The 65,846-nt window shown below is 53.7% G+C and overlaps 2 protein-coding genes across 5 annotated transcripts; one reads left to right on the forward strand and one right to left on the reverse strand.

The window, feature by feature from the left end:
- Positions 1-905: 905 nt before the first annotated feature.
- TKTL1 (transketolase like 1) lies at positions 906-24,278 on the forward strand. Its single transcript, XM_074323502.1, has 14 exons — positions 906-1,012; positions 4,701-4,818; positions 5,357-5,464; positions 8,159-8,256; positions 10,799-10,990; positions 11,072-11,199; positions 11,994-12,187; positions 16,238-16,402; positions 16,767-16,923; positions 18,671-18,801; positions 19,265-19,348; positions 21,674-21,770; positions 21,903-22,022; positions 23,470-24,278. The coding sequence occupies exons 1-14, from the start codon at positions 906-908 to the stop codon at positions 23,640-23,642; spliced, it is 1,872 nt and encodes a 623-aa protein (XP_074179603.1). The 3' UTR covers positions 23,643-24,278.
- A 14,349-nt stretch (positions 24,279-38,627) lies between these two features.
- Positions 38,628-64,299, reverse strand: FLNA (filamin A). Of its 4 annotated transcripts, none has more exons than XM_074324257.1 (48): positions 64,160-64,299; positions 60,561-61,048; positions 57,213-57,461; positions 57,002-57,099; positions 56,747-56,894; positions 56,096-56,214; positions 55,921-55,998; positions 55,673-55,835; positions 55,370-55,570; positions 54,703-54,840; positions 54,495-54,618; positions 54,236-54,372; positions 53,940-54,133; positions 53,669-53,782; positions 53,438-53,581; positions 52,565-52,688; positions 52,322-52,482; positions 52,145-52,235; positions 51,890-52,059; positions 51,510-51,627; positions 51,151-51,413; positions 50,383-50,734; positions 50,118-50,291; positions 49,874-50,036; positions 49,631-49,791; positions 49,367-49,537; positions 48,840-48,963; positions 48,591-48,747; positions 47,734-47,923; positions 47,555-47,578; positions 44,983-45,230; positions 44,782-44,877; positions 44,493-44,595; positions 44,266-44,406; positions 44,028-44,156; positions 43,691-43,864; positions 43,433-43,594; positions 43,136-43,339; positions 42,908-43,060; positions 42,679-42,801; positions 42,317-42,583; positions 42,053-42,190; positions 41,738-41,853; positions 41,078-41,210; positions 40,122-40,298; positions 39,723-39,941; positions 39,436-39,639; positions 38,628-39,125 (listed from the first exon to the last, which is right to left on the reverse strand). In XM_074324257.1, exons 2-48 carry the CDS (start codon positions 60,931-60,933, stop codon positions 38,938-38,940), a joined length of 7,698 nt encoding a protein of 2,565 aa, XP_074180358.1. In that variant the 5' UTR covers positions 60,934-61,048; positions 64,160-64,299; the 3' UTR covers positions 38,628-38,937. The 4 variants fall into 4 exon arrangements, with proteins under 4 accessions (XP_074180358.1, XP_074180355.1, XP_074180359.1 ...); XM_074324254.1 differs by having other exon boundaries at positions 50,383-50,980; XM_074324258.1 differs by lacking the exon at positions 47,555-47,578.
- Between the last annotated feature and the right edge of the window lie 1,547 nt (positions 64,300-65,846).

Genomic DNA, 65,846 nt, shown 5'->3' on the forward strand with positions numbered 1-65,846 from the left:
GATTCTTGGCAGACCGTCTCAAAGTCAGAGGGACAGCTCTCCAAGACTATATCATGGCCTTGAAGATGGGGACCTTCATACAGAAAGTCAGTGGCAGTACCCTCAAGTCAGGCTCCCCGGGAAAGCTGCAGGCCAGCATTGGGCTAATGCCACCTAAACAGCCACACGGGTCCTGATGTATAGAAGTTTCTAGAAAGAGAAAGGTCAGCGCAGAGATGCCATGCTGTGTCAGAGCCCTGTGCTCTCATCTCCTGAGAAGCCCACCTGAGGTCTGGGATGCTATGGGGTATGAGGAGGGGGACATCCCGCAACGTAAAATTCCAGCGTGGCTTTTTAAAGAGCGTGATAAAACGCACAAAACAAACTTTGCCATTGTAACTATTTTAAAGTGTGTGAATCCGTTAACTCTTTACTACCTTCATCACAGTGTGCAACAACCACCACAATGTCTAGTTCCCTAACTTTTTGATACCCCAAAAGTATACCCACTTAGAGAGACAGTCCTCTTTGAATAACACTAGGGAAGATATAAATAAATTAAATGATTTTGAATAATGTCCTACACGCAAGTGAGAAATGTTCAGAATCCGTTGAATGAGGAATGCAGAAGAAACCGCAGGGAGGGAGTCGCGCGCGCTGAGGAGGCCGGAGGTGCGGAGGGATTTGCACGTGCAAGTCACTGCCGCCGCACTGCGCAGAAAGTCGTGCGCGCTGAGAGCCACGATGCGGAGGGATCCGCACGTGGAGGTCACTGGAAGCGGCACTGCGTACGTGCGGAGGGAGCGTGGAGCGGAGGGATCTGTGCGTGGGGTTTATTAGACGGACTGCAAAGCGCCCTTTCCGGCACTTGCTCCTGGGAGACCAAAGCGATCGCAGCTATGTCCGACTCTGAGGCGAACACCGCCATGGCCTACGAAACCATGCCTGACGCGTTGACTCTTCAGGTTCTGCGGGACTTGGCCAATCGCCTGCGCATCCACTCCATCAGGGCCACATGCGCCTTGAGCTCTGGGTAAGGTCCCCTGGTCGAAGCCCACGTGGTGCCAATCGCCATCCCCGGCAGCAATGGCGGGGGTGTGAGGTAAATTAGGGAGCCAAGGGGCTGGATGGGCTTGGTCGTAGAGGCCTGGTTTAGGGCCACTGGGGGCTTGGCTGCCACCCACAGACGCCATGCAGGCATAGTCTCCGTTGGCGGCCGGCCGCGTGCTCAGGCGCCGGTCGCTTCGGGTTCCCGCTTCGTGATCCCGCTTCGTGATCCCGCTTCGTGATCCCGCTTCGTGATCCCGCTTCGTGATCCCGCTTCGTGATCCCGCTTCGTGATCCCGCTTCGTGATCCGGCTGAAACCGGTGGCCCCCAGAACCGACGTGAGCCGGCGGGGCGGGCTGACTGGACGTGGGCGGGCGGAAGCGGTTCTGGGGTTTGGATCAGGCTGATGTTGGAGCAGGAGGGTTCAGGGCTTTCTTTATAAGCGGTTGCTGTCGATGGTTAGAAACCCAGAACATGGAAGTTTAAGGAAATAAAACCTAAAGGTGGGCTCTTGGGTCTGCTTGTGATTTGATGAGGATTTTTGCCTTAATATTCATAAGAGATGTTAGTCAGCAGTTTTCTTGTGAGGTATTTGTCGGTTTTAGTCTAAGGGCAATGCTGGCTTCAGAATGAGTTTCGAAGTATTTCCCTTCACTTTTTTAGAAGAGTTTGAGGATTAATGTTAATTCTTTAAATATTTGGTAGGATTCACCAGTAACACCATCACATCCCGTTTTTCTTTGTCGGAGGTTTTTGACTATTGATTCAATCTCCTCATTAGTTACGGGTTTATTCTGATTTGTCTGTTTCTTCGTGATTCAGCCTTAGGTTTTCTGTTGCTAGAAATTTCTTATACATTAGCCCATTTGTTGACATACAGTTGTTCATAGTGTTTTTTATAGTCTTTTATTTCTGTAGACTCGGTAGTAATGTCCTTATTTTCATTTCTGAAATGAAACTAGAAATTTCAAATCTGACTTAATAAATTTAGTAATTTCTTTTCTCTTTTCTACTTGGTTAATCTAGCTAGAAGTTTGTTAATTTTGTTAATCTTTTCAAAGAACCAACTTTTGTTTTTTATTTTTTCTGTTTTCCTAGTCTCTATTTTATTTATTTACACTCTAATCTTTATTATTTTCTTTCTCGTAGCTTTGGGTTTAGTTCTTTTTCTAGTTCAGAAGTGGTAAAGTTAGGTTTTTGATTTAAGATCTTTCTTAATGTAAGCATTTGCACCTATAAATTTCCCTCCCAGTACTACTTTTGCTATATTTTATAAATTTTGGTATGTTGTATTTTCATTTGTCTTTGAGTAGTTTCTAATTTCTCTTGTACTTTCTCCTCTTTGGTCCATTGGTTGTTTAAGACATGCCTATTTTGTTTTGTTTTGTTTTGTTTTTACACTTTCATTTTGCTCCCTTCACCTTCAAAATTAATAATGGTTTACATTTTCTCAAGGGATCGGTAATAGCTTTTAAATCCAGATCATCCTCTTAGGGAATACTTGCAAGACAAGAGGTTTAAGTCTCCATTTTCTATAGTGTGAAACTTGAGAGATTATTAATACATGTGAGCTGGGCCTAAAATCCTACGCTTCCAACGGTTGGGACAGTGCTCTAGGGAATTGGTTTTGTTCCCTCTCCGTTCTTAATTAATGAGGGATTGGCTGGACATGCATGCAGGCTTTCTAAGAACAGCGGTTATTTTGGCATTCAATAAGAGCCTTCAGTTACTCCACCATGAAAAACTTCTCGGTCTCACCATTTACTTCCTAAAATAAATGTATTTTAGGTAGTAGAATGGGATCATTATGGTATTTTTTTTCATTTCCCCCAGTTTTATTGAGGTATAACTGACACATAGTACTGGATAAGTTTAAGGTGTATGGCACAATGATTTGACTTACATATATTGTGAAATGAGCACCACAATAAATTCAGTTAACATCCATCATCTAATACAAATACAAGAAAAAGAAAAATTGTTTTTTTCCCCTTTGTGATGAGAACTTAACTATTCTTAACCACTTTCAAATATACCTCACAGCAGTGTTAACTATAGTCATCAAGTTGTACATTACATCCCTGCTACTTATTTATCTTATAACTGGAAGTTTCTACCTTTTGACCACCTACCTCCAGTTCCCCTTCCCCCAACCCCCACCTCTGGTAACCACAAATCTGATGATCCCTTTTTTCATGTTTGGCGGGGGTTTTTTTTCTTTTGCCTTTTTTTTTTTTATAGATTCCACATATAAGTGAGAGCGTACATTTGCCTTTCTATGTCTGATTTATTTCACTTAGCATAATGTCCTCAAGGTCCTTCCATGTCGTTGCAAATGTCAGAATTTCCTTCTTTTTCGTAGCTGAATAATAGTCCATTGTATACATGTACCACATCTTTATCCATTCTGTGGACACATAGTTTGTTTCCATGTCTTGGCTGTTGTAAATAATGCTATGAACATAAGGGGTGCAGATATCTCTTCGACATAGTGTTTTCATTTCCTTTGGATATATTACCAGAAGTGGAATTGATGGATCACATAGTAGTTCTGTTTTTAATTTTTTGAAGGTCCTCCATACTGTTTTCCATAGTGGTTGTACCAGTTTACGTTCCCACCAACAATTGAACAAGGGTTCTCTTTTCTCCACATCCTCACCAACACTTATCTCTTGTTTTTTTTGATGATAGCCATTCTAACAGATAGGAAGTGATATCCCACTGTGGTTTTGATTTGCATTTCCTTGATTAGTGATATTGAGTATCTTTTCATGTACCTGTTGGCCATTTGAATATCCTCTTTGGGAAAATGTCTACTCAAGTCCATTAACCATTTTTTAATTGGATTTTTCTTTGTTGAGTTGTATGAGTTCTTTATATATTTTGGATATTAACCCTATATAAGATACATGGTTTGCAAATATTCTTTCCCATATGGTAGGTTGTCTTTTTCATTTTGTTGATGGTTTCCTTTGCAGTGCAGAAGCTTTTTAGTTTGCTATAGTCCCACGTGTTTTTTATTTTGTTACTTGAGCTTTAGGTGTCATATCCAAAAAATCATTACCAAGACCCATGTCAAGGAGCTTTTTTTCTGTTTTCTTCTAGGAATTTAATGGTTTCCAGTCTTACACTTAACTCTTAATCCATTTCAGGTTAATTTCTGCATACGATAGGTGTCTAGTTTCATTTTTTCATGTGTGACTATACAATTTTCCCAGCACCGTTTATTAAAGAGACTGTTCTTTCTCCATTGAGTATTTTTGGTTCCCTTGTCAAATATTAGTTGACCATATATGCATTGGTTTCTTTTTGCTTCATGGCGTTTCTGATGAATGATATCACAGATGAATTCAAACAAGTGGAAGAATGTTCAAGTGCTTATGGTGACCTCGCCCCAAGTACATGGGCTCCATTGATAGAAGGGGACTGGTCTTGGAGGGCTTGCTCTCCACAGGGAGAGATGTTGTGAGGCTTAAGACATCCTTAAAAGTTATGGGCCTTGGGCTGCAGTGGCCCTATATCCCTTGCCCTTGGCTGGATTCTTCCAGGGCGGGGAGTACTGACGGCTGCTTCTGGTCTGAGGGGACCAAGTGCTGAGAAGCCTCCTCGTGCACCATGTCCCTGGTGAGTCGTTTACCTGTGAGAAGTGACCTATGCCATGACTGTCTTTCAGCCACCCCACATCATGCAGCAGTGCTGCTGAGATCATGTCCGTGCTGTTCTTCCACGTCATGAGATATAAGCAGACGGACCCAGAGAACCCGAACAATGACCGCTTCATCCTCTACAAGGTAAATCGGCACGGGAGCCCAGGGCCTGCTCAGATGCTTGCTTCTGAAACTCGTTTTTAAAGCCACCATGTGGCAACAAGGCCTGAAAAGGGCTCTGTTGATCTTTTTGGTTCTTCTTTCTTTGCCTCATATCTTAGTGCATTTGGGCTGCTGTAACGAAACACCACAGACTGGGTGGTTTATAAACAATAGAAATGTATTTTTCACAGCTTTGGAAGCTGAAAGTCGAAGATCAAAACACCATCACAGTCACATTCTGGTGAGGGCCCCCTCCCTGGTGACATACTTCTCGTTGTATCCTCACATGGCAGGAGAAGTGGTGTCTCTAGGGCCTCTTTCACAAGGACACTAGTCTAGATTTTCAACATATGAATTTGGGGAGGACACAGACATTCAGATCATCGCATCTCATGAAGATCTAAAAGGTGTCCTGGTGAGCACTGCTCAGTGGGAATGGTGACTTATGGCAGCAGGCCGCCCTTCCTTTCCTTCGCTGGTGCTCGCCTCACACCACTACCTCTAAAGCCCCCCATGGCAGGGCGTGCTCCTCCCATCCTCTGCCACCTGGGTAGAGATAGACAGCAGCAGATTTGACTTGCTGAGCGCGAGGAAAACTGAGCTGGATTTGGAGGGACATCCCACCCCTGTCAGTCAGTTTTCTCTATTTCTCTGCAGATCTGACTTGACATCAATGTGAGACTTTCTCATTACACTAGGATATGGCGGCAGTTACCTCATGACATTGGGGGATGGGACAGAAAAGGAATGTTAAAAGCAAGGTCAATCTAGAAGAATGAGCAGCTCTTTTAATGCTATCAGAAACTTGACTGTGTCCTGATGAAATCATTTAAAACTCAACTAGTAGAGTGCCACGTATAAATAGAAACCCCACATCTGGGCAGCAGGAAGTAGTTTAAAGACAGTCAGAATACGGAACTGGTCAGAGTACCTGGGGTCATAGTGACGACTTTTGTCTTGGTGTCTGAAACATAATCTCAAATGAGGTTTGGCATAAGATAAATAAAATAGGTGAGTATGTGTATAGAAAGAAATGAAGCAAGGGGTCCATTAGTAATAGTTGGTGAACCTAGGTGAAGGGTATATGGGATTTCATTGCACTGTTCTTACAACTTGCTTATGAGTTTGAACCCCTTATAATAAAAATCTGATAAATATGGATGTACAAACACAGTATGAGTGTTCAGATCTCCAGTTTAGAAAAAGGAAAGGTGCCTAGACTATCCCATAGCTGTTGCTATCCTAGCAAATCGTCGGAGTCCCTTGGAGGGATAAAGAGGCTTTCTGGCACACAGCAGGCTGGCCACTGTTCAGCTGTCAGAACTCGTGTTCATCAGATTTAAGCAGCAGATAAAATGGGTAGAAAATAGAAAACATGGGAGCGTGGCCCATCCTGGCTTTGGCTGGGAGTGGAGTAAATGGACTCACTGGAGGCAGAAGAGCCAGGGTCATCATGGTCGGTGCTCCTGGGACACGAGTGTCTTACGCAGACAACTGCTAACATCTGGCAGTGTCGCTGTGAGGTGCTTGGATTCCCTTAGAGCCCTCATGGTGCTGAAGGCTTGCAGGGGAGGGGTCCTTGTGATGCCCCCATCCCCCTACCCAGGTCTTTGTTTTTGTTTTATCAACTCTTTCATTTTCTCCAGCCAAGCCGGCCTGGAAAATAACCAAAAGGCCTTTCTGGAAACTTGTTCTTGAAGTGGACTTTGTGCTGGAACAAAAATGAGAACGTGGAAAAGAACTCTTTCTTTTCTGGGTGCCCATGGCACCTTGTACACATCTTTGTTCTAGCCCTGGCCCCCCTCAATTGTGAGTGCCTCCCTCCACAGCATAAGAGTTCTTGGAGAAGAGAAGGGACCCCATGTGGGAGCACTTCTACCATGCCAGCATCGTGCTGGAGCCATAACAGGCTTCTCAGTAAATCTTACGGCCTCCTGCTGCCCGAGGAGGGCTCTCGTGTCCATCACACCCGTACAGTGCAGCCTTGGAGAGGAGGTTTCACTTGCCCCTGCTTTAAAGCCAAAGAGAAGCAGAGTTGGTCTGAGTGCCCAGACTTAGTCCAAGGGTCTGCAAGGCGACTGGGAGCCAGAGCTCGTTACAGAAATAAGGTAGGAGCCGTGGGGAGGAGGAGAGAGCTACTATGTCATCCGGAGAGATTTCAGTGGGGTAGTTCCGTGGGCATAGAGATACAAAACGGACAGGGAGTCTCGGGGCAGAAAGCCTGTGAAGAAAGCTAGGGAAGCTCAAGAGCCCCGGGAGGAGCAGAGGAATAGGGTAGAGCAGGATGGGAGAGGAATCTGAGACTAACAAGTACCCATCCGTGGCAGTGACAGCACACACCGGCCTCTGCTTCAAAGGAGCTGCCATTTGAATGGAGCGGGCGGACAAGAAACAAACCTATAAATAGATGGCTAGCATGTCAGACGGGGCTGAGCATCCTGCACGCAAGGGAAGTGGAGGGGTGGGGGATACTAGATGAAGGAGATGGTGCCGGAAGCCCTTGATGTGGACATTCAAGCAGAGATTTGGAAGGAGTAAGGGAGTAAGCTGTGTGCTCCTTCAGGCTCGAGCACTGAACATTTGGGGAAGGAACTGCACATGCTAAGGCCCCAAGGCAGGCGTGTTCCCAGTACGTTCAGGGGCAGCAAGGAGGCCAGGGTACCCGGAGTGGTGGGAGGGAGTAGAAGGTGATGGGGGTCAGAGTGGACAGGCCAGTGCAAGAACTTGGGCTCTACTTGGCACAAGATGGCAACACCTTGGACAGTTCTTGGCAGAGAGTGATGAAGAGGCTTAGGTTTTAACAGGTTCTTCTGGCTACTGTTGAGAATGGCTGTGGAGGAGCAGGGAGGCACTGCAGTAACTGCAGGGCAGAGATGTTTGTGGCCAGGCCAAGATGGCAGCAGTGGAATTGATGAATAAGTTCAGTGTGTCTTAAGAACCTGTGTTCCAAAAGATTGGTCACTTGGGTTGTGCATGGCTGGATAAAAGGCCTTGTGAAGTGGCCAGGCTCATGCTTCAGTTTTCTGCTTTGCTCCTGGGCTCTGTTTAGGCGACCATGTGGAGGAAAAGCCTCCTCCTGTGTCCACAAAGCTCCAGTTGCCCTTGCCATGCTGTGTCGATTTCCTGCAGCTCCCACATTTGTGATGTTGGTCTGAGACATGGGGTGCATGTGGGTGTAGTGACGAGGAAGGCACTGCACAGGGTAGGAGGGGCCGTTCTGAGGAGCTGCCTGTGCTCCCTGCCAAAAGTCATCCTGCTACTCAGCTTGCTGATACCATGTCCTGCAGGTACCCCTAGGTTCACTTGGCCCTTTCTCTTCCAGAGACTGCCGTTTGTTGACACAACAACCGGCTCACTTGGACAAGGCCTGGGGGCCGCGTGTGGGATGGCTTATACTGGCAGGTACTTTGACAAGGCCAGGTAAGGCGCTTACCCAGAAACCACTTGACTACTGTCCCCACCATACCCCTCCCCGGGTGTTTTGGCTTTATTTATGGCTTATTAGTTTGGGAAGAAAGTGATTGTTTTAAAAGCTCAGATTACCAAGTGTTCAAGCAGTAAAGAAAGCGTGTTTCTGGAAGACTGTTCTTGCATTTCTGGTTGGGTTCTAAGTGCTGCCTGCATATAGAAACTGGTTTATTAGGACTCTAGTCTTTCCTTAGAGACATCTTCCTGTTTTCCATCTGGGTGAGCTGGACAGATGGCACATTGGCCTTTGCATTGAAGACCCTAAATATTAATAATCAAGAGTCTCTTTTCTGGAGTGGTTTCACCTTCCTGAAGACAGGCAGATCAGTGCCTTTCTTACAGGGTCATGGACCCAGCCACTGCGGATAGGGGAGCAAGGCAGGGGCGGGCGGCTAAGGAGGGGCCCAAGGTTGGCGTGGTAGCATGCACGTTCTACTCCACGACTTCCTAGGCGGACCCGGAGTCCAGAGCTCCTCAGTCCCTGGTTCCAGCCTAGGCGACCTAGCTGGAGGCAATTCCTGCTTCCTCCACTGCTCGGGCCGCTGCCTCGCTCCTTTTCCAATAAGTCTCTTAACATTGTCACCTGTCGTCGTTGCTGCTCTTAGTCCCTATCCTGCAGTTAATCACTGTTTCAGAACTTCACTTACAGCCTTTCTGTGGGGTCTGGGTTGTGCTTCACTGATACGTTTCATGCTTTTGCTACAGAGGAGTTTACCATTTAGAACAGAACATATGCTCCTGAGGTAGACTGTTTTGATTGTTACGAGTGTAACTTTGTAAAATCAGGAGTAGAAGGTGGCAGTGCTTAAAATGGAGCTTACCAAGGATGTAAAGGTTTGGGTATTTAAGGGAGCTGCTTTCTCCCCATCCCTCCTTGTTTATTGAGCCCAGAGAAGTGGAACAAGAACCTAGAAATAGACTTTACAACTGGAATGAGAAAACTAGCTAGCCACAGGTGAATCCCATCTCATGAGGCCCAAGCTTTTTTAAAATATTTTTTTAATTTTTCAATTACAATTGACATACTTTTTTTTTTAGTTTCAGGTGTACAACATAGTGATTAGACATTTAAATAACTTACATGGTGATCGCCCTGATAAGTCTCATACCCATCTGACTCCATACATAGTTATTACAATATTATTAACTACATTCCCTCTCCTGTACTTGACATCCCTGTGACTATTTTTACAACTAGCAATTTGCACATCTTCATCCATCCCCCCTTTTCACCTGTTCCCCCAACCCCCTCCCATCTGGCAACCATCAGTTCTCTATATCTGTGAGTCTGTTTGTGTTTTATTCTTTTATTCTTTAGATTCCACATATAAGTGAGATCATATGGTATTTGTCTTGCTCTGTTTGACTTATTTTATTTAGCATAATGTTCTCTAGGTCCATCCATGTTGTTGCAGATGGCAAGATTTCACTTTTTTTATGGCCAATAATATTCCGTAGTATATATGTACCACATGTTCTTTATCCAGTCTTCTGTTGATGGGCACATAGGTTGCTTCCATGTCTTGTCTATTGTAAATAGCACTGCAGTGAACATAGGGATGATACGTCTTTTCAAATTAGTGTTTTGGGTTTCTTCAGATAAATAAATACCCAGGAGTGGAATTGTTGGGTCCTTCTTTGTCTCTTGTTATAGCCTTTGTTTTAAAGTCTATTTTGTCTGATGTAAATATTGCTACCCCAGCTTTCTTTTTTTCCATTTGCATGAAATATCTCTCTCCATCCCTTCACTTTCAGTCTGTGTGTGTCTCAATCTGAAGTGGGTCTTTTGTAGGCAGCATATGTAAGGGTCTTCTTTTCTTATCCTTTCAGCCACCCTTTGTCTTTTTGATTGGAGCATTTAATCCATTTATATTTAAAGTAATTGTTGATAGCTGTGTAGCTACTGTGTTTCCCTGAAAATAAAACCTAGCCAGACAATCAGCTCTAATGCATCTTTTGGAACAAAAATTCACATAAGACCGGGTCTTGTATAAGACTGGGTCTTATATAATGCAAGACCCGGTCTCACATTATATAAGACCCAGTCTTATATAAGACCCACTCTTATACTATATATTATATATATCATGTAAGAGTGGGTCTTATATAAGAGTGGGTCTTATATTAATTTTTGCTCCAGAAGACACATTACAGCTGATTGTCTGGCTAGGTCTTATTTTTGGGGAAACATGGTATTGCCATTTTATTACTCAGAATTTTTTTTTTTTCTTAAGTCCCTCTAACATTCCTTGTCGTACTGGTTTGGTGGTGATGAACTCCTTTCACTTTTTCTTGTCTGGGAGGCCAAAGCTTTTAAAGCTGTGTTTCCTCAGATGTTGAGTTTGCACAGGGTTGAGGAAAATACTCTTAAGAGTCTGATGACCTGAAGCAGCTGCCTCGGTCTCTTTCTCAGTTTCTCTGCATGAAATGTATTTGCTCGAATGTCCCCAAAGAGCCCCAAGCAGGGTCCTAACCTTCTCTTGGCTTGTCCCAGCTACCGAGTGTTCTGCCTCGTGGGAGATGGCGAGTCTTCGGAAGGCTGCGTTTGGGAGGCGTTGGCCTTCGCTTCCCACTACAATCTGGACAATCTCGTGGCCATCTTTGATGTGAACCGCCTGGGCCACAGTGGCACCTTGCCTCTCGAGCACTGCATGGACATGTATCAGAAGCGCTGTGAAGCCTTTGGGTAACTGTGTCCTGTTTCATGTCACGACTTTTGGCCCATCTCCCCTTCACCTTGTAACTTAGCCTCCTCCTTGGTTGACAGGTGGAATACTTTCATGGTCGATGGCCGCGACGTGGAGGCTCTGTGCCAGGTGTTCTGGCAAGCAACTCAAGTGAAGAACAAACCCACTGCTATAATTGCCAAGACCTTCAAGGGCCGTGGCATTCCAAGTAAACAAGTGTTTCTTTTCTACTGGGGGTTCTTAAAAACACCTATCTGCTCAGGAGACTCAGGCTGGGCGGGGCAGACAACTGGCTTAGTGCACAGTGACTATGCCTGAAATACGTGCCGGAGGCACTCGCTCTCCTTGGCTTTGATCATGTGTCTGGTTAGAGTTGGGCGAAGTGCAGAGCCCCAGCGAGTGGGCAGTGGTTTTTCGCCTGCACTAGATTGGCTAGGAGGCTCGTCCATCAGTTAGAGGACCAGCAGGGAACGCTCTCCATAGGAGTGCAGCCTGAGAAGCTGCTGCGACACGCATGTGCAGACGCGTTAAGGGTGCACACACCCACGCCTCCACTCAGGGAGAACATGCCGGCAACTAGTCAAGTGGTGCATCCGGGAAAGGCAGCTGTGGGACTGATGGCCTGGGGAAGGAGGGTATTTTAAAAGGGGCTCTTAAGAAGGAGGGGGTCTTCTTACAGATTTCAAAGCTGACACCTGAAGTTGTTCATCTCAAGTATAAAGAGTTGCAAAGGGTGTGATTCCTGTTGTGTTTTAATATTGACATCTTAGAATAAAACTGTTCTATGACTCCTCCCCAAAAGACAGTCTTACTCTGGCGCACCCAGTTCAGGAAAGGAGCACTTGACCGACTTTCTCCCGGCAGAAACCTGCGTATCGTCCTTGCCTCTCCCTTATATGCCCCCTGCACACACATCCAGTCTACTGTTAATTCTAACTGATTCTCTCTCTAAAGCATATCTCAAATCTGTTCGCTCCTCTCCATCTCTCCCTCTTGTTGCAGGTGTTGAAGATGCAGAAAATTGGCATGGAAAGCCAATGCCAAAAGAAAGAGCAGATGCAATTATCAAACTTATCGAGAGCCAGATACAGACCAACATGAATCTGGAACCAAAACCCCCTATTGAAGATGCACCTGAAGTCAACATCACGAACATAGAAATGACCTCTCCACCTTCTTACAAAATCGGTGACAAGGTAGGCTGACTGCTTTGTTCTCTGCTTTCTTCTAAATCCACAGGAAAGAAAGGGTTTTTTTTAATCATTTTTATATCCTGCCTTCTGATATATTACAGCAGACCCAAAATAGGCAGGGTCTTCAGGACCTAAGGAAGCAAGGTGGTGAGCTGGGAGGAAAAACATTTTCTGGCCCTTCTTTATTTTCCTTATTTATTTGGGGACATTCTGAGTGTTGTTATGTTTTCTTAGCCTGGTAATATGGGTTAAAATTGTAATACTCGAGATTAGAAAACAAAAAGCAGATGAAAGGAGTTAATAAGGAAAATGCTCATATTAATGAAGGGTATTTTGGCAATATGTGTTAACACTTCAACTGTTCACACCCTTCAAACTAGCAGTGCAATTCAAGGACTTTATCCTACAGAAATACCTGTGCAAATGTGCAGAGATGTCTATCAGAATGAATGTTGATTGCGCCATTGGTTTTGATGACAAAATTGGAAACAACCCAGTAAAAAGCTAAGAGCTTGCCCAAATTATTATTTTTTTTAAGTTGCAAAGCAACATAGAGTATAATTTTATTTTTGTGTGGAAAATCTTAAAGAGGTGTCATATTTTTAAAGGGCATTGAAAAGTATACTTGGAGAAATGACACGTAATTGAAGTGGTTTTTCTCTAGAAGGTGGGATTATGGGAACTTTTCATATTTTAAAAGAAGTCTATGTATTTTATGAATAGAAAAAATTAAGGAAGTAGGTCAGTTCATAAAAAAAAATAATGGATTACAAAACAAGTCACATTAATACATAAATCTAAGAGTTGGCACTCCGAATTACCAACCAGCAGACAAGCCATTAGCTAGTCTACTTAAAAAGATAAAAACCATAAAGGTATAAAATTAGTCATTACAAAAGATAAACCACAGATGTGGAGAACATTCAGAAAATTATGGTAATTGATATGAAAACCTGTAAAAACAATGGACCATTTTGTAAGAATACATAAAACACCCAAATTGACTTGAAAAGATACAAAACACTTAAGTAGATCAACAGCCATAGGAGAAAACTGCCAAAGAATTACACCTCCAAAGTGCCAGCCAGGCTCACCAAGTTACAAGAGTGACTGACTTTTAACCTCCAAGGGATGGGTAATTCCTAGGTTATCTCAAACCTTCTTGAATATAGAGAAAGACAAGCACGTCGTTCCAATTCATTTATGAAGCCAAGATGTGACAAAGCTAGACCAAAGGAAGAACTCCAGACCAGCCTCACTTATGACTGTTAATGTAAAAATTTTGAATAAGATAGTCACTAATCAACTCCATTAGTTCATTCAAAGAAGTACATGAATTAGTGTCGTTCTAATTAGTAATGTGGATAATTTATCAATATTTGGGAGGGGAAGTTATTATTTTGATACTTGGGAAACAGAAGGAGTTCATAAAATTCATTCATTCCTGTTGTTTTAAAAAAAAACAACATCTTAGTAAAACAAACTAGGATTGGTGAAACACTACAAATTGATTTCTGAATGTAGATATCTTAAACCTGGAGCCTTCTTCATACCGCATGGTAAAAATGTTTCATTAACCTGGCAGAGAGTCAGCCACACTCTGGAAGTACTAGTTAAATAACAATAAATGCAGTTAAATAACAGAATAAAAGACTCAGTCCGGCCGAGAAGGCAAGCCTATCATCACTGTAGGTGACAGAATTGTATGTCTTGAAAACTGAAGAGAATCAACCAGAAATGGTTAGAAATAAGATGAGTCCAGAAAGAGAGCTTGTACCAAAACTAATATACAAGGAGTAATTCCCTTCTTGTATTAGGTTGGTGCAAAAGTAATAGTGGTTTTTGCCATTTTTTTTAAACCTTTTAAACCGCAATTTCTTTTGCACCAACCTAATATTAACAAAATGGAGAGGTGATCCTTTTAATGATGACAGTAAAAAACTTAAACTAAACTAAAAATAAACTTAAATATCTTTATTAGAGATCTTTATTAAGATGCTTATAAAACGATAGCCCTAAAAGAAATCTGTGTGCCTTGTACATAGGATATTCTCACCAACTATTTCTGTGTAGATCATTCCTGAAAGGATGCTGCATAAACCTGTCATTTCCACTTACCTCCGGGGAGGGTAACTGGGTGGCTGGGGGACAGGAGAGCAGGAGGAAGATGGCCTCTTCACTTGATACCATTTCATAATTTGAATTTTGTACTGTCTACATGAATTGCCTATTTTTAAAAATATTTTTGAGTGGATGAATAACAAAGATAAATGAAGAGGCAAACCTTGTTGTTTTTTATAACAGCTTTATTGAGGTATAACTCACTATAGAATCCATCCATGTAAAGTGTACAGTTCAGTGGTTTTTAGCATATTTACAGAATTGTGCAGCCATCCCCACACACAGTCTTATATCATTTCCATCACCCCAAAAGATACCCCTTAACCCATTAGCAGTCACTGTTCATTGCCACCCATCCCCTGGTAACCGGTCATCTACTTTCTGTCTCTGTGGATTTGCCTATTCCAAACATTTCATATAAATGGGATCATATAATACGTGAACTTTTGTGTCTGGCTTCCTTCACTCAGCACAGTGTCCACGAGGTTCATCCATGTTGTGGCATGTACAGTACTTCATTTTATGGACGTATCATACATTTTGTTTATCCATTCATCCATTGATGGACATTTGGGTTGTTTCTACCTTTTGGCTATTGTGAATCATGCTACTTTGAACGTTTGTATACAGGTGTTATATAGATGTATTTGTCTCTTGGGTGTATACCTATGAGTAGAATTACTGGGTCACATGGTAATTCCATGTTTAACATTTTGAAGAAATGTCAAACCTTGTTTTTCAATAGAAAAAAATATTGTAAAGATTTCAGTTCTCCCTGAGATTCATAAATTCAGTCCAGTCGCAAACAACATTCTAGTGGAATTCTTTATTATTGATATTAGTATTCTCAAGTTCTACATTTTAATTTTTTTCAGTGAGTATTAATCAGTTTTAGAGCTAAAAAGTCACAGACATTTGCGTTTTGGGAAATTTAAATTTTTAATAAACTATATGAATGGTACAAAAGAATCAATTTGTGTTTGAGAAATTGATACCAAGTGAGCCAAGTGTAGATTTAAGTGGGCTAGCAGTCCATTTTTATGACCCTAAAGGAGATAATTGCTGAATCACAAATTTGCCTTCTTTATTAAGACAGATGATAATTAATACCTCGTGCATTACTGGAGGGATTGCAAACTGGTGCAGACACTATGGAAAACAATGTGGAGGTTCCTCAAAAAATTAAAAATAAAACTACCTCATGACCCAGCAATTCCATATCTGGGCATTTATCTGAAGAAACAAAAATACTAATTCGAAAAGATACATGCACCACTGTGTTCCCTAAAGCGCTGTTTACAAGAACCAAGATATGGAAACAACCTAAGTGCCCATCAATAAACGATTAGATAAAGAAGAGGTGGCACATATACACAATGGAGTATTACTCTGCCATAAAAAAGAATGACCATTTGCGACAACACAGATGGATCTAGAGGGTATTATGTTAAGTGAAATAAGTCAGACTGAGAAAGACAAATACCATATGATCACTCTTATATGTAGAATCTAAAGAACAAAATAAATGAACAAACAAAACAGAAATAAACTCATAGACACAGAGAACAAACTGATGGTTGCCAGATGGGAGGGGTGTTGGGGAATGGGTGTGAAAAATGAAGGGATTAAGAAGTACAAATTGGTAGTTACAAAATAGTCACGGGGATGTAAAGTACAGCATAGGGAATATAGTCAATAATATGGTAACGACTATGTACGGTGCCAGGTGGGTACTAGACTAATTGGAAGGATCACTGCATAAATTATATAAATGTCTAATCGCTGTGCTGTACACCTGGAACTAATGTAATATCGAATGTCAACTGTAATTGAAAAATAATAATAAAGATAGATGACAACTTGTAATTCTATAAAATATCACCTTCCTTTTCAATCTATTTTTGAAAAAACTCTACTGTTTGACTTTTCCAGGTAGCTACTCGGAAAGCGTGTGGTTTGGCTCTGGCTAAGCTGGGCCACGCGAATGATAGAGTCATCGTGCTGGACAGTGACACCAAGAACTCCACCTTCTCCGAGATATTCAAGAAGGAGCACCCCGAGCGCTTCATCGAGTGCTTTATCGCTGAGCAAAACATGGTATGAGCTGTGCGCATCCCTCTTTGATCTTCTCACTGATTAACAGTGGCCACCAGACACAGGAAGCCCAGCCGACCTCACAGTTTTTCTTTCCATTTATAAAAGCAAAGGAACTAGAGGGGGAAAACGTCTCCAGGGCAATGGGTATGGAGTAGCCAGGCAGAGTCTGAGGGGGGCTTCCAGGCCTGCTGGCAGGAGTGTTTCCTTGGGTATGTGCCTGGGGCTGGGGTGAGGCGTTGGTGGGATGCCGAGCAGTGGTTATCCAGGGAACCAGGCACTCTACACTGGCTAAGGGGAAAGGGGGGAGTTGGTGGGGATGGGGATGGGGTCCACGGTGTTCTGATTCACTTTCTTGGTGTTACAGGTGAGCGTGGCAATGGGGTGCACCGCCCATGATCGGACCATTGCTTTTGCTAGCACCTTCGCTGCCTTTCTGACTCGAGCTTTCGATCAGATCCGGATAGGGGCCATCTCTCAGTCCAACATCAACCTGATTGGCTCCCACTGCGGGATATCCATCGGTACGGGTTCTCAATGCCATTACCTGGGTAGCCTTTGTACTTTAGAGAAAGATTAGGGTGTGAGCAGTTCTCATTGTGCTCAGGGTTTTATAACAGTTGATTATCTGTAACTTTAAAGCCATATTGTGTTTTAAAAGTTCCAGATACTCTGGGTATCATTTGAGCAGATCTTCTGATATTACTGTGAAATGCCTACTCTTGTCGTCATCGTTGAGAAGTAATGATCTGTCCTGAGTGCCCCTTACATGTCTAGCCACACACTGGGTATGAGTAGCCCTCCCCCCCCAGGCGTTACAGAACCCTTCCCTGCTCTCGGTGCGGTCGCCTTAGTCTTCAGGGGAGACCAGCAGCATGGGCACAGGGAAGTGAGGAGCTCAGCCCCTGCCCGGGCTCGTCCTGAGTGGAGCAGCCTGGGTGTGTGTCGTGGGACGCCTTGGGAGTCCTGATGCGAGGCTGGGGGAGATGCTGCTCTCTGGGCGTTAACCTGGCAGGACCAGCCAGGTGGGGACAGTGGGAAATGCAGAAGCTAGGAAGTGGGCTGAAACATGGTGTGTATTAGCAGGGGATAGAAAACAAGAGTGAATCTGACAAAGTCACGCTGCTGACAGACACAGGAGTCCGAAACTGCCTGGGGAACGTCAGGGAGTCATGTTCCTGAATGACAGAAGTGAGGACTCGGGAAAGACGAGGCGCTTGATGTGCCCGTGGAGGGGCAGGAGTCCTAGGTAGATGTGACAGCTTACATTTGCTGCGAGGACGCTGGACGGGAGGGAGGAGGGCTGGAAGTCCACATTTGAGAGTCATCCCTGGGACTCCCTGGGAGAACTAGACTGGCCAAGAAAGCTCTGGATGGGCCAGGTGGTGGGGGAGACAACAGTCTGAGGAGAGGGGAGGGCCACAGCATTTCAGGGCTGGCCTGGGCAGAGGGCCTAGGCTGGGATCTGGGGCTCTTTGCTTGGGGATGGGTACATTGAAAGTTTCAACGTAAGTCAGCTAAGTGGAGAAGTAGCTGTGGGTACATTCCAGAGGAGCTGAGAGTGCTGCAATGAGATAGTTGTCCCGGGCAAGGCAGTGTGCACCGTGACAGCTCCCTTCCTAGCTGGAAGAGTTAGGCCGCCATGGTCTACATTGGGCTCTCTTCCCACAGCATTGCTGACCCAAAACTCTGTTCCCAAACACACACTAAGGCTCCCTTAGTTACAACAGTACCCCACGGGTACCCCCAAGGGATGTGAATGCTCAGCAACTTTGAAGGCCTTGAGAAGTGAATACGACCACTGCAATCTAAGTCCCCCAGCTTCTTGGTGGAGAAGCTGGAAGAGCAGAGGACAGAGCCTGAGGGACCCCTCCTAAGGAGGAGGGAATAGGGGCAAAGACTTGGTGGGGCCGACTCAGCCACTGAGGCCCCAGGAAAAGAGCATCGAGTCACCTCGGACAGCAGTGACCAGGTGCCAGAGGTTGGTGGCAGGGCCAGCAAGAGACCAATGCTTCGTCGATCTGCAAGGTCAATTAGGAGCTGAACGTGGAGTGTCACGGTGATGTCTTGAGGGAGACAGATGTATGGCAGGTCCTTATAATTATAAGGCATTATATTGACATAAGAATTGACCGTTTTGTAGGACTCCGCTTGCTAGAGAAGTTTTGCGGGCCTCCTGTGGCACTACGAGCTGTTGCTTATCCAGCAGAGGGCAACGTCCTAGCTTGGTCTTGCTCATGTTTTTGTTGGGCCGTGGCTTTGTTTCCTCAGGTGAAAACAGCCCCTCCCAGATGGCCCTGGAGGATCTGGCCATGTTCCGCACCATTCCCAACTGCACCATTTTCTATCCAAGCGATGCCGTCTCCACGGAGCATGCAGTGTTCCTGGCGGCCAGTGCCAAGGTATTTCTAAGCGGTGCTGCTTCAGACAGAAATGCTTCTGAGCTCTGCTGCTAGCTTGGTACTGATGGTTGGATTTTTCCCATGTTTTTCTCAGCGTAAAGGTAATAGATACGCATTATAGAAAATTAGGTTGTAGGCTTTCTTTTAAAAATAGAACCATTACCCAAAAAAGGTGATTAAGCATATGGAACACGAGCACATTCAGAGACAGTGCCGAGGGATGCTGAACTGTTCAGCCCTCCTGCCCCGCCCCTTTTAAAGGTTTCCCCGAAAATAAGACCAGGTCTTATATTAACTTTTGCTCCAAAAGACGCATTAGGGCTTCTGTTCAGGGGGTGTCATCCTGAAAAATCATGCTAGGGCTTATTTTCCGGTTAGGTCTTATTTTCGGAGAAACACGGTATTAGTTGGAAATTGAGTTTGACTTTTTAAACTGTAGCTCTGGTTTTCGTTTATACCCTAGGGAGTGTGCTACATTCGGACCAGCCGACCTGAAACTGCTGTTATTTACACCCAACACGAAAATTTTGCGATTGGACAGGCCAAGGTAAGGCCTGAAGTTCTCCATTGTCTTCTAGTGTCATTTCATGTGCAGAGAACTGTTCTAAGCTAGCACTAGGTATCCCCACATTCAGTGCTCCATCCTTTCTTTGTTTCAGTTTTTTAAAAAAAACTGAAGTATGACCGTTGCCTGCTTTTCCTCAGGAAGGAACATTCTACCCATATCAGCCTGAACTGAACTTTAATCCTTTCCAAATGGAGTCTCTCTTTGTTGAACTCTTAAAGATAAAGCACTAACAACTTGAAGGCACTTGAGGTGCTTGGCTGTAAATTAACACAGCCTCAAGCTAAACAAGATAATAGAACCCATTTCAAAGGAATAATAGATGGGTTAGGTTCCAGTTTTGCATATCAAGGCCAGGAATAAAAGGGAACTGGAACCATCTTGCTGCTGGCCATTGTGTGGCCCTGAGAGGCTTTTGCACATTGGATTTGGCCTCACCTGCAGGCCTGCTGATAACGGCTGGCTGGCAGCACTGGGCACTTGTATCGCCTGTGTTCTCACAAAACCTTAGAAGCGCGGATTGTTAGCAGCCCTGCAGTGTAGATGAGGGTCGGAGGTAAGCAGCTTGTTCAGGCTTCATCGTGAGCAGCGAGACCAGGATTGAAGCCCAGGCAGCGACCAGGTGGCCTCCGTGTGCCTGCGCATCGGGGCTGTGCTGGTGGAGAAGCTGCAGTCTGTGCAGAAAATAATGGCTCTGCCCACCGCCTGGAGAGCAGGGCTCACAGGCGTTTGGGCGTGTTTGCTTCCTGCGTTTTTCTAGGCATGTGTGTATGTTTTACACAGTGGAGATTATACTGCATAGGAGAGCTTTATGTTCTGTAAGCAAAGATAGGGAGCCCTGGCCTTTCCCTGGCCCCACTTTTATCTTGTAAGCCTTTTAGAATGTCATTAATACTCAAACATGTGAAAGGCCAGTAGCCACTCTTGAAGAAGCAACCGGTGACATGACTTGATTGCTGAGGACTAGGCTGCTCCAGACTTGGGAGTTGCTAGTGCCCAGAATGGCTGTGTCCAAATGTGGAATGAGTTCAGTGCTGTAATAAAGCAGGTACATCCAGAACAGTCCACGGCCTGCCACTAAGGCAGCTGGCCAACACCGAATGGAAAAGCTGCAATCTTCACCTTCAGTGTTAACTACAGGTTCTATTGTTCTCTGTACTCCCACATTTAAACTCAAGGCCATATCTTTTTCTCTGGGGGAGCTTGGGGGGTCTCGATGATAGTCATACCTTCTGCAGAGCTTTCTCATGTCTCCTGTCGTCCCCCACCCCCACCCCCAGTATCTGCCCTGCCCTGATAAAATGAAGTAAATTTCCTGATGGTAAAGGACGTGAATTAAAGTGTATGATAATATGCATGGAATGGATAACTCAAGGGCTGCGTTTTGCAAAGGGGACATAGGGCTCTGTGTGTGTGTGTGTGTGTGTGTGTGTGTGTGTGTGTGTGTGTGCGTGTGTGTGTATGACAAAGCTAGGACTCGCAGAGAATGAAGTGGCTTAGAAGCCCTGAATATCTGTACTGTCAGCAATGGTTCTTAAGCTATAGGGAAACCTATACAGTGGGCTGAAATGACTAATTCCAGATGCCTCTGGTTGGGGAGCTTTGAGGAAACCAAACAGAAAGGCCAGGGGTCCCTGTCTTGGCTTACAGAACAGCAAGTGGTTGAGAGCGTGGGCTTTGACGTCAAATGGGCCTGGCTGCTAGTCTCAGCCCTGGCGAGGTCCTCCTGCTCTGATACGCACTTTCCTCAGCCGCAGAATGGGCCCACTTAGGATGGCACAGGCCTTAGAGGGCACTTGGGGCATGCACGGTGCTTGGCACAGAGCATGTCGCAAACGCCCCAGAGCGGTCCCTGTTCACATGTTGCTCAGTGGAGTCCAGTCTGTGTGTACGTCCCTGCAGATGTCCAAGCAGTCCAGAGATGGTGCCTTTGCAGCCCCCTCAATGGGTATGAGTCTGTGCCCTGGAGCACGTGGGCCAGACAGTTCACTTCACTTCTGGTCCTCTGCCTTTCAGACCCCAGTTTGAAATCCACCTTCTTTGTTAAAGGGTCATTGTGTGTATGGTTTGTATAAAAACTTAGTAATTTGGCACCGAAAATCATGAGGAAAGGTAGATGAATTTATAAAACAAACATGAAGTGGGGCTTATCAAAAAGAGTGTCCTTGTGCGTCACTGTGCTGAGTCAGTGTTTTTTGTAGTGAATTATGAAGGACGAGTCGGTAGCATCAGGGCAGAGCAGTGCATCCACTGTGAGGGCATTCTGGGCATAGTAACCACGCACTCTTGTTGGGTGTGCAACTTCAGGTCATCCGCCGCAGTGCTGATGACAAAGTCACAGTTATTGGAGCTGGAATCACTCTGCATGAAGTCTTAGCAGCTGCCGAGGAGCTTTCCAACCAAGGTGAGTTGGTTGGTGCTAAATGTTGAAGTTCCAGCTGGGGAGAGGTGGGACTTGGGCTGCTTCGTGTACCCCAACTGGTCTTTTGACCCTAAGTCTGCTTCATATGCCAAGCTGCTTGTTGCTGTTCTCCAGGTGTTTCTATCCGTGTCATCGACCTGTTCACTGTGAAACCCTTGGATTCTGCTACCATCATCGCTAACGCCAAATCCACTGGTGGCTACATCATCACCGTGGAGGATCACCACCCAGAAGGTAGGTCTTTTCTAAGTCTGCTTTGGTGGGACATGTTTCCATTTCCCTTGAGTGGAGGCACCCGTGCTCCTGGCCTTCACCTCCGGTCAACTCGTCGCCCCACAGCCTTTGTCACTGCTCTTTGTAAGTGTGTCACATTTAGGGGCCTCTTGCCCACCTACACTGGCTCCTAGAGGGTGGGGAGCCCAGAGTCATTTGTGTGTCCCTGGCATGGTGCACAGTGCCTGGTCCCTGGGCAGCTCAGTGGCAGCACAAAGGACTGTCTAACTTGGCACTCTGGGCACGGAGGGTCATGAAAAGCTTCACAGTTGTTGTTAAGTTTTGAATGACTAATAGTTTGCTCCTCCAGAAATGGGAATAGTGCCTTGCAAGCAGAGAACACAGCAAATGCAGAAAATGTGTGTCAAGTAGAGGGGTCTGGACAGTGTTTGGCTTGAGGTTAGGTGGGGCAGATGAGGGGATGAGGAGCTTCATGTGTTTCCTGTAAGGGGGCCCAAGAGCACAGCCGTGGTCCACAGTGAGTCTCTGGAAGCGCTCCCAGTGCCCTCAGGGCTGAGGTTGGTTACAGGGACAGGATACACGCCAGGCCCCGTGAGGACAGACGACACAGGTCAGGGGGAGAACCCCAGGCCTTAGGCTCCCTTTCTCCCTCCCTCCCGCCAGTGAAAAATGCATCACTGCACACCCAAGGAACCCAGTCAGCACCCAGCGCACCCCGGCTTTTATTGGGGGCTGGTCACATGGGCCCCCTGCGCCAGGCACACACCAAGTACCCAACTCCCAGAGGAAAGCAGGTGCTCCAGAAACCACCCTGTTGTGCAAATGGTCCAGGTGCGGGGACCGCCCTTATCAGTAGGGAAAGTGTCCTGTCGGCCTACGGGACATGCACCAACCAGCCACTACCTGGGCGCCACCCGAGGGCCACCTCTGCAAGTGGCCCTTCCGGAGCTGGCCGCCTCAGGCCTGCCAGTCGCTCTTTTCTGTACAGTTCCTTTGTTGGTTTTAATCGTTTTGGGCTTCCTGAGAGCTTTGAGAATCTGAACTCCGCAGACCCCTGCATCCATTGAGCCCGGGCTGAGAGAGTCCCTGCTGTAGGTGGCGCTGGGAGCAATTGGGAAACCCGCAGTTTCCAGTGAGAACGCTTCTGGCCAGTTAGGGAATGACTGCTTTTATGAATTGATAACTACCGTGTTTCCCTGAAAATAAGACCTGGTGTCTTATATTAATTTTTGCTCCGAAATATGCATTAGGGCTTATGTTCAGGGGATGTCATCCTGAAAAATCATGCTAGGGCTTATTTTCCGGTTAGGTCTTATTTTTGGGGAAAGAATGGTAGTAAAAAATATTTTTCCCTGGGAAGCAGCAAATTCAAAGGCCTCTATATCATGGGGCTTTAAGGCTGACCAGCTGCTTCCAGAACAGAGCCTAATGTTCCTTGCTTCTCCAGGTGGCATCGGGGAGGCCGTCTGCGCAGCTGTTTCCATGGAGCCTGACATCCGGGTCTGTCAGCTGGCAGTGCTAGGAATGCCTCGGGGTGGGCAAGCGAGTGAGCTGCTGGATATGTTTGGAATTAGTGCCAGACACGTTATAATGGCTGTGAAATGTATTTTAATGAACTAAAATGGCGGTTGGCTTTGGTCTTAAAAGACCAGCCTCTTGACCGTACCTTTATACTTGTTGCCAAACCATCATTTAAATCTATACTGTTTGTGCTTCTTAAAAGCAAACCAAGTTAACTACCTTCCTGTTAAGCCATAACTACATATACAAGTAACTCTTATCTTTTAGTCGTTAAAGTAGGTTATAAGATTTTAAGCAACAAAACAGCTAACAAAACAACCACCTAATATCAAGTTTTCTGATGAGACTACAGATATCTGGGCTGGGGAATCAACACAGGGTAACAGTTTCTTAAATGTGTATTTCCTCGTAAGTAAAGACAATGTGAACTGGAGGTTGCAGCCGCCTGGTGGCACAGCACTGTGGCACCATGCTGCATGCACACTGAGGTCCTGGGTGGGGAGTTTGTGTGTCACCATCCTACCTGCAGCTTCCCGGGTGCTGTGTGACTGCAGTTGCCCTGGGATTTCCTGTGGTGGGCGCCTTCCACTCCCCTCCTGCAGTGCAGAGGCTGTGCAGCAGTGAAAGCTCTTTAGGATATCCTGTCCTGGTGGCGATTGTTCTGTGAAGAGAGGATACAACTAGTTCTAGCCTCCACACCACACTTTTGTGAGATCTCAGAAATGTCTCCTTTGCCCGGTGACCAGACCAAACTGTTAGCTCGACTGTAGTCATGTACTGAAGATATTAGTTAATGTTCGTGTTAATAAAGCATTTTAAAAACCAGCTGCCTGATTCCATGTGTGCCTTGTGTGTGTGATTCTGTTTCTCCTTGATAAAATCATAAGTAAGGAAGGAGCTTCTATCTAAAACAGAAGGAGAAAAGGCCATGTCGCCCAACAGCAAACCCAGGAAAGGACACTGGGCAGGAGATGCACCACTAGAGGAGGACAGTGTGTGGCCTGAAAAGCCGTCCCTGAGCTGATTCATATAAGCTGTGAACACATAAATCATGTGGCTGGAATATAAGAAAAAAGGACCAGCCAGATAAAAATGGGTCCAAACTTCAAAACTACATTTAAAATTGACTGGATATGTTTGGTATGTCATGGTCCTTATTTTGTATTGCCTTCATTAACTGGTCACACCAGGGGTCTTTGTTCTAGAATGGTAGAGACCAAAGAACTAGCCTAGCACTCCACTCAGGCTGCTTGGGGCCTGCTCATTCTGCTCCTGCCCTCAAACCATTGAGCTGATTTCCTGGCATGTAAAATGAGCATGTTTGTTGTGATTCTAAGATTTCAAAAAAGATTTTTGTAAAATAGTTGGTATAATTGACACAAAAATATAAAAAATTCAAAATTGTTAAAATATCAGCTGTTAGTAAAAATCACAGTTAATAAAGAGTCATTGTAGGAAATTCAGAAAATACACATAAGCGAAAATGTTTACCTCAACTAGCCATCTCATACTCCATACAATTCACCCATTGAAAATACACAGTTCATTGCTTTTTTAGTATACTCGAGTGCTACAACCATCACCATGGTCAATGTTACAACATTTGCATCACCCCAAGAACCCCCTGCACCCCTTAGTTACTCCCCATTCATCTTCCCAGCCTCTGGCAATCATTGGTATTTTCTGTCTCTATGGCTTTGCCTATTCTGGACATTTCATATGAATGGAATCATAGTATGTGGCCTTTTTGTGCCTATCTTGTCACTTAGCATAATGCATTTGAGGTTCATCCACGTTGTAGCATGTGCCAGAACATTCCTTTTTAAGGCCACATAATACATTCTTTGTATAGACCACATTTTACCCATCAGTTGATAGACATTTGAATTTGCACTATTTTTCAGTTTTCACTGTCAATGCTAAGAACGTTTGTATTCAAGTTTGTGGATGTATGTTTTCACTTCTGAAGTGCGTGTTAACCTAGGAGTGGAATTGCTGGGTCATGTAGTTTACTCTTTTGAGTGTGTGTGTGTTTAAACAGTTTTGTGAGGAGTGAACAAGACAATGTGCTGTGACATCTAAAAAGCACTGTATACTCCAAGGCAAGCCATTTTGAACACAGTGAAGCCAGAATGTGTGTGACCGTGCATGAGCTCCACACTTGTGTGAATTCAGGTGTCAAATGCCTCTATCTGGTGATACCTACAGCAGAAACAGTGCACAAGCACACTGGTAGCCTTTATAAATGAAGCAACAAACACAATCCATGATTAAAATGCCATTCCAAAAGCCTGAATTCAGGCCTCCACAGGCGCTGGGCAAGAACAGCTGCACTGATCTAGTAGTGGTGCTGCGAGTAGCCATGGTCACTCAGGGAAGGGAGTGGCCCTGTGCCCAGCTGGGCCCAGCTATAGCTCCTGACTGCAGAAGGGGGGGTGGGTTGGGCACAGGCACACCGACACCTGGTGTAGGCTCTGAGTGTTTCTTAATTGTCTGGGACCATGGACTCTGGTACCCTTGCCTCTGAGTCTTAAGAACGTCTTGCTGGTCTTGATTCCCTCCCTTAGAAGAGCAGCAAGTAGGAAGGGCGTTCTGCTACTTGGCTTTCATCTCCAGGTGGGCCACTGGGGCGGGATGGGGCAAGGTAACTAGGTAACCCATTTTGCCTCAGTTTGTTTCATCTGTGAAAGGGGATGAAAGTGCTGATGATGGTGATAGTACCTAATAGGGCTATGGACAGGATTTTAGAACTGTCCCCATTGAGACCAGCCCTGCCTTTCTGGCTGGTTTCTCCTCCCCAGCCGCTGGCTCGGCCCTCCGCCCGCCCCAGCCCCTTCCCGGCTTCACTGCGTAAGCCCAGGGCTTGGCGATGAATCGGGCCCACTTTTCCCCTCCCTTCCCTGGCCAGCCCTCCCCTCCTCTACGGCCCTGGTTGCCCTCCGAACCGCCTGTTCTCTACTGGTGCGTCTTCTACCCACCATTTGACACTGTCTCGCGCCTGGCTCGGGCCCTGCCCGCCCCGCCGGCCCTGAGTTGGTGCTCGCACGCCCCGCGAGGTCCATCTGCGTGAGGGCGGCGTCCCGAGCCACATCATTGGGTTTTGTCCCGTCACTCATTGAGCCTCAGCCAATCAGTGCCGCCAGCGACGCGCCAGGCGTGTCGGGCAGCACCGAAGGGGCGAACACACGCGGACGCGAGGCTCGATCCCAGCTGGGTGTGCAGGGCCTGGCATCCATGCGGAGAGGGGCTGCCCTGGCCCCCAGGAACTAGTTGAACAAGGTCACTGCTTCTAACCACAGGCTGACCCGTGATGGAGGACAGATGTATGGCCAGAGAGAAAAGGGTCGCTTGGGTGGAATGGGGTTGTGGTTGTGATGGCGGTGGAGAGGTAAGGGTGCAGGGGAGGGGAGGGTGATGGTGGGTCGAGGTGCAGGTAAGTGTGGTGTGCAGCCCAGGCCCACCTGGACTAAAGGGGAAGGAAAGTGATGCAGAGACTCAGAGCTCAGAAGCAGGTGGAGCCTTACTTGCCACCAGAAGGTAAAAAGGTAACTTCTCCCTCCCCTGTGTGGTGTCGTGCCCTGCCAGGCCATGCTTGGGATCAGAAAAGCAGCGGCCTGGAATTCAGGAATCCTGAAATGATCCTAGGTGTGATCCCTATTAGGTGACGAGGACAGACAGCAGCGTTACAGAATACTCAGAGGAGGAACACAGGGATGCACCAGGGGATATAGGAGCAGAGGTGAAGGAAGCCCCGCCCTTGGTGTATGCCTGTCTCCTTGGAACATGCTGTGATTGTACCTTAGATTTGGGTCCAACAGCAACAGGGTGGTTGCAGAAGGTCTCAAGGACAACTGGTGTCCCCTTGCAAGGGACCTGCCCAAGTGAGATAATGACGCAGTCCTCTAGCAATGGAACTCAGACACGGGAGGGCAGGCTACTTACACCAGCAAGGAAGGGACTGGTGGCTTCCCGATGGTCAGCTTCAGCTGAAACCAACTAGATGTCCTATTTCCAGGTTTCAGGGTCCTGCTCCTCCAACCACTTCCCTACCTTTCACATGAGAAACATGGAGAGGCTGGGAATTCAAATGACATTGGGATTTTGTAACCCACACAATTAAACATTGTGTTTGATTTTCAGCACTGTCAGCCCTGCAGATACAGGAAGTAGAGACTTTTGAGGTCTCTCATGGAAGTTCTCTGCATGTCATACTGTGACTTGAGCTGAGAGGTAAGGAACTGGAGATTGACTATAAGGAGTTGGTTACTCAGGGGTTGAAGAGCAGAAAGTGCAAGAAGGGCGACTGAAGTAACAGAGATAATCCAGGAAGAAGCTGCCACCCCTAGAGCAAGGGGGAAAAGGGAAGGGGTTGGCATCATCAGAAGCCTAGAAACCAGGATGAGGGGCAGGAAAGAACCAGAGCCTGGATCTCTGAGGAGGGGCTGCTGCAGTTTTTCAGGGAAGAAGGAAGGAACATCACCAACTAAGAAAGGGAACAGGGTAGGAGGTAATTTCCAAGGCACCATCTTCCAGGTCACTTAATTCTTTCTTCGGGGATTTCTTTGTGGCTTAATACATCCATTGAGGTTTTCATTTCAATTACTATGGGTTTTTTTTCACTTCGAAGGATATTTTTTCTTTCAAATAGGGATGGACTTTGAAAAATATTCTTATCTTTTTGATTCTTTCATTTGTATCTTTGTTTTGTTGTGTCTCAGAGGCCACTGTAGATTCAGGGAGATGGAGTAGCTTTGTATCACAATAATGCAAACAATTTGTAAATATCAATGAGAACTCTCTGATCTCATGAGACTTCAAAGGTAATGTCAATCTGTGTTTGGAAGTCCCCCCTGACTAAGCACAAGAGTACAAGGTGGTTCTTTTTCTTACACTCGCTTATGTGCTGGCCTGGGGGGTTTTCACCTGGGCTCACCTCTGACGCCTTTAGGACACACTCATGTGCTAAACGCAAGCCAGGCTGTAGAGAATAGCCCATAAAAGGGAGACAAGCTAGGAGCCCAGCTTCCTACATCCACACACTACCTCGGCCACTTGTTAGCTAGTGATTCAGAACCAGCTACTCCATCCTTCTGTGTGGTTTCCTCCCTGGAGAATGGGGATAACACTGCTACCAACCTCCTAGGGCTTCCATGAGGATGGGATGGATGAGTCCAGGCAAGTAGCACACACTCACAGACAGCATCAGCAAAAACCGTGTTAACTAGCCTCTGATAGTTATGCCCTGGGAACACTGACAGGACCACTCCTCTCTGACGGAGTCTCCATGCAGAGTCTCCATGAAGGTGGGCAGTGTTTTCAATTTGAGATCGTTGACCCATCGTCAGCACGGCCTCAGGAAGGCCAGGGTGGGAAGCCTGGAGGGAGGGGCCCCTTCCAGGGAAGGTGGGTTTGTTCTGCCAGGATGAGGGGCAGGTCCTCTCTCAGCCAGGTGTTTGCCAAAGCCGCTCTGCCTGCATAAAAGCAGGCCCTGCCTATTGATGCTGTGGGATGGGGGTTTCTTGGCCCCTTCACTCAGACCCAGGCTGGGATGAACCCACTTCTTTTTATATCCCTGTCCTTTCTTTTCACCAGGGACGTGACCCTCCAAGAGCACTGGTTTTATGTGGAAGCTCAGTTCTGGTCTCTCACCCTGTGAGGCGCATTAACTCTGAGCTCCTAACTGGGCCCCAGTTATGCCCCCCCATCACCCCTCTGATTTCATTTGCTCTGTTGCCCCAGGGATTTCCCTCCCTTACCTGCGGGCCACCTGTGTATTTAAACATAGACTGCCATCTCTGGAGGGCAGGGACTGGGTGTCTGAGAGCCACCGTCCCCAATCCAGGCCCAGGCCGCACTGGGTCGGGACACCAATGCCCCTGGCCACAGTGATGGACCAGCCAGGGTCAACAAGCAATTGGTAACCAGGACTCAGAAATTCCAACCCGACTCTTCTCACTCTCCTCCCACAAGGGAGGAGGCCTCTAGAATCATCCCAGAATCACCAATTGAGAGTTTAATAAATTTGGTCATACAAAAAGTATAACTTCTTTTTTTATTATTTTCTATTTTATTTTGTTGTTGTTGTTGTTGTTGGGGAAGGGGAACAGGACTTTATTGGGGAACAGTGTCTAGGACTTTTTTCCAAGTCAAGTTGTTGTCTTTTCAATCTTAGTTGTGGAGGGTGCCGTTCAGCTTCAAGTTGTTGTCCTTTCGATCTTAGTTGTGGAGGGCGCAGCTCAAGGCCAGGTCCAGTTGCCATTGCTAGTTGCAGGGGCAAAGCCCACCATCCCTTGCGGGAGTCAAACCAGCAACCTTGTGGTTGAGAGGACGCATTCCAACCAACTGAGCCATTCTGGAGCTCAGCGGCAGCTCAGCTCAAGGTGCCATGTTCAATTTTAGTTGCAGGGGGCGCTGCCCACCATCCCCTGCGGGAGTCAAGGAATCGAACTGGCAACCTTGCGGTTGAGAGCCCACTGGCCCATGTGGGAATCGAACCGGCAGCCTTCGGCATTAGGAGCATGGAGCCCTAACAGCCTGAGCCACCAGGCAGGCCCAAAAAGTATAACTTCTTGACAGCCCAAACCAGCAAGCCTAGATTCTTAAGAGACAGACTGAGGGAAAATGTTTGCATCGTATGTAAGAAAGGACTAAGAGCCCTAGTGTGCGACAAGTAGGGTCTTTTGGGGAGATATGTACAGTGTCTTAACATGTTAAATGCCCATAGGTTTTGACCTGGCAATTCTGCCTAGACGTAATTATCCTAGATGGAGATTGACACATGTTCAAAGCTGGTAGTTGCAGTATTAATATAAATAGCAAAAAAAGAAAATGTGAAAGTACATCAATTGGGTGTTCATTATGTAAATTATACTACATGAATTCTATCAAGTACCAAGCAGCCAGAGAAGACGTGAGCTAGACATTTGTGTACTGACATGGAAGGAACTCCAAGATGCATGGCTAAGTAAAACAATCACAAAATGTGTAAGGGGTATGATTTTAAAAGTGTGTGAATAACTGTGTTGGTGATTGCATAGAAAAATGTGGTTAGAAGAGAACCAAAGTTGTTAACAATCTTGCTTAGAATAATGTTGCTTTGTAAAACTTCAATTACGTGCTTTAAATGTGTGCAGGGTGGTAATGCACAATGGTACAGCCGCTGTGGAAGGCAACACGGCTGTTTCTTTTAAAGCTAAACATCCACCTCCATGGGACCCAGCCATTGCACTCTTGGGCATTTATGCCAAAGAAATGGAAAGTTGAGATGACAAGAAAACCTGTGCACGAATGTTCACAGCAGGTTTATTTGTGGAAGCCTAAAATGGGAACAAGCAATGCATCCTTCAGTGGGTGACTGCTTGAACCAACGCCGGTTGATCCGCACCAAGGACTATAGCCAGCCACATAAAGGAAGAACTAACTGTCCATACAGGCAACAGCTTGGGTGGCTCTCAAGGGCATCGTGTGAGTGAAAAAAGCTCACCCGAGGTTGCATACGGCATCGTTCCATTTGGGTACCGTCTTCAAATGACAAAAATGTGGGGATGAGAATAAAATATGGTCGCCATGAGTTGGCAGAAGGAGGGGAGGGGATGAGGCTACGAAAACTTAATGGGAGAGATTCTCGTGAGGGAACAGGCTGGACATTGACGGCAGTGGTGGTCACTTGAATCTATACGCGTGATGAAAGTGCACAGTTACACGCCCAAGCGTGCGCGCCTATAGACACACAGATGAAAGCCGGAGCAGCTCTCGGACGGCACCAGCGCCATTTCCAGCTGTGCGATTGCACTAGATGTACAAGATGCTGACGTTAGGGGGGCTGCGCGAGGGGGCCCAGCTTCTTGTACGTTTCAGTGAAACTGCATGTGACTTAATTACTTCAAAATACAAGTTCACACCAAAAGCCTACAAGCAGGGCTCAGCGTGTACAGGCAGGACGACTAGCACGGCTCTGCATGAGCAGGTCCTACACTCCGCGCGGGAACCTCTATTGTGCCCGCAGCCCGCTGTCCACCGTCAAACGGACGGGACCGCTGGGAAAGGAACTCAGGGAGGCAGGACCGAGAGGGGCGCGCGGGACACCGGCTAGTTTGGATTGGGCAGAAGAAGTGTCCGTCAGCACCGAGGGGCTGGGCTTCGTCGGGCGGCTTTGAGGGCGGGTCTCGTCTAGAGCTGAGATTGGTAATAGCCAGAGCCACCCGGAAACGGTGGGCAGGAAGGCGGTGGCCACGGTCCCGTGGGGCGGAGCTTCCGTGGGCTTGCAGCGAGGAGGTGAGGGCAAGAGCGCGAGGGCGATCAAGGAGGAGACCGGGTCCCTGTTCCTGAGACGCGGGCATCTGCGCCCTCTCCCTGGGAAAAAGCCACCACCGAGTCCAGGCTCCCGGAGACTGTGGGGACTCTGTCGGGTGCGCCTCTCGCCACTCTTGGCAGGACTTCCCCACCAGGGACAGTGTATTGGTGTCCCAAGGGGCCTGGTGAGGGGGTACGGAGGCCAGGGACCCCACCCAGATGGTAAAGGGCGCGGTCGCATGTCTGCGGCCCCGCCTGGTACTGGCCTCAGAAGCCGTGCTCTGAGCTCCCAGGGCGCAGAATGCGGACATGCACACACTTTCTCCTCCCGCGCCACTGTGTTTCAGCACCTCCTCAATGTGTCTGGACGGGTCTCTGTGCAGCGTGCATTTTACATACACACAAATACACGAGCGTAGTATCCAGGGCGAGGTGGGCAGAGCAGAGGCCAGTCACCCCGGAATGTGCTGTCCCCCAGACTCGTCTGTCCACAATTCCGGAGGTGGGGACGGCAGGAAGTAACCAAGTCTCCCCAGGGTCACTGGACGGGGGGTGACCCACCAGGGAGGGAATCCTGCTCCACCGGGCCTGTTTTTCTCCAGGACCACCCGAGGTGGCGGCTATCAGCTGTACCGGCCAGCCTCTCACCTGGGAAGGTCAAGGTGAGCCCTGCAGAGAAAGCTCAGGGCTTCTCTAGAAGTGGGTGTGATCCGGAACAACAGATCCCTGTGGTTCTCACACTGTAGGGTGCGGGGTGGTGGTGGTGCTGGTGAGAACACTCGAGGGCTTGTTCAAACCCAGGGTGCTGGCCCACCCACACCACCCCCAGTCTCTGATCTTGCAGTTCCGAGGTGGGGCCTGAGAATTTGCGACTCTTGAACAATCTCCCTCCCTGGGGATGCTGATGCTGCTGGTCCAGGGACCCAACTGTGAGAAGCACTGCTTTGGAGGCCTGAAGCTCCTAGGTGCGCGCCCCCTGCCCAACCTGGGGCTGACTCCTTTACAGGGTCCCCGCAGGTCTGAGAAATACCAGGAGGGTGCTAGCCTCCAGAGATCATGGGCTTCCTGTTGAGCGGCAGTCACCATTTCCTGCCTGGGTGCACTGGAGGGCGCTGTCCCAGCCCAGGCAGGGAACAGTGTCGGGTTTCTGCAGGTGCTCAGCAGTTCCCAGACTGGAGCTGGTAACATCTGGACTTGTAGGAGAGAGGGGCGGAGATCAGATGTGTGCCTGGGAGTGGGGGTGGAAATAGCTCTCCGATGAGGCAGAGGAAAGACCCGCACGCCCAGCCCGGGGATGGGCAAGGAGTGTGGGCCCTTTGACTTGACAAAAAGGATTTGGGGGCACATAGAGACCAGAAAGGAGGTTGCCTGCCTGGGAACTGCCCTTGTCTGGTCTGTGGGTGTGGCAGGCCCTCCAGCTGGCAGGAAGCCTCTGCCTTGGCTGCTGAACGTTCCTCACCAGGAGCATCTCCTAGCTCCTGAGTGACGCTGCGGAGACCTGCTCTCTGCCCTGCACCACGACCCGCCCGCTTTGGCCACTCTTTGCAGTGGTCGGTGGTTGGTCTGTGTTAGGCTCCATGGTGACCTGTCGTCTACTTGCAGCGTCAGGCCAAGTGCAAAGCCCGTCCCTGACCCCATTTGTCCCCGGGACCCCGGGACCCCGGGACCCCGGCAACTGAGCATGTTCTGGCTGTGGGAACTGACTGTGGAGTAGGCCTTGGCTTTCGTTTTCTGTGATCCCCTCCTCGGCCCACTTTTCCTGTCGGGCTGATCCCTGTGGACTGGTTCAAGCACTCTATATGTTAAGGACAGGAGCCCTGAGTCACATCTTGCCACAATTTTCCCCCACTTTGTCACTTGTCTCTTGACTTTGTGGTTTGTGTTTGGTCAGGCAGATGAGTTTAGTTTTCATGTCATCAGACGTTCCAGGCTTTTCCTAATGGCTTCTGGGGTTTCCCGTCGGTTTGTTTGCTTCAGACTTACTTAGAGTGGCCTTTAGAGTGGCCTTCAGCATTTAAAACCGTGTATTGGTTTCCCGTTGCTGCGTAACAGAGTGCCCCAAACATAGCACCTTAACGCGACTAACACTTGTGATCTCCCGGTGTCTGAAGGACGGGATGGTAGAGGGCGCGGTGCGGGAGTTCTGGCTCAGGGTGTCACAGGCTGCAGACAGGGCGTCAGCTGGGCTGCAGCCATGTGGTCTGCCTGCGGGGAGAGGCTCTGCTCCCAAGACCGTCCGCGTGGCTGTGGCAGGGGCCTCAGTGCCTCCCACGGGGCCTGTCATAGAGCTGCTCAGGGCCGGGCTTCCCCAGAGCCAGGGCAGAGAGAGGAACGAAGGGAGAGCAGCCTCAAGATGCAAGCCACAGTCTTTAGGTCACTTCATGTCTCAGGGACCCTCCCTCACCTGTGCCGTATTTCAGGGTTCACACAGGACAACCCCAGAACAGTGCTGGAGGGGACAACACCACCCACCAGCATGTAGGGTGTTTGATTCGTGGTGAGCGAGAAGGCTCGGAGGACTGACCTTGCCCTGAGCCTGGGTGTCCAGAGCGAGGACTCCGGGTCCTGCACATGCCCCCCAAGAACAGGCCCCGTGTCCTTTGTCTGAGTGGCAGTGGCAAGTCTGGCCCTGGGAGCAAGACGGGCAGCCCTGTGTTTGTAAGGGCAGAGAGCGGCTCTTTGTCTTCATAGGGTTGTAGACAAAACACAAAAGCCAGAGGAAGAAAGAAGAATGCGCGACCAGGCAGGTGTGACCCAGAGAGCCCAGGGTGTGTGCTCTCTGCCCTTTGCAAGGGCGTTCGCAGCCCTGGTGGCGGTGTCAGCTCGTCGTGCAGCCCAGGGCACAGCGGACAGCAAGTTCCTTCTCATCACAGCAGCCCTTGCCAGCGCCCTGTCGGGCCTCACCCAGGCCTGGGCTGCAGGTCGCTCCCCGACAGCCAATGTCCCCTGCCAGGGGCTCAGTGCTGCCCCCCATTTGCTCTCCTTCCCCAGGGGCAGGGCTGGCCTCCCTCAGCACACAGGCAAGGTCCCTCCTCTCCGCCCTGCCCTCCCCTGCGGTGGGTCACACTGCAGGTGCAGGCCGACAAGCCCCTTTTCTTCAGCGAGGGTATCAGGTAGCCCTGGGCTGGGCTCTGGTGGCTGAGGGGGCGGGGGGGGGGGCAGCCTGGGGATAAGGCGCTCCCACTGAGGCTGAAGGAGGCCCTTGGCATGTGGTTTCCCTGGAGACATGCCCGCCCCATCCTTCCTGGCTGGGGCTCAGAGGTGGTTTCCCAATGCCAAGCTGGGTGCCGCTCAATTCGTCACACAGGTTCTGTGGGCGGTGAGTGCTTTTCCTGTTGGCTCTCGCTGCCGGGCAACACTGAGGCCCTTGGGGACGGCTCCTGGTACCGTGTGAGGCTGCGTGCGCTTCTTGAACCCAAGGACAGCGAGTTTCTGGGAAGCTGGGTTCTGCTTGCCAGGAGCAGAAGCAGAGACTGAGGTGGTGCTTGCTGGCCTGGCCTCCGGGATCCCGGTCATGGTTCCCGGGAACACGCCTCAGCCAGGGTGTCGGGCCCCACGGTCCTGGGGCTCCTCTGGAGACGCGTGGGCCCGGTGCAGCCCCACACTGCTGAGCCACTGACCACCGTCGTCACTGTCCTGGTACCCCTGGCCTGTGCCTAGGCCGAACCCCTTCCCGTCCCTCGACCCTGGGTGGGAGGCACCGTGAGGAGGGCCCGCTTACCTTGCAGTCTTCCCTCGGGGGCCACCTGGTCACAAAGTGTGTAGAGGGCTGCACGGCCACTGTGTCCATCCTCACCCAGCTGCCAGTTGCCCCGCCTGGGCATGTGCTCCCAGGGGCCTGCTCCAGGATGGGCACAGTCACAGCACCCGCCAGACCCTGCCCCACCCACTCTCAGTGCCCGTGCTTGGCCTTCCCCCTCTCTGCCCGAGGACCTGGCTGTTTTCCCAGTGAGCATGGGATGTGTCTGCCCGGCCTGTCTTCAGCACTTGTGCTGACCCAAGGGCAACCTCTACCCCACCCACTGCTCTTGGGTTTCCTCAGCCCTGCCGCCCTGGCTGTGGCCTCCCTGGTCTCATGGGACCTGCCGTGACACCCATAGCGGGTCCCGGAAGTGGCTGAAGCCAGCCTGACCTCCGAGTGTCACAGTGTCCTTCCAGGGAACGCCCTCCCTGGGGATGCCTTGGGCTGGACGAGGAGGCTGGTGTCCAGTACTGTCCCTGGCCTCTGAGGACCTGTCCCCAGCTCTTTGGGCCCGGGGCCCTGAGGTGGGATGCGACTATCGTGAGTCGCAGAGCGCCAAGTGCACATTCGGTCCCCAATGCCGACACCCTCACCCCTCATGCTCACTGACCCCGAGCTAGTGGCTGCCCCCTCCTCAGCCCTTGGCTCCATCGGGCTCCCCGGGAGCGGGGCCTAAGCACCCCTTCCCCAAGCCCTGTAGTGGAGTGAGTCTGCTCGTGCTGGGGAACCCTGTGGAAACCCCAAGGGTCTCCAGACAGACTAAAGTTCTCGTGGTTGATGTGATGGGACTTCCTCACTGTCTGCGGTGGGGTGGGGTGGTGCAACCCTACCCTGAGGAGCCGCCCCCCTTTCTCCCCCTGGGTTTCTCCCAGCCTCCTGGGGGAAAGGCAGCAGGGAGAGTCACGTGCACCCGTGTGCTGGGCAGGGGTGGAGACTCAGTGTGGGGTAGCAGTGGTCAGCTCGGCCCTTCCCCTGCCTCCCCCTGCCCTCCCCCTGCCCTGCCTGGACTCAGACCACACAGGACCTGCAGGATGGGTGGGTTGTGCCCAATGGGGTTGACCAGACAATCCCTCCCCGACTTAGTAGGTGAGACGGGGCCAGCTTGGGGAGGTCATGTGCCCGGGACCCCTCCTCTGCTCCTGGACCTAATGGCGAGCAGGGCTCGGTGTGGTGGAGTGCGCCTGGTGACCTGGGCAACCACCCTGCTGGCTCTGGGCGGGTGGCCAGCCCTCAGCACCCTGTGTGTGAGGCCAGCGGATGGCCCACGCCTTGCACCTCCCCGTGTCCTCCTCGGGTGTCCTTTGGGATTTGCTCAGTGGGGAGGCCGGCTCCCAGGCCATTTGTCCCCAGCAGGATGGGGGCCAGCTGGGTGCTCGTCTTCCTGGTGCCACTGCAGGTCCTCCATGGAGCCCCTCACAGGGACGGCACCCCCGTCTCACCCCCTCCTTCTCCCGCCTGTCCAGTAACCTCTGTCCAGGGAGCGACCCAGAGGCCGTTCCCCTCAGCTTGACATCTTCCACCGTTGCTGCCCCACGTGTCGCGTCGTGCCTGGGCATATGTGGTGTTGTCGGAGGCGCAGGGACTCCTGGTTAGCTTGGCTCAGCTCGGGGGCTGCCTCCTTGCAGGCCCCACCAGGCAGGGCCTTGGGGGAGAGAGGCAGGACAGTCTCCTCTTGGAGGGGCAGCCCATGGTGGGGGCAGGTGGCCCCGGGTGACTCGGGAGGGCGGGGTGCCCTGTGCGTGTAGAGTCCTGGGTGCCCAGTGGGCCCAGGGGAGAAGGGGGTGGCTCCCAGGGCCGGACCTGTCTGGGCTTGTCTCCACCTCCTCCTGCCCCGTCTCCCGCTGGGCAGCTTCTGGAAGCCTCCAGAGTGCATGTGCCTCCCTCCACTCCTGGCATGTGATGACACAGTAGGAGAGAATTGGTGGGCCAGGCAGGGGACCTGACTTTCTTCAGCTGTGTCCTGCCTCCTCTGGGGTGAGGTATCTACCAAGACTCACCACCCAGAGCCCCGGGCAGCAGTCCAGCCTCAGGTGCAGGAGCAGTGAGGGTCCGGTCCCCTTTCCTGGCCATCAGTGGTTGCCCCATCCGTGAGTGTTCCTCCACCCCATGCTGGGCAGGTGGAGTTTTGGGTGGAGCCATCGAGGAGCTGGCCCCTGGCCATTGCATGGTCCTGATCCTCTCCCTCCCTGAGACCATGCTGTTTCTCACTGAGCAGTGGCCAAGAAGAAACTGTGCCCTGGGCTCATGCTGGCCCAGAAAGTCCTTCTAGTAGGGGCATGGCCAGCGTAACTATAGCTGCTCAGTTGGGAGAAAAGCCTGAGAGCTGAGTTTTGGCTGGCTTTAGGACCCTTATTTGGGGGAGGAGGCTGCCTGTAGCCCATGGGGAAGGGCCGGAATGTGTGAGGTCTGGCCAGCAAAGCAGGGAGGACTTGGGGTGGGGCTTTGGGCGATTTGATTTAGGATGCTTGGGAGGGATTATAGTGCCATCACTCTGATGGCAAGAGGGACCATGGCAACACATGCTCAGGAAGGGTGGGGAGGACAGGCAAGCACACCTGGGCCTGGTGTGTGTGTGGCAAACTCTGCAGCTAGCTGTCCTTTCCTTGTATATTGCCAGCTGCTCGCTGAAGGGCTTTGTGACAATCCCTTAGCCCTTTCTGGTGAATGATGGCACATTTAAGATGCCGAGGAGATGGCCAGGGCCTGCTGTGCTTTCAAGTCCTACTTCTCTGGTCCTCCCACCCAGAGCTTTGCCTCCTGCAGCAGCGCCATGGCCTGGGACAGCATCTGTTCCAGGTATAGACTAGGACCAGTATACCAGGCCCTGTTCTGGGGGTCACACACCCCTCACCACACTGATTTGAACACAAGAAGGCAGAAGAGGTGAGTGCAGAGGGGGCCTCTTGGAGTCAGGGGGTGGGGGTTGGCAGGAGACCCTGGGTGCCAGGGCAGCAGGGAGGGTCCAGGCCTAGAGATCCAGCAGCCTGTGGGCTGTGCCCATGCTTCAATGTACCCTGCCGATCGCCCTTGCAAGAAAGCTAGAGCCACTCTCAGGAGATTAGAAGCAGAACTTTATTCGTCTTGGCTAGGGAAGAGATGTAGCAGGTGGTCGTGCACACGCCCCCACCCGTCACACCTCCCAGAACCAAAGAAGACAGGTGGAGCCACCAATGGCTCCCTCTGCTCGCCTCTCTCCTTTGCCCAAGTGGAGGCAGGTGAGCGCAGGGCAGGGGTGGCTGCAGTGATGGAACGGCCAGGGCTGGCCAGGGCTCCAGGGCTGGGGGGGGCTGCTTGGGTGGGGGCAGGTGGACGCGGGGGCACTTCTTGTCCTGGGAGCTGCCAGCGGCACAGGCACAGAGCTCAGGGCACGAGGACACGGTAGGGGCTGCCTGGGATGTGCTCATCGCCCCACTTGACCACCAGCGTGTACTCCCCCTTGTCCTTGAGCAGGTAGGAGACACTGTAGAGCCGACTGCCCATGTGCTTCACCAGGATCTCTTCACAGGGCGTCCGGGGGCCATGTACCCCCACCAGCAGCATGTTGTTGCCTGGGGGAGGAAGGGGCCTCAGTCCCACACTCCAAGTCCCCTATTTTCAGCGGCAACGACGCTGAGCCCCCTCATGTCCTGTATCCTCCCGACCCCCCCACCTGTTCCAGTGTGACAGCCCTTCCTAAAGAACTGCCAGCACCCCTGCTCCCCAGGCCAGCATAAGAAACTCCAGCTTTTCCCAGGTACTTTACTGAAGGGTAGAGAAGAGGGCAGAGAGGCCCAAATGGGAGTGGGCTCTAGAAGTGACAGCCACACCCCCAAAAGCATTGCCACCCCCTCACCCTCCTTCTGCTTTCCAGGCACCCACCTGCTTTGCTGCAGTCCACTGTGAAGCTGCTCTTCTGGCCCATGTAGGCCTTGCTCAGCCCCAGGCCCTTAGCCAGCACTTTACTGGCATCAGTGGGACCTGGGCCTGGGGGGGCATGCTGCGGGGCACTGGCAGTCTTGGTCAGGGAATCGACAAACACTGATGACGTCTCGTGGAGGCTGTGGTTGCTGACGAGACGGGGACCTGCGGGGCAGAGCAGGTGGGCTAAGACATGGCTGCAGTGCCCAGCTCGGGGTTGGGCACCAGTAGTCTGATGCAAGGCTCACCTGTGACTTTGGCCTTGAAGGGGCTGCCCCCAATGTGGTAGGGACCACCATACTTGATGGAAATGAGGTAGCTGCCAGGTGCCATAGGAGTGTAGGTGACGCGGTAACCTTCAGGGCACTCCTGGCAATCCATCTTCACCTTGGAGGGCCCGTCGATGGTTACAGACAGGGCACCAGCTCCCGCATTGCTTGTGTTCACAATAAACTCAGCTGGGCTCCCTGGGGGTACAGGAAGTGAAGCAGAGCTGGCCTGGCCCATTTCCCCAGCCCCCAACCCCACTTCTCACCCCCAAGCATATAGTTCTGTCACTTCTATGTGCCTCCGGTTGTCACTGAGAGCTTAGAGGAGGGGCCCTAGCTGCTATGTCCACATAGGGGAGGCTGTACCCATTGACCTACCTGTGACACCGCCTTCCAGGCCGGCTCCATAGGCAGACACCAGGCCTGGGTCCCCTCCATGCCCAGGCTCCCCAACTCGGATCTTGAAGGGGCTTCCAGGGATGTGGGTACCATTGAACTTGACATCAATCAGGTAGACGCCATTCTCCCGTGGGATAAAGCGCACAGCGTACTTATCTGGGGAGCAGAGGTGCATGCTGTGGACCTGGGTCCCCTCCTCCCAAACCGAGCAAGTGGCATGTGAGAGGAGCTTCCCTTGCCCACCACATGGGTCCAGCAGGTCCACACAGCCCACTCAGCTTCTTCCATGGACTGTGCTTAGCACCCACACCCCACAGCACAGACCTCCTAAAACCTGAGGGGTGAAGCTTTAAACAAACACCCAAGCAGCCGCTATTGGGGCTTATTTGGACTGAAATCTTTTACAAGCACAACACACGCCTCACTGCGTCTTTAGAGAGGTTACCGTTAACACCACATTCCCTGCATGGTCACGGTCTCAGAGGTAGGCAGGAACTTGCTGGAAGTCCCGCAGCTGGGAAGGGGCAGGACTAAACTGTGAGACTATTGAAAACTTCACCCAGCAGCTCCTCTCCCCCTCTCCCCCCCCCCCAGGCCTGTCTGTAAGTGCCATGCCCTGGCTAAAGGGCCAGGCAGCCAGCCCCTCGGCTGGCCTTGAGATCTCTTGCTCAGGATTGCACCGTATTGCCCACAGAAGGCTGTCTCCATCCCAGCAGTCATGGCTGCTGAGCCAGATCCCCAAGGGTGTGGGTCACGAGAAGTGGCAGGGTTGCTTGGATGAGGGAGCCCAGGTATGTGGGCCCTGTCTCGGCTGCTGACAGAATCTGTACCTTCCTTGCGTTCTCTTGGCCTGCTTCCAGCCAGCTGGGCAAGCCCACTGCTCGCAGCGGGGCCGAGGCAAATGGCTGGGAGGCAGGGTAGGGACAGGGCCTCACCTTGGTCGATCTCTGTGACATAGCACTCCTCCAGGGCTCCCGAGGGGCTGTGCACCTTGGCATCGATTGCCCCCTTGGCCCCATTCAGGCTGACTGCAAAAGAGGCTGGCTGGTTGACCTTTAGCCCTGACTCCTGGAAGCACAGCAGACATGGTTAGACAGGGCAGCTGGGGTGAGAAGGGCAGGCCCCAGAAGCACGAGGCCCACAGGTTTGCACTTACCCATCTGGCGTCCAATTTGGTTTAAAGAGGGAGAGCCATTGATTCTCAAGGGGAAGCAAGCCACAGGCACACGCCCCCACCCCCAGACCCATGCTCTGCAATCACACACCTGGGCAGCAGGAAGGGAGGGCGGCCCCGCCCATAGGCAGCACTCAGCCTTCTAGGCTGTCCCTCTTTAAACCTCAGCCCTGGTGCTCAAGGGGCACAGGCTTCTGTTCAAAGCCTTTAGACCTGAGACACGAGAAAAACTCCACGCGGCGGGCAGGGGTGCTTCCTGCCAACCCCAAGCGTGGGCTGCACCCGGTCAGAGCAGAGGCCCAGCACCCTAGGTGGGGTGGGTAGGTCACTCGTCACAGGGCTGAGAGGCCTGCTCTGTGCGGTGGCTCTGGTCTGGCCGGGCCCAGGAGCCCCAGGTGGGCGGTTTCTCTCGGTGCCTCACCTGAAGACTAGAAACAGTAAGGCGGCGGGCGTCGCCAGACGGAGAAGCCACAGGCACCACGAATGGGCTGTCAGGGATGTGCTCCTCGTTGAACTTGACTGAGACCTCGTAGTCACCTGGGCAGGGAGAGAGCACAGAAGGTACGTTGGGAGGCCCCTACTTGTCAGGGTTCTAGCCTCCCACCTCTTACAAACAGCCTGGGTGGCCCTGGGTTCTCAAGATGGAGGGTGGGAGCTGGGCAGGGCTATCTGCATAGACCCAAGCCAACACCTACATGGAGGGGTCACCTCCCGACCCCAGCCAGGCCCTTAGTACCTGGCTCCTGGACAACATAGGCCACGCCACAGGAGCCATCCTTGCGGTCCTCGAAGGTGATCTCAGCCTTGCTGGGGCCCTCAACAGCAATGGCCAGGCCCCCAGCACCAGCTTCCCTGGTCCAAATGCTGAACTCAGCTGTGGGAAAGCAGTGTGTCCTCATGGAGGGCTACAACCCCTGGCCTCGGCGCCCTCCAAGCACGGCTGATCTTCCCCCACCTCCCATCCAGCTCAGAGCAAGAGCCTGGCAGGAAACAGGCCTACCTGGTACTCCAGCTTCAGCCCTCTCCAGGCCAGGGCCCCCGGCACGGACCTTGTGGGCTCCTCCTTCCCCTAGGGGCCCTACAGTGAACTGGAAGGGGCTCCCAGGCACATGCTGGCCCTTGTACTTGACGCTGACCGTGTGCATGCCCATCTCGGCAGGCACAAAGCGGATGCAGTACGTATGGTTCTCCCCTTCCACAATTTCCGCTTCATGGGTCTTGCCTGATGGGCTGGTCACTTGAGCTGTCATGTCCTGGATACTAATTTCTGTAGGTAGGGGACAGCCTGGTGAGCAGGAGCTCCAGGACCCACCCTTCTGCTTGGGATCCCGGTAACCTTCCCTGGTTCCCTATAGCTCCTACCAGGGATCTTTAGGCTGAGGTCACAATGACTGCCAACATTAGCCACCGAAGGGGCCCGTCGCCTGCGTGTGATGCTCTCTTTCACTCGGCCCTCGCCTGTCACCTTCACAGAGAATGGACTGCCTGCAGGAAGAAAGCACAGCCCACAGCCCACACAGGTTACATTCCGGCCCTGGGGTGTGGCAAAAAGGGTGCTTTACCAAGGGAGAGGTGTGAGTGCTGCACTCACCAGGCACGTGTTGGTCAGCAAACTTGATGTTGATGATATAGTTTCCAGGCTCCGTGGGACAGTAGGTGACCCTGCATGTGCCATCCTCCAGGTCCTCTGTGTTGATGTCCACCTTGCTGGGACCCTCGATGGACAGGCTGAGCCCGCCATAGCCTGCGGGAGGGATACCCTGAGCCAGGGAGCGAAGCACAGTGGTCTCACCTTGGCTGGCATGCCACCACTGCTTACCTGCATCTCGAGTGTCAATGATAAACTCTGCGGGCTCAAAGGTGTGGCCTTCGTGGAGGCCCTGGCCTGAGACACGCACGCGGCTGGCATCCCCGATCTCTGACTGGCTGATCACCACCGGGATGGGGCTGCTGGCCACATGCTGGCCACCCTTCTTCACATGCACAAGGTGCTCCCCTGTCTCCTTGGGCACGAACGAGATCCCTGGGCACAGGGCAGGGCTGTCAGCCAGGGAAAGACATACCTCCCACCCGACCCTTCCTCCTATCCACAAGGCCCTGCCCCTCAGCCTCTTACCCACATGGCCATTGCGCAGCCGCTTCAACAGGCAGGGTTCCTCCCGGCCCGAGGGCGGGACGACAGTGGCCGTCAGTAGGCTCAGGTCCGTCTCAGAGATATTGATGGGGATGTCAGCAGCAGAGCCCACCTTCAGGTGGGACATGCGCATCGAGTCATCACCTGGCAGGGGACAGTCACAGTGTGTCCAGGCCCGGAAGGAGACTGCACCCACCCTTCCACGTGCCTTCTGCTGTCAGTCTTCCCGGTGGTACCCACCTGTGACCCTGGCCGTGAAGGGGCTGCCTGGGATGTGCTGCTCATTGTACTTCACTAGGATGCTGTAGTCTCCGGGCAGCACAGGCAGGTAGGAGACGCTACACGTGCCATCCTGGTTGTCAGTGCAGCTGATTTCTGCTTTGGAGGGGCCTTCGATGGCAAGGGACAAGCCCCCTGGGGAGAATCGTGGGTGAGGGTGGGAACTGTGCCCAGGGACACTGCACTGACGATGAAGAGCCCCAATGGGCAAGCAGGGGCTGGGGTGGCAGAGCAGGAAGCCCCATTTGGAGAGTCTCTCACAGCACACAGGCAGGTCAAGATTAGAGTGGCTACTCACCCTCTCCTGCATCCTTGGTGTTGACAGTGAAGACAGCAGGCTTGTTCACTACCCCGTGGGTGAGGCCAGGCCCGTAGGCAGTGACGTGGCCGCAATTGACGTAATCCACATAGAACTGCAGGGGGCTTCCTGAAGCAGGAAGAGAGGCCACGTGGGATGGGGACCTTGTGTTGCCCCCAAGTTCTCCCCTCAGCCCCAGGCCTCTATGAGGCGGGGGTGGCATGCTGGGGGGACATACCTGGGATGTGCATGTTATCGTAGCGGATGTCCATCTCGTGTAAGCCGGCTTCACTGGGTGCATAGCGCACAGTCACAGTGCCGTCCTTGTTGTCAGTGATGGCCGGCTGTGCCACCTTGCCTGAGGGCATCCGCACCTCCCCTGCAGGGAGCAGAGCCAGCGTCAGCACAACCCACTGTCAGACCCTGGCCCCTGCAGCTACCATGCTCCTTCCTGCCCCCACTCACCGGTGATCTCGCCCTTCTTGATGGTGAAGGGGATGACGAGGTCGAAGGGCCTCAGGCTGGTCACATCCAGCCCATTGACGCCCACCAGGGGTCTCTCTGGGGCCTGCAGCGGAGACAGAGGGCCCCAGTGAGGGGGCTGCAAGAGGGGAGAGAGTCCCAAACAGGAGGATCTGGGGTACCTCCTCACACGTGCCAGGATGGAGCCTGGGCCTTATGGGATACCCAGCTGGCCAGCCCCCAAATGTCCCCTAGGGCGGGGCAAGCTGAGGGGATGTGGGCCAGGCCATACCCAGGTCTGCTGGCCACCTTGGGCGTAGGTGTACGGTGGGGCCAGCTGCTGAGGCCGCAATGGGGGCTGTGCCGTGGGCTGGTCTCCAGCCAGAGCCTGCAGAGCAACACACAAGAGCTGAAGACTCTGTCATCACAGAGGAAGCCCAGGGGGACAGAACAGGCCCCACACCCAGACCCCTGACCCCTGGCCCCTCCTGACCGTCACTTGGAAGGGGCTGTTGGGCACATGCTCGCCGCCAAAGCGCACACAGATGACGTATTTGCCCGGCTGGGGGGCCGTGTAGAAGATGTCAAAGGTACCATCCTCATTCTCTACCACGTCCACGTCTACCTCGGAGCCATCCGGCGTGCACACAGTGCAGGTCACCTTCCCTTTGCCCGCTGCCTTGGTGTCTACCGTGATCACGGTCTCCTCCCCGATTTGGATGGTGGGGCCGATGCCAGCACCTGGTGGGGCAGGGCGGGTCCCCAAAGGGGGGCCAGTGTGTGAACTCGGTGCTCAGGCCACTCCCATCCGCCTGCTGCCCGCCCAGGCCTTTTACTGCCACCACCAAGCACAGCCAGGCCTCCCGCCCCCGCCCCCCAAGCTGGGATGGTGAGTAGTTTCTCAGAAGGCAGGAAAGGTTCCCCTGAGCCACCTCAAGCCAGGGAGTCAAGTCTTGGGGGTTGCCCCCACATGGGAAAGGCCTGACAGGTGGCACCCAGGTGTCTGGGACGAAGGAAGGGCCTGGAGGCCCATAAGGCCGCTGTTGCCCTCAGGGCACACGTGTTTGCTGCCATCTCCCCTGCCAACTCAGCCTCAGCCAGTGCCGTGGACCACGCTGACCAATGCTAGCACTCTGGCTGGGCCCACAGCTGCCTTCACCCCTGTGGCCTGGCCCTGGCCCCCAGTGCTGTGTGCAGACGCGGTGAGGCGGAGTCCTGCTGCAGTGTGGGGGTGGTGATACTTGCCTCCCGCCCCCCAGGCCTGAAAAAGTGAAACTGAAGTTTCCTGACAACTGAGAATGCTTGCTCAACCGGAGGCTTGTGGTGAGGGGCGGCGGGGCTCGGCCTGGAGCAGGCAGGGAGCTGGGAGCGGGGAAGCAGGGAGGCAGCGGGGTTAGCACCCTACCAGCACAGCGCACAGGCAGTGGCAGCACCCAGAGGGAAGGAGGACAGGACGCCCAAGCCACAGCCACCGCTGCTAGGATGCAAGGGCAGAGCAGCTGAGCAGCCTCCAGGGCCCCAGAGTGCCCAAGGAAAGGGGAGGGACAGTGACGTTACTGTAATCTGGGCTCAGCCGTGGAGGCTCAGGGGGTTATGGGCTGTGAGGCCTGGCAGCAAGAGGCAGGCTGGCCCCGCCAGGCAAGCCACCAAGAGCACAGAACTCACTCCAGGGCTGAGTTCAAGGGGCTTCCCCAGTCAGCCTGCCACTGAGCTCCGCTATGGCCGAGCGCCCCTGCTGCACTAGGCTCCATGCAGACCTTCCACAGCTCTCCTGAGCTCTAGACCTGGCCACCTGCTGCCCACCCTACCCTGGAAGGCCTCACCTCACACCCATCCACACCTGTCCTCCCCGGCTGGGAACCTAGACCCACCATCTAGCTAGTGGTCTGGGCCCCAACTTCACGGTTACCCCACTTTTCCCACCCAGCCCATCAGCAGGCCTTGGCTGCTCCACCCTCAAAATACACACTCACTGTGGCACCCCCTTGTCAAGCCATGTTACCACCAGCCTGGCTCAAGCCATCCCTCTGGCTGGTCTAAAAGTGACTTCAGCTTCCCAGCTGGGCTCTCTGTCTCTGTTCTGCACACAGCGGCCAGGTAAATGGAGGCCACTCCCTCCACCAAGGCTTGACCCTGCCTCTGGTCCCCAAGGCCCTGTCCCCCGCCTTAGGCGCACATGCCTGTCATCTCAGATCCCAAGTCCTGCTCTCCACAGCCATTGAGCCACTGCTGTGAAACCCTAGCTACCCCAACTCTTGCCCTGGCCGCCTCACCCAAGTTCTAGGCCTGTCGCCTCCAGAGCCTCCTAAGTACTTGTTGCCTCTTATTGGGATCCCTGGCTGGGGCTGGCTCTCCCCTCCCACACCTGAGTAGGAAAACCTCCATGCCTGCTTGGGGACCCTCTGAATAACGTCACTGCTGGGGGAATCGAGGGAGGGAAGGAGGCGGGGAGGGCAGGTGGGCCACTGAGTGCACTTTGGGGCTCTGAGGCTGGGCCAGGCCCCGCCATGCTGGCCGCCCAAGCAGTCAACGCTGGTGCTTCTGCACTACCAGCCAGCCCCACCCGCTCATGCAGGCTGCACCTCCCCCAGCCCGGGACGCAGAGGCCCCTGGGAGGTGGGGATAAGGGTCTGTGGATCCGGCTAGGGCCGGGGACTCCCACTGGTCAGGGGAGACCCTTTGTCCGCTCAGCCCATGCAGGAGCCCTTGACACAGAAGGAGGAAGCGAGAAGGAAGGGCCTGCTGCCCGCCTCCGGGGCTTCCCCGGGGTGCCAAGATCCCCAGACCCCAGAGCCCCCGGTGGGGTGCCTCTCAGGATGCACCTCACCCCAAAGCTCTCAGCTGCAACCCAACTTCTCAGATGGGGAAACGGAGGCCCAGAGAGGGGGAGGGCCGGAGCACTCATGCTCAGCTCCGGAGGCCTCCCTGGGCCCTAACCCTCCAGCCCCCCTCTGTCCCTGCCAAGAGCTGCAGCTGGAACTGTCCTGGGAATCAGCATGGAAGAGGAAAGGAAGCTGCCCTCTGGGCAGGAGGGGCATTGGGAGTGGCCCCAGCAAGCAGCTTACCTAGCCCGTGACCTCCGATTGACACTGAGGTGAGAGGGCAGAGAGCAAGGAGAAAGGTCAGGTGAGTCACTCAAGGGGGCGGCCCCCACTCCCACACGCTGCCCCAAGCAGCGAGCCCTTGCACACAGGCACACCCAAGCCCCGTGCTGAGCGCCGTGGCCGATGGCGGGCTGGCTCACCTGTGACCGTGCACTTGCTGGCATCCCCGGTGGGCACAGCACGGACGCGGTACGGGGAGAAGGGGATCTCATCACCACCATACTTGATAAGGATGGTGTAGCGGCCTGTCACATCTGGTACATAGGCCACCGTGTACGTGCCGTCATGGTTATCTTGGATATGCGTCTTCTTAGGCTTGCCCTCAGGGTCCTGTGGGCAGAGCACAGGGGAGGTGGTTGGCCCAAGTCTAGCCAGGCCCAAGATTACCTCGGGCCCTCTCCAAGGAGTGTCAAGCACTGCTGTTGCAGGGATAGCCTCCAAATCACTCGTCTGCCATGGCCCAAAACAGCTACCTGCATCCAGCATTGTCCTTTACTTCCCCATGAGCAAGGTCCAGAAAGGAAGTCCCCAAATGCCCAATGTTCCCTGTCCCCACATGACAAAAGATAGGGCCAGGGAGCTTGGCACCCATCCTGCTTTATCCCCATAAGTACCTCTCAGCTGCCATCCTCTGCCCCACGGCCTGCCCCAGCACTAGGACTACCCTGGAAGATCTCAGGCGCCTATACTTATACCTGGCCCACAAGAATGTTACAACTGGGCAAGCTGAGGAATGAAGGGTTTTCGTAATGTTCTCAAAGTCAGCAGTGAGTGAGTGCGTGCATGTGTGAGTAGGGAAGCCTGTGCCTGTCACCACCATCCTAGGGGCAGGAGACCTGCCCTTGCTGGGATGGCTCCCAAGGGAGACGTGTACTGCCCCAGCTGCATGAATCATATTGCACGGTGCTCTGGCCTGAGCCCCTCCCCTCCCTTCCCTTCCCTGTGCCTGGATCGGCAATTCAGCTGGGTCAGGTAGCCGCCGAGACAGCCAGCTTACCGTGATCTGGACAGCCAGCAGGCCCTCCCCTGCGTCCTTCGCATCAATGGTGAACTCCACAGGCAGGCTGGCGGGCACACCAGTGGTGTTGAGCCCGGGGCCACTGGCCTTCACCTTGCTGGCATCATGTGTAGGCAGCACCTTGACCTTAAAGGGGCTGTTTGTTGGGCCAGAGTTTGTGAGTGGTTAGGAATGTTCTCGCTGCCCAGCCTGCCTCCCCGCTTCACCAGGCAATGGGCTGCATCTTACCTGCGGGGCACCTCCTCTTCCCCGTACAGCACAGAGATGCTGTAGGGCCCCTCACGGCTGGGCACATAGTTGACGGTCTGGGTGCCATCGGCATTGTCCACCACATCCACTGGCTCTACGAGGCCTGGCCCCAGTCCCAAAGACAGAGTCTCAGCCCGTCCCCTGGGCCCTCAGCCCCACCTCACTGGATGGTCAAGGCTCAGCTATGCACTCAGCCCCTACCCCAGGCCTCGACCTCATTTTTCTATTATCGGCCCATCCCCAGAAATGGCCCTGAGCCCTTGTGACACCAGACTCTCATCTGGGTGACATCTTGGACCCTGGTGCTATCTTCCTCTGCCACATCTGCTCAGTGTTGAAGTCCTGTCTGTTCTACATCCTTCTCTTCCCATCACTCGAGGCTCTTCCATCAATTGCCTGCACATCTGCTCCAACCTCTGAGTGCTCGGCCTCGACTTTCCTTCCCCAGCCCCTCAAAGAGGACCGTGCCTTCCCACCCCTCAGCCCCCAGGTATGTGGACACTCACCTTTGGGCCCCTGCACTTTGACCTGTAGCGGGGCCACACCAGCCTTGCTTGTGTCCACCTGGAAGGACTGAGGGAGGTTGGCGCGGACCATGCCTGGACTCAGGCCAGGGCCAGAGCACTTGACCTTGGACGCGTCCGTCACATCATGCACAGGAACCTTGAAAGGACTGCCTAGGTAGGGGGCAGAGGGATGGCAGCCGTGTGAAGCAGAGTAGAGGGCGAGTGGGTAGGCCCAGCCCGGCCCCAGCTGACCTGCCTCCTCACCTGGCACTTGGTGGCCGCCGTAGGTGACATTAAGGCTGTAGGTACCAGCCTCATAGGGGATGTACTCGACTGAGCAGCTGCCATCCTTGTTATCCATGCAGGACATCTTGGCCTCAGAGGGGCCCTCTACAGCCAGGCCGAGGCCCCCGGTGCCAGCTCCCCTGGTCCAAACAGCCAGCCAGTTATTCCCTGGGGTTCCAAGGCCATTGTGGCCCCTGCCTCCCCTCCCAGGAACTTGCTCACCTGGTCTCCACAGTAAACTTGTTGGGCTTGTTGGTGGTACCACTTTGGATGCCTGGCCCATGAACGCGCACTCGGGAGGGGTCACACCCCTCAGTCACAGGCACCTGGAAGGGGCTGCTGGGCACAGGGCTGCCGTCATAGGTCACATCCACAGAATGGAGTCCTGGACAAAGGCAGGCCAGGTAAGGAGGAGCCCAGTCTGCCCTGTCCCCGTCCCCCATCCCTTGGGAGCCCCATGACATACCTTCCTCATAAGGCGTGTACTCCACTTTGTACATGCCGTCACCGCAGTCCTGCACGAAGGTCTCCGTCAGGTTGCCTGAGGGATTGGCCACACGAGCCTTGACGTGTGGTCCTCCCGTTTTCGTCAGAGCCCGGGCATCCACGCTGAACTCAGTGGTGGCCTCTCGGAAGACACCTGCAGGGGGCAATGGGGAAGAGGCATGGGGCTCCAGGGGCTCTGGGGGCCCTGGGTATCCCCTGCCCTTGTCCCACAGTGGGAGTCTCACCTTGTCCTTCGATCCCAGGCCCATAGCACTGGACACCTGATGTGTCTACTGCAGGCTCCACCTGCAGTTTGCTGGGGAAGTTGGGCACAGGCTGGCCACCGTATTTGATGGTGACGGTGTAGGCCCCGGGGCAAAGGGGAATGTAGGTTATGGTATGTGTGCCATCGCCATGGTCCTGGATGTGCACCTCGGCTGGCAGCCCCGCCTCAGAGCGGATCTCGATGGTCAGCTCTGCGCTGCCTGCACTCGAGCAGTCCACATGGAACTGGCCTGCTTCACCAGCAGTGGCCCGCTCCAGACCAGGGCCCGAGCACTTGACCTTGGACGCATCAAAGCAGGGAACCACGTGGGCCTTGAATGGGGAGCCGGGAATGTGGGTGTCAGCGAAGAGAATGTTGATGTTGTAATCCCCAGGCTCAGTGGGCACGTAGGACACGGAGCATGTACCGTCCCCATTGTCCAGGCACTCCAGCTGGGCCTCACAGGGACCCTCCACTGTCAGGCCCAAGCCACCTGTGCCGGCACCCTTGGTGTCGATGGTGAAGCGGGCAGGGGAGCCTGCACTGCCCCCCTGCAGCCCTGGCCCAAATGCTTTCACCTGGGGAGAAGAGGCAGGTCAGGAGCTGAAGCCACACCACCTCCCTGACCTTTGACCCTAGACCCACAGCCTGACCTTCCATCTACCTCCTCTTATTCTGGCTTCCCTCCCCCACCAGATAGGGGGCACAAGCAGGCCTGGAGATGAGGTAGACCCCACACTTCAATTACCTTACTAGGCTTGGTGGGGGGTACTGCTTCCAGAGGAAAGGGGCTGCCGGGCACAGGCACACCATCATAGGTCACCTCAACCTCATAGGGCCCCTCTTCTCGGGGTACAAAGCGCACGACGCTGTTGTCAGCCCCCAGGCCCGGCTCCACCTTGCAGGGCACTGATGCACCTGACGGGCCCACGATCTTGGATGCCACTTTGCCTTGGCCACCAGCACCCTTCGACTTGACTGTGAACTCCTGGTCTTTGCCAACATCCACCTCTGTTGAGATCACAAAAGGAGGAAGAGAACTGTGACACCTAGCTGAGGTCACCCGTGGGGCATCCTCAGTGACCATGACAAGGGCCAAATACTTACTCTCTCCCAGGCCAGACACCTTGATCTTGCTGAGGTCCAGGCTTGGAGATACCCCCACAGAGAAGGGGCTCTTTGGGATGGGATCGCCTCCATAAGTGACGTTGACACCCACTGGGCCCTGGGAGTGGTGCACAAGGGCAGAGTCATGAGTCATGACCCTGGTCTCCCTGCCCTGCGGCTTCCCCACTTAGGCATCGGGCGTGGCAGTCAGAGAGACACTGGTTTTCCTGCCCCATCCCCAGCCTTCCATGCCCACTGTCTCCCAGATGGGAAATAAGAGTGGGTCGGAAGCCCCCTGAAGCGGCCCACGGCTTGAGGAGGCCGACGGGCTCGGTGGAAGCAGTGGAGGGACACAGCTGTGGGGGGGGCAATGTAACTACCTGCTGCACAGGAGTGTACTTGACTGTGTAGGTATTATCATGGTGGTCGACGATGTCCACATCACGCGCTGCATCCCCCTTGGCCAGTCCTGAGAACTGGACGTCCAGTTTGCCTTTGCCAGCAGCTTTGGCATTGACTGTGAAGTGGGTGGGTTTGCCAAGCTCCACACCTGAGGAAACATGGCGACCCTGTAAGGGCACTTTGCCCACCTGCCTTGAGATCCCCCCATCTGTCCACAGGATGGTCATCCTCACCGGTGCGGCTGAGGCCAGGGCCCTCGGCCTTCACCTTGCTGGCATCATGGGAGGGCTCCACCTTGACCCGGATGGGGCTGGTGGGTGTGGCCTGCAATGGGCGGGAGGAGAGGGACTAAGAGGAGAGCAGCACCCCAGTACCTAGCAGGGTTAGGGGCCGGGAGCGGCAGTACCCACCTGGTCAGCAAAGAGGACCATGATAGTGTAGCTGCCCGCCCCACGGGGTGTGTACTTGACTGTGAAGGTGTCGTTGTCATTTCGGATGATGTCAAAGTCAATGTCGGCCTCAGCAGGGCCCACCACGCCAGGGGCGCACTTGATACCGATGCTGACATCGCCTGGAGCAGGGGAGGGCATGGAGGCTGGGACCTCGTGTGGAAGTCTCACCCACTTGTCCACCCACCCAAGGTAGGGCCTTACCCTGGCCGGCCTCCGTACAGTCCACAGTGAAGTAGGTGGGCTCATGAGCCTTGAGTCCTGTCTTGGCCACTCCTGGGCCATACACCTTAACCTTGTTTGGGTGGCTGCCGGCTCCCACGTTCACCTGCACAGGAGAGGGGTAAGGGTAAGGGCATGACCAGCCTTGAGGAGAGGCAGAGGTCCCTTCACCCACTGCTGGCTGGTATGCAAAACGGTGTAAGCACCTTGGGAAGTGCTCTGGTTCCTCAAATGAGTAAACAGAAAGTGACCATATATGATGCTGCGATTCCGCTTAGGTATCTATCTACCTAGAGAAATGAAATCACTCGTCTGCACACTTGTACCCAATGTTCATAGTGGCACTATTCATAATGGCCAAAAGGTAAAAAAATATCCCAAAGGTCCATCAACAAATGACTAGATAAAGAATGCGTGGTCTATCCATATAACAGAGTATCATTGAGCCACGAAAAGGCAGTATGATTCATGCTACCATGTAGAAGAATCATAATGAAAACGTTACGTTGAGTGAAAGCAGCCAGACACAAAAGGCCAGATATTGCATGATTCCATCTCTAGCAAATGACTAGGACAGGCAAGCCCACAGCCAGGAAACAGATTAGTGGTTGCTTAGGGCTGGGGGAGGGGGATTTGAGGGGTAGAGGAGTTTCTATTTGGGATGATGAAAATGATATAATTTTCAATGGTGGTGACAGCTGCACAACTCTGAATGGACTCAAAATCACCAAGCTGTACCCTTGGAATGGATGAGCTGTGAGTCAAGTTTTATCTACTAGAGCTGGATAAAAACAGAAGAGGTGCCCAGGGAGATGAGCTAAAGGCCTATTCAAGGCCCGTAGAGAGCTGGCTCACCCGGAAGGGGCTGTTGGGGATGCTGACACCTCCCCAAGACACCATGGCTGTGTGCTTCACGGGTTTCCTGGGCACGTAGGAGCAGCTGTAAGTGCCATTGCCGTTGTCCTTGACTGTTGCCTCCACGGGGCAACCCTCGTTGTCCTGGAAAGCAAGCAGCCAACTAAACTGGTCAGTGCCTGGGCCTGGGTACCTGCCCACCCCACTCCCCGCCATAGGTGGGCATCCCACCTGCACTTGAACCCGGAGAGGGGCCTTCCCGCCGTGCTTGGCATCCACCGTGAACTCTGCTGGCTTGTTGACGGCTACACCCGTCTTCTCCAATCCAGGCCCACGTGCCTTCACCTGATGGGAGGCCATCCAGATGTCAGGGGACCAAGTGCAGGCCACCAAGGACGTAGAGTGGCAGGAACATACTACTGGGGATACCAGCCCAGCCCAGCTCCCAAGCAGAAGCAAAGCAGGGTCAAGAGCAAGGCCAGCAGCAGCACGTGCCCTTTACCCTGTCTGGGTGGAAGTCCTGCGGTGCCTCACGGATGTCAGCCATGAAGGGGCTGAGGCGGATATCCTCGCTATTACACAGCACGTGCACAGCATACTCGCCAGCCTCCTGAGGCCAGTAGCGCACGTCACAGGAGCCATCACCCTTGTCGTCACACTCAATCTTGGCCTGCGACGGGCCTTCCACTGAAAAGCCTGACAACAGCCAACAGCTCCATCAGTGCTCTGGAGCCTGGCAGTGGGGTGGCCCTTGCTACCACCTGCCCCCAGGTACCCACCCTGCAGCCGCCAACTTACCCAGTGTGCCTACGTCATCCCCAATGGCCTCCACCACGAAGTCCGCTGACTTGCCAACGACACCACCCTCCAGCCCAGGGCCCCAGGCCCGCACCTTCTGATTGCCACACTCGGTACCCACCTTCACCTCGAAGGGACTGCAGAGAAAGAGCCACACAGGAGAGTGCTAAGAGACGCTGCCCTAGTGGGGCACCACCCAGAGCCCAGCATGGGGGAGAAGTGTGCCACTTGGGCTCTGAGCGCTCTGCCCAGGCCTCACCTGCGCCCAATGTTCTGGCCGCCCCACGTGATGGTGACAGTGTATGTGCCAGGGACCATTGGGTAATACTCGAAGCCATAGACGCCATCTCCCAGGTCCTTCTGCTTCACACGCTCCTCGCCCTCTGCCAGAGAAAAAGGCGGGCCTCAGGCCTGTCCAGCAAGGCCCTGGGGCTACCACTGCCCACCCCAGCTGCAGGCCAACTTACTGGGACCCTTCACGGTGACCTTCAACTCCCCACTGCCTGCGCCCTTTGTGTACACCTTGAAGTCAGCAGTCTCCTTCACCCGCACGCCCTTAGGCTGCAGGCCCCGGCCAACGGCACGGCAGGCGCCTGGGTTACATGCTGCAGACAGAGAGCTGGCTAAGCTGCTGGGAGCTGGCACTGGGTGACCCCTCCCTTGCCTCCCACAGGGCAAGGTTTTCAGGACAGGGGCAGGGGTGCTCATGCTCAGACTTGACCCCAAAGGATAGTGATACAAGAAAGAACGGGAAGGGACCGTGACCCCAGGACCTGTGGCCAAGGACAGGATGTGGTAGCCTCCTCCCACCTGCTCCACACACCAGCCCCCCACCCCGGCCCAACCCTCCCCTCCCAGAGGAAGACAGATCCAAGTACCGTTGACCCCATGGGCAGAGCAGAGAGCAGCAGGTTTCTAGACAGCTGGAGCGAGCTCTTCCGAAGATGAAAGCGTGAAGAGAGAGAGAGATGGAGAGGGGCGAGAGGAGGAGGAAGGGCCCCCGCAGGGGAGCAAAGAGAGCGCACCCAGACAGTGGAAGCAGAGACCCAGGGTGGGAGGGGGCTGGAGTGGGACCCGCCTTGGCTGCCCCTCCCACGGGAGGCTCCAGCAGGGGGGTAGCCCGGACCAGCCTACCTTGCCCAACGGTGACAGTGAAGGGGCTTCGAGGGATGGGCACACCAGCAAAAGTGACGTGCACCGTGTGGACACCTTCCATGGTGGGCTGATAGCTGCAGCGATATGTGCTGTCACCCCGGGCCTCCAGCTGAGGCTCCACAGTGCCCTTCTGTCCTGCAGGGTCCTGGATCATGACCTCTACCTCACCTGTGCCAGCTCCTGCCGCAAAGTACAAGGGCTTAGCTCCTAGAACCTCCAGGTTGCTCCCAGGCCCCAGTGGTTCTCCCCTGAGACCTGCCTGACTCAGCAGCCTCCCCTCACCTGCCGTGAAGATCTCAAAGTAGGTGGTCTTGTTGGCAATGTTGCCGCTGGGCTCCAGGCCGGGGCCCTGGGCAGTCACTTTGCTGGCATCACCCTGGGACTTGTCCACATACACTTCAAAGGGGCTCTTGGCAATATGCTGGCCGGCAAAGAGCACGGTGACCTGTTTCCAGGAGGGACAGGTTATGAGGGGCAGGCCCTGTAGCCACTGCCCCTGCCACCTGACTCCCCACGGGCTGAGAGCTCACCTTGTGAGTCCCCGTCACCTCAGGGACATACCAAACAGAGAAGGTACGGTTCTTGTCGTTATTGGCGGTTACCTTTGCCTGTGTGGGAAGGAGCCCATGAGCCTTTGCTAAGAACATCTCCCCCAAATGGAGGCGCCATAGCGCCCCACCCTGCCCTGCCTGCCAGCGGCCCTACCTCCTCCTGGTGTCCAGCTGGGTCCTCCACATACACCAGCACCTCTCCCTGGCCGGCACTTCTGGTCTCCACAGTAAACTCTGCCCGCTTCTTCACCATATTGCCCGTGGGCTCAATGCCTGCCAGGGAAGAGTGAGGAAGCCACGGACCAGCTGTTAGGGCCGTTGCCTTATCCCTCCACCCCACCACCCTTCGGCAGCATTAACTTCTGCGGGCTCAGCACCCCTCCCTGCCATACCCTTCAGAATGCTCTAAACTGGGTGAGTCAGTTCAGCATGAACCCCAGTACACAGAGGCTGGCCTTGAGCCCCAGCTGCACTCTTGCTGTGAGACAGGCCCAGGCCTGTTTTCTGGAACGCTCACTTGGATTTGCCTGGGCCCTTGCTCCTGCGTGATACCCCGGCTGGGTTTTGTCTCCATTTACAGTAAAGTGGCTGGGTCCTCCCTCCTTGAATACGCTCCACTCTGGGCTGATGGCTAGTCACAAATAGCCGGTTTCTACCAGCCCTGACCCATTCCTATCTGACTCTCAGGAAGCATTTGATAACCCAGCCCCCACGTGTCTCAAGACTTCCCAGGACCTCCAAATTTAAAAAGGACACTGCCCCAGGGAAGTCAGTGCACAGGACAACCCCAGCCCAGCTCCCTCACCTGGCCCATAGGCTCGGGCTTTCTTTGGATTCAGTTTGGGCCGCAGGGGAGCCCCTGGCTTTAGCTTGGCCTTGGGGAACTGGGACAGGTAGGTCATGACGGAGTGTTCATCGACGTTGGGGTCCACGATCTCCTCAGGGGTGATCACCTGTGACAGGCAGAAGATAGGAGCCATTTGGCTTCCAAGCCTCAGGTTCCTCTCCCCATGGGGACTGTGGCCCCTGGACGGCCCTAGGCGTCCAGGCAGGGTCGTACCTGAGGGATACCCAGCCAGTCATCGGCCTGTTGCATGGCTTCCCGAGCATTATTCACAGGCTTGCTGGCGTCCCAGGAGTCCCAGTCAGGACACAGACCTGCGGTACAAAGAAGGCTGAGTCTGGGGGCTGCCAGACTACCTTGCAGGCCGTCCCCTCTGCCCCACCCAAAGATGGCCCTAGCCCCAGCCCCCACTCCCACACTCCCTCACCTGGGGCACAGCTATCAACAAGGGCGCCTAGGGCCCTGCCGCTCTGCCAGTCCCGACTGAAGTTGGTGATGGGCAGCTGTGGCAGCTTGTTCTGGATCCAGCCCAGGAGCCTCTGCTTGGGCGTCTGCTTCTTGGCTTCCTCGTCCTCCTCCTCATCCCACATGGGCATGGAGATGGAGTAGTGCAGGATCAGGGTCCAGATGAGGCCCAAGATCAGCTTCAGGTTTCCATCCACAATGGCCTTGCTGTCTGTGAGGTAAGGAGTGGTGGTGTCAGGCAGCAGGGGGCTGACCCAAGTGTCCCTGTGCACACACACATGTACGCACATGGGCCTGTTGGGGGGCACACACGCAGTGTGTCAGGTGGCTCCCAGGAAGTGGGCAGTGTGGCTGCACAGGGGACCCCAGGGAGGGAGGCCCCCTGCGGGGCGGGGTAGGTTGTGGATTCTTCTCAGGACCCCTGAAGGGGTGCAGGTGGTTTCAGAAGTGAAGGTGAATTTTGGGGGGAGATGGGACACCTAGAGACACAAAGTGACAATGCAGCGAAATGAGGGGGTGTCGCCAGAAGCCCTGGGGCCCCAGAGGAAGGACTGACGATAGCCAAAGGCTGCATACAGGGCCAGGAAGGCCTCTGGAGTGAGCAGAATGAATGCTTTGCAGCTACCCAAGCAGGGACCCACCACCCAACTCCAGGGGTCTCCAGGGAATAGGCAGGAGGAACAGCCTGGCCCCTGGCAGGGGAAGGGAGGGGAAGCTGGGGCTGAGGAAGAGGAAGAGGAAGGTTGGTGTGTGGGGTAGTTGGGAAATACAACTGCTGCCCCAGGGTAGGTGGGTGGGTGGCATGAGGTAAGGGAAGTGGAGACATTGGGCAAGGACCCTTTGGGTGGAGGGTGTGAGCCCCACCCCATTCCCACTTCCTTACTGTCACCGCCACTCCCCTAAAGAGCCAAACTGGGAGTTGGGCAGTCCTGGTACAGGGGAGGGTCTGGGGGCCCAATGGAACTGCAGATTGGGCCACATGGTCCTGACTCACTAGGGCCCAGCAGGGATGGACTGCCAGCCAGGATGATGGGCAGGACACATTCTGGAGGGCCCCCTCACCCAACACAAGCAGGAGGGCAGAGCCGTGAGCCTGGCTCAGGCGCTCAGGGCCTAGCTCGAGAACTGGGATAGCAGAAGCCATGGGTGGGGTCCCCGAGTCCCGCTGCCTCAGCAGAGCCCAGCCAGCCACTGCCCGCCCTCCTTGCCACCTAACGGGCTGCTGGGCTAAGGGCGGGCGGCCACCAAGCTAACCACAGGGGAAGTGGTTAGGGCGGGGACCCTGCACCCCATCACCATGACAACCCCTCTGGGTTCTGGGCTCCACCCAAGGCCCTTCTGGGTCTCAGCCTCAAGGGATGGGGGGGCTGGGTTGGGGCTCTGCGAACAGGCAGGCTTTCTTAGAGCTCATTTTTGAAATCCCTACTGTCTCCACCCCACCTCCAAATCAAGAGAAAATACTTGTCTAGTGAGTCAACTTGGGGGTGGGGAAAAGGGGACGGATACCACCAAAAGGGCCATCAATGGCAGGAAGCCTCTGAATCTAGCGGGCAGCACCTCGAGTACCAGTTGAGCTACTCAAAGCAAAGTGGCCTCCCAGACTGCTGTTGGTCCTGGTCCCACACACTGCCTTGCACTGTCCCCAAATGATGGAAGGGTGAAGTGGGGGCTTCAGGTGAGGGGTGACTGGATAGTTCAGAGAAGACCAAGGGCTCAGGGCCAACCGGGGCTTCCCACCAGGCCACCATCCCGAGTCCTCAGTCTATCACAAGAGCCCTCAGGAGGGCTGAGGCCTGCTGTGACCCACAAGGGGACACACAGGGACAAGCTAATCAGCGCTGGTGGGTCAAGCTGGGCCCACCCCCTGGTCCATAGGAGGCAGGCCTAGGACCTCCCTCCCCACCCCCCTCACAAGAGGGCGGGAAGGACTGGGCTGGGTTGGGAGACTGCCTGGTTGGATGGCCCCGCCCCATCCCACCCCCTTTCCCCAGCCCCTGGGCCAGCCTGCCCCCTCCCTCCCTTAATCACTGCTGCTTTCCAACATTTTTTTGCCTTATATGGCAAAGCTCTGGGAACTAGGCCTGCTCCAGCCAGCTCACAAAAGAAGGGAGGAGGGAGGAGACCCCCCCCCAGACAGCTGGGGTGTGGCCCGCCTCCCCACATCCGGTTGCCCCCCCTCACCCAAGGCTCAGAGATGACTCAGCTTGGCTAGACTGAGGCTGGGACTGGGGGGTGGGCCTCAGCCTCCACAAGCATTCCAAAGAAAGAGGTGAGGCCCTTGAGACCTGCCCTCTGGAGTGGTTGGGGGCACCTGAATCTTGGTCTCTCACTTTCTCATGCCAGGGCCAGAAGGACAACTGGAAAGCCGCTCTCAATTCTGAGGAAAGCTCATGCACCTTCTTCTCTCCCTGTTGTACACTCTCCCCAAGGCACCCGTTTTGGTGCCTATCCCTGCGTGGGTTCCATCTTAAGAACCAGGGATGCTACAGTAGGCCCAGTCAATGCCAGCATCACCAACCCAGTGACACGGACACTGGGCTGGCAGTGAGCCCAGCACACGCTGGAATACCTCCCAACCAACTCCTGCATTCTAGATTTAGGAAAGCAAGTCCCACATGGAAGCAAGAGTTTGGCCCAAAATCAACAGTAACTTGGTGTCTTAGTAGACTACAAACCAGCTCCCTTCACTGGCTGACACTCAGACTCATCTCAGGTGGTGTTTTGCTAGCCATGCTCCTCTCTGGCCCTCTAAGTTCCCCAGGGGGAGATCTAAACTGGGGGTTGGAGCCATCTCCAATGGAAGGGGAGCATCTTCCAGAGCCCTTAAAAGCTTAAAGCCCTAAACAATGGGATCACAAGCTCCAGCTCCCTTGTTTAGGAACCACCGAGACGCCTGAAGGCCAGAAGGCTCTCTACAAACTTCTGTATGGGGTGGAGAATGCGGGCCTCCCACTCCACAGGGATGGGGCGCTGGGCGCAGGGCCAGAGCCTGGCCAGTGCCCACCCTTCAGGCCCTCTGCCACCGCGGGCAAAGCGGTGGGGGCGCGGCCTGCGGAGGATGTGAGCTCAGCCTGGGCTTGGGCCAGCCGTGTGGAGGGCGGGGGGCGCGTAGCGGTCCGTACACCCGCCTGGCCGCTCTGCCAGCGCGCCTTTGTTCTCGGGCCCGCGCGGAGCCAGGCGGCCTGGGGGACCCCGGGGCAGCGCTGGGGCTCAGGGGGGTGGCTGGGAGGGGTCTACCGGGGGAGATGGGGGGACGCGCGGAGCCCCCGCCCTCGCCCTCCCGGCGCCACGGGGCGGCACGCGCCCTCACCGATGGACACGAGCTTGATGCTCTCGCGGTCCAGGAACTCGAGCGCCACCGACACGTTCTCAAGCTGCATCTGGCGGAAGGTGGGCCTCTGGTTGTGCTTGCGGTGCATCTTCTTCTGGCTGAGCACCTCGAGGAGTGCAATAAGCCGCAGCCCGTCGCTCAGGTCCGTCTGCAGGTTGGCGATGCGTTTGCTCACGCATTTTAGGTGCTCGTTGCACCAGCGTGTAAATGTGTTCTGCTGGATCTTCTTCCATGGTGCATCCTCCGCCAGGTCCTTCTCCGTGGCCGGCATCTCGGCGTCTCGCGTGTCTGCGCCGCCACCCGGAGCCACGCCCGCCGCGCTCTGGCCCGCCCGGGAGTGGGAGCTACTCATTTTGAGGCGCGAGGAGCCGAGGGGCGGTGCTGCAGCCTAGGCGAGGGGACGGCCCTTTAATTAAAGTCGCAGGCACTTCGGAGCGCGTGGAGCGATGCAGACAGCCGAGGTTGAGCTGCGAAGGAAGCGAGCCCTTTAAATGCGGGCAGGGGCGGGGCTATGGTGGGGCGGGGTTGTGGGGTGGGGTTTCAGGGCGGGGGGGGGGGGGCGCCCCGCCCCACCCGTTGGAATGCTCCCCAAAGCCCCCCTGCCCACTCGGTTTTGACCCGACCCCCGGGCTCTGGGGACAATCATTGGGCATTGAAGGGGTCAAGGACAAAACCAAGCCCCGCAGCCTCACGCCAGCGCTGCAGAAAATGCTGCAGCAAGGAAACGCTGAGCAGCATCTGGCGCTGGACCACTTGGTCTTCCAGTGAGCACGCCATACAAGGGACTTTCCTTCCCCAAGGCCCCTGCGTGGGGTGGCGTGGCTCACCCTCCCTGAGTCACGGGGGCTCCGCCCAGAACCCACAGGCCCCCGCCACTCCCGCTCCCCCTGGGCTCCAGCGCCTGGGGTTCCCCGGCCACACCCCAGCCGGCCGCCCCAGCAGCAGCGGGAAGGGGCCGGATCCTAAGGGCGAGCCCTTGGACAGTGCTGCTACGAGGTCTTTGAGCGCGTGCGCCACACTAGGGAAGCGGCCCCCCGCAGAGCCCGGACCCTAGGCCAACCTTCAGGCTGATCCCTAGACCTCCTGCCCCAGGACAGCCTTTCTGCTCTGCTTGGCCCTGGCCTGTGCACCTGCATCCTCCGGTCCCCACCGCTTCCCCTCCTCCCTGCTCCACCCAGGAGGAAATGGGGCACTGGGCCAGGCCGCCGCCAGCACTCCAGGAGCAAGCAGCCTTGGCAGGGGCTGGCCCGTGCCAATGGGCACTGGCAGAGAGCGCCCTGTGATGCATGCAGAGACAGCGAGTGTCCGCCTGGGGTTGCGGTCCACCTGGGACACTGGGGGTTTCCTCTCCTGTCTGAATGGCCCCTGAGCACAGCGTGACCCAGGAGATGGCCAGGCGTGGTCCCTTCCAGACCCAGAGTGGCCTGTTCGGGTGTTCCAGTAAGACTTGGCAGGCTCTGAGCCCCTGGGTCTGGGTGGGCTGCAGTGCCTTGGCAGTGCAGAGTACCTCCCCACCAGGACCGGAAGGCCAGAGGACCGAGGGGGTAAACCACAGAAAGCTGCCAAGGCCTGCTGAAAAACCTGGACTGTGTCCAGAGGGCAACAGGGAACTATTCGCTCAAAATTAATTTTCTGGTAGATAACTCTGGAGACAGTGGGGAGGCTGCTGTAGGGAAATGGAGACCAGCAAGAGGCCTGTTGGGGACACACTGACACCCTCCAATCAAGAGAAGCCAGCCTAACCACGGCTTCATCCCCAGAGTGGAATCACTCCTCCCAGTTCTGTGTACCTCCCCTTTCCAGGATGCTCCTTTCTTTAAGTCTCTGTCCCTCCTGCTTGATTCTTAGATTGAGCTGCAGACTAGTAGCAATTAAGTTATCATCTGCTAAAGACCAGTGGGACAGAAAGCCCTGGTTCAGCCAGCATGTCATGTCCAAATATGGCTGGTTGACTCGTGCATGACTCAGGGTCAGCATTACCCACGGTGGTCCCAGATAGCATCTCCCCTGCCCTCCAGCACACTCGCTTCAGGCTGCCTGTCACCCCACTGTTTTTTCCTCACCAATGGTGGTGGTAGGGACTCCAAATAACACTTTCCAATCTGAAGCCCACCTGTGTACTCTCCCTTCTCCTGACCACTTTCAACCATACCTGCACAAAACTCCGTACCACAGTGTCTAGGAACTGGGGAGGAGGTGGGAAGGAGAGCTGTGAAGGGGAAACCAGGATGGACCCCTCTCTGCCAGGCCCCATTCCAGATGGGCTGAGTTGTCCTTCTGCTCCCCCTGCCCAACTGGAAAGCATGTTCCCCAGGACAGCATTACATCAAGAATTGATTTTCTTTTTATAATACTAAGTGCCATCCCACTGGGTCATCGGTGTTCATTAATCTTCAGAGAGCAGGGAAACTGAGTCAGTAACTGACCAGTAGTCAACTCCAGCAGAAAGGGAGACAGAGCTGGGTGTCCTGGATTCCAGCCCTAGGCTTCCCCTATTTGGGGGAGACAAGTGATAGGGGTGTAGAGGGCTCTTGTCCCTAGGGGACATAGCATTACCACCAGATGGCGCCCCATCCCAAAGCCCCCAGATCAGGCAGTCTATCCTTGGAAGCTTAAATCCAGCTCTTTCATATTTTCCCTTATTTGGAGTAGATTCTTGGATGTTAAACATACCCCGCCCCCCACCCCACCACCGGCCCTCAGACCCCAGGCCAGACCCTCCCACAGGGGCACGTCAGCTGGTGAAGAAAGCCTCAAAATGGCACAGTGAGAAGAGACCTGGGCTGCCAAGGCAAGTCCAGGTGTGGCAGGTGAGGACACTCATTTCCTGAGCTCCCACCTTGACCATGCAGCCTGGAGCACATGCAGGTGGGCCGGCCAACGGACTTCGCCTACTTTTCCTGGAGCCGGGTAGCATGCGAATCTGGGCACATTGCAGCTCACATCCTGGCTGGTGGTGAACATCCAGCTCAGAGCCAACCTGGGACAGGGCCCAGGGCTCAGCCCAGGAATCTAGCCTGTCCAAGGAGACGCTGCTTCCTGTGCCTGGCCACAGCCCTGCCCTGGCCCCCATGGAGTAGAGCAGCCCCAGAACCAGCTCCCCTGTGCCCAAGGCAGCTGATGCCAAGGACTGGTGCCAGCGAAGAACCCAACACTGGCTGCAAAGTGTCCTTCCAGGTAGCCACTCACCCTCAGCCCATACTATATCCTGCTCCAAAGACAGTCCTTCCCAGTCAGTCAGTGGCCAGCTCATGAGCATCCATGCGAGCCCATATCCTGCCAAAAGCTCAGACACCCTCTCTCAGGAATCCCCCATGGCCTAGGGCTCCCACTCTCCTGGGTACAGACACAGCTTCACAGGTACACTAGGGAAGGGAACCCCTGGACACAGCACTTCCAGGAGCAGGAGGCTCCTCCACTGCGCTCACGCACCCCAGCTGCACCGGGCTTGGGCCTGCGTGCCCGCCGGCGCCTACATTCTCGGGACTTCTCCGCTCGCCTTCGCCACCCCCGCCCCGGGTCCGCGAGTAGCGTGGTGACCGTCTCGCGCGGACCCGGGCCACGGAGGCCTGCCTCACCTGCTGTCCCTGTGGGCGGCCCGCAACCGCAGGGTGGCGCCCCGCTCGCCTTTGCGCCCGCGCCCGGCGCCTCTGGGCTCCGCTGGCGTCCGCTGCGCGCCGCGCGCCTCCACGCGAATGGGCCGCCGCTGCCCGCCTTCTTGTTGGCCGCACCCCCGCCCCGCGCCCGCCCCGCGCCCGCCCCGCGCCCTGCTGGGCGAAAAAGCCTTAATTGGTAAAATCGCCCAGTGGCCGGGGGGCGGGGGCGCGCCGTGAGCTCAGGAGCCCCGGCTGCTTGGTGACGCTCCCACCCTCCACCCCCCACCCCTGATGAGCTCACCACCCGGTGAAGGCTGCCGGGGTGATGGGGGGAGGTTCGCCTCAAGTGCCCGTGGGGTCTGCAAGGCTCACGTCTCAACCCAGCTGGAAAGGCCACCTCCTCCAGGGAGCCACCCACAGTCACTGCCCCTGCCTTTGCCCCAAGCCTGGGCTGGCCAGTCAAATCAGATTCTGCCCTCTGGGGTGGTGGGGACAACAGATCTTTGCAGGTGTGTTTCACTGAACACTTACCACCCGCAAGGCCCCAGTGGGGCAGGGAGCTGAGCCCACAGTGATGAACAAGCAGCCTGGCTGCCACTGATTTGGCCCCTGCCTGGTGCCAGGCCTGGGAGGGGGCAGCAGAACAGTGCTGAATTCCTAGGAGCACAATCAGATGCAGTCCCAAAGCCTGAGAGTATACAGTGAGGTGCAGCCAAAGAGCCAAGTGTTTGTGAGCTGGGTGGCACAGCCATGCCCTGGCACTGCCAGGTTCCCTCTTCCTCTTCTGCCCATTTCCTGGTAGCTTCAGATTCAGCTCAAATGTCACTTCCGAGGAAGGCCACATGAAGCATATGCATGCGCACACGCAAACACAAATAATTAAACATTTCACAAAACAAGACTCTCCCTTAGTACCTGCAAAGCTCTTTAATATTTTCCATTCTACTCTACTTCATTAAAAGAGAGGAAGGAAGGGAGAGGGCGAGGGAGGGAGGAAGGAAGGAAGGAAGGAAGGAAGGAAGGAAGGAAGGAAGGAAAGAAAAATGGAAGGAAGAAGCTTGGTCACACCTGCTAAAAGAATTTGGCGATCTACAGTTTAACAGTAACAGGAAGGCGCTGATCACCCTCCAAGCCTCCCTACATCCACTCCCGCCTTTACTAGTGGTAGCTCTGCTTTGACCTTTCCACCTTGACCCATGGTGGGATCTCCTAGCAGTGTCAGGATTTCCAACTTTCACTGCTCCCTCTGGTGGGACCCGCCCACCACAGCTGAAGAGGGTGGTGGGTTACCATCACTTGATAGAGGAGCGACCTGAGTTCAGGTCAATAAGGTGGCTGTGCTGGAGCTCATGGCCAAGGCCATCCTTTAAGGAGGGAAACTCCCCTACCACAGGCATTGCCAGGTGTACAAGAGCTGGGGGACACAAAGGAGGCAGGCCACGTGGCTGGACCTCAGGACCCCCCACCTCCATTTGAATCCTCTCTTCACACTACTGCCTCTCTCCCCCTCCGCACACACCCCTGAAATACACACAGCTCTTGGTCTCTCATTCTTCCAGGTATAGGAGAAACGAAGGTTTGTACAGCACCAACTGTTCCCTGGTGACGACCGTCATAAATGAACTTTTTCTCCTTGTGTTGGAGGTTTTGGAAAACCACTAGAATCAGC

The sequence above is a fragment of the Rhinolophus sinicus genome, chromosome X, assembly GCF_036562045.2.
Source record: "Rhinolophus sinicus isolate RSC01 chromosome X, ASM3656204v1, whole genome shotgun sequence".
Lineage (NCBI taxonomy): Eukaryota > Metazoa > Chordata > Mammalia > Chiroptera > Rhinolophidae > Rhinolophus > Rhinolophus sinicus.

Coding starts and splice junctions, on each gene's coding strand:
- TKTL1 (XM_074323502.1), top strand. CDS start 906: ATGGCCTACGAAACCATGCCTGACGCGTTGACTCTTCAGGTTCTGCGG. Junction 18,802..19,264: donor TCCTGGCGGCCAGTGCCAAG/GTATTTCTAAGC, acceptor TTTATACCCTAG/GGAGTGTGCTACATTCGGAC. Junction 19,349..21,673: donor TTGCGATTGGACAGGCCAAG/GTAAGGCCTGAA, acceptor GTGCAACTTCAG/GTCATCCGCCGCAGTGCTGA.
- FLNA (XM_074324254.1), bottom strand. CDS start 60,933: ATGAGTAGCTCCCACTCCCGGGCGGGCCAGAGCGCGGCGGGCGTGGCT. Junction 52,483..52,564: donor CTGTACGGAGGCCGGCCAGG/GTAAGGCCCTAC, acceptor CCCCTGCTCCAG/GCGATGTCAGCATCGGTATC. Junction 41,854..42,052: donor CTATGTTGTCCAGGAGCCAG/GTACTAAGGGCC, acceptor CTCCCTGCCCAG/GTGACTACGAGGTCTCAGTC.